Below are 60,948 nucleotides of genomic sequence, written 5' to 3'. Positions count from 1 at the left end.
TGTGCAGTATGTGTGCGCTGTCCTAAATGGGGGGAATGCTTCTAAAGGTGGAAAAGTCATCGTTTGTTACCAGGAGAAGAGGAGGCATTCCGTTCATGGCAAGATGTTATAAAGAGCGAACACTTGGGGTGATCGTCTGTCTTACAGCCGCAGAAAAGGGAACAGGGGGTCCATCCCACTAGTTTCACAACCTTTTTTAAAAGTCACCCCATGGCAAAACATTAAGTAAGAAGTACTTGGTTTCTAATTTCTTTTTATTAGTTTGGTGTGGGAAAAAAAAAAAAATCCTAATAAATGGAAGAACTTTTGAGGAAACTAGCTGAAGGCTTACCTCACTCTATAAAAGGGTCAACGTTAGCAGAGGTTCAGACGCATTCAATTTACAGGCAATTTGTAAACAGCCCGGAGTTTCTGTTTGGGGAACTTCAGTGGGGTTGAATGATGGGGACTTGGTCGGTCAGCCTTTCACGGCACAGGGGAAACGCCTCAGGGCTGTGGAGAAGGTGAGTGTAATTCCCCTCTGGAGGCAAAACTCATCACAAGTCAATCTCACCCACCCAGCACGGTGGTGACGCACCTCAAGATGAAAACTAGGAATCCCAAGTTGAGCAAAGGCACAGACAAGCCGGGGCTTGCTCCCGGCGGGACCGCTCTGTCCCTGCAGGCGATCTTTGCAGAGGCTCAGCAGGCGAGCTTGGGATCCTGCTAGGAATCACTTGGCTGCCGACCTTCTATTTCTCCAGAAGGGTCTGTTGAACTGCAGAGGAACAAGACACAAGAACAGATTTTAAAAGGCATCCCCAGCGGACCTGACAAGCACGTGAATACCTGCAGGTGGAAAATTCCAGAAGCGGGTGACTCTATTTCTACAGAAGATAGAAGTGTGCTCAAAACTCACAGCTGGCAGAAAGCAAAAACTAAATCTAACTGGTTAGAAAAAAAAATTCAATAAATTTCATACTACGATGCAACAGTTGCTATTAGAAACGGACACTTCGGGAAAAGTAGAAAGAATCTAAGAAGAGGCATTCTCTACTAGCGACTTCTCTGAGACGGTAAGAAATGTCTGCCAACTACAAATTTCAGAATAAATAATTCTGTAAATGAGGGTCCACGGCGTTGGTTCATTTACAACGGTGCAGGGCTAAGATTTTCGGATCAGTTCATTTCTGTTTTGGAGGTCTCTTTCACATTTTCTCGTGCTTAAAAAGGATAGCTCATTTTATACATCTTTCCCTTACTTGAAAAGCAATGAGCTAGACACTTTCTAAAAGTCTGTATTTTTAGAATTAAAACTATGTTAACTTTTCACTAAAAACTTATCTTGGGACTTCCCCGGCGGTCCAGTGGTTAAGAGTCTGCCTTACAATGCAGGAGGCGTGGGTTCAATCCCTGGTTGGGAAACTAAGATCCCACATGCCACGGGGTGTGGCCAAAAACTTAAAAAAAAAAAAACAACAACCAAAACTTATGTCAATTCCACAGGCGTCCTATGCAATAAATGTTGCCTTTCTTGAGCGAAGGAGTGGGTCTCCACTTATATACACAAATAAAAGAAAGAAACACACACAGGTGTATAGACACATAATTTGTGTTTTCCTGCCATTTTCAGAAGTGGTCCTAATCACTGAACATCCACCTCTGGCCCTGAGAAGTTTCCATAAGTTGCACCACCTCCTCTTGGTCCAATTCTCCACCGGGTTGGGAGGATTCTGTAAAAGTGACCGCAGCACGTGAAAATGCTGCAAAAGGTGCATCTCAGAAGACGCACGCCGGCCAGCTGCTGACTCCGGCCATGCGGCAATGGGGCGACACTTGGAAAATTCTCGTAGCCGACATTTAAAGAGAACTTGAAGCAGACTTAGCTCTCATCAGAAGCCTCCAGGCCCCGGAAAGTCTATGTAGCATCTCCTCAGAGAACCCCCTTGAAAACTTAGAGGCACAAAGGATCCCATCCAAGAATCTGAGCAGGGCCGCGGTGAGAGGAGGTAAAACAGACCCGCGGGGGCGGTGGGAGGGGGCCACTCGGGTCGCTTCTTACCGGGTGGTTCTGCGTTGGCGCCCTGATGGTTCTCCATGTTGACCTCGCCCTGGTCGGCTGCAAGCAAGAACAAAACGCCCCAGGGGGGTGAACACAAAGACAGCACACCCTGATGCTCACTCTCAAGCCGAACTGGCCGCCCACCTCCTGCCCCCAAGCAGAGGACCGTCCTGGTCATCAGGGCATGAAGGGCACCTCGTGGGGTCTGGTTTGTTCGCTCCTGTGCTTTTTCAGTCTATCATTTTATTTCCCTATTTCTACTCCCAAAGTTTTCGAACACACGTCAACGCAAAGAGGACCGTGTCGCGCCCCACCGGCCCCCAGAAACGATCTCCCAACATACAGTGTGAGGCGACAGAATTCAAAATGCACGAGCGAGCGGGGCGGGGGGACAGGACGGAACGACAGGGTTGAGGGAGGGATGGAGTGGGAGTTTGGGCTTAGCAGATGCAAACTGCTAATGTTGAGGATGGATCTACAACAAGGCCCTACTGTAGAGCACAGGGAACTCGATTCAATATCCTGGGATAAGCCATCATGGAAAAGAATATGAAAACGAACATATAACTGTATAACTGAATCACTGCTGTACAGCAGAAATTAACACAACGTTGTAAACCAACTATACTTCAGTTAGAAACAACAAAGACGCAGGAGAGATTCCCAGTCAAAACATGTTTATTTCTTTACTGCATGCTCGGGAAGGGACACGGAAGCACGTATGACATGAAAAGGACTGAAGTAGCTCACGGGACCCATGACAACCGTTCTCCTGTTTTCCCGAAGCTTTGATTTTCTCAAAACACCAGCATCTGGGGTTAGTATTACGCGTGAACACCCAACACCCCTTTTAATCCCGGTCCCAGAAACACGCATCCCCCGTCTGTATGAAATGGATTCCATGAGCCCTCACCCTTTCCCCCAACCACGAAAGGAGACCCCAGTCAGAGACCAAAATTCTAAGATGACAAAAAAAAGAAAGAGAAACACCCAAAGAGGAGAGAGTTTGAAGAGATCTGTGAAAACACTGTAGGGCGGTCACTGCCAATGTCACGTCTTCTGCTGGCCGGGCAGGAGGTAGGCTCTGAACACACGCACATTTTAGAGTGAACTATTACGACAAGAAATCCTAAATGTGCTTTACTTTCACATGACAAAGAATCTCCCTACCAAAAGAAAAAAAAGGAAGAAAAAACCCAGTACAAATATTCTGATGGGTCCGCAGAAACCCTATATCTGGCTACGTTCAAGGAAAAGAAAAAAAGAAATGCTCCTGGGAAACAATAAAGTACAGCCAGACCCAAGTCCATTTGGGGCCAAGCATTATTTCCAACAAGTAAAAGGCACGTTCAATCCATTATCTGAAGAGACATTTGGGGGGAGGGGGCGGGGATGCGGGCACACTTGGTGTCACCAACGCCCAGCATTTGGGGAGAACCTGAGGGAGGGTGGGTGCTTCGTGGGCGGGGAAAAGGATCGGCCCCCTGGGATCCCGTTTAGCTGGAGCCGTGTGGTCAGGGATGCAGGGCCGGATTCCCCGTTGCCAAGCGCCCAACCCAACCCCAGGGACCCCTAAGAGGAGACCTGGCCTCCACAAGGTGCATCGTCCCGCTGCAACCTCAACACTTAGAAGGCCAAACACAGCACATCTCAAAATCAAAACCAAAGCAACTCACATGCTTTTAAGCGAGGAGCCGCTTGAGCTATGAAGGCAATTACAGCAATGGCAGCTTTAGGGGTCTCTACGTGTGTGGGCTATTTACGTAAACACAGCAAGCACTGGGGCCAAGGGCAGACCCCAGAGACCACTGACCGGCAGGGTCTCATCCGGAGTTCACACCGAGGACTTAATTCTTGGGGCACAGAGATTCGATTTAAATGCACCCCTGTGCTAACCGGGACACGGGCTTTATTTCATCCGAACCAAGAAATCTGCAGACGCTTTCTTCAAAGACCCAGACGGCCGGCAAGGTGACCACTGTCAAGGCCATCAAGGTGACTGGCGGAAGAGGACCAGGCCCACGGGAGGGGCACGGAGAGCCTCTGTTGCAGGGTTCTTAACCCACCTCCTGATACTAACCCCCAGAACCTGCCACTCGGCCACCAGATCACCACCAGCCATTTCACCCCGGGAATGGACATCACCCTGACGCTCAGCACACGGTCGGAAAAAGAAAACTAATATTTACGCACAAGAAGGAGATGGTCTGATGTTAAAAAGGAAAAAAAAAAAAATGCAGCAATGACTTCCATGCTTACGGGGATATACAAGGATGCAAGAATTCTAGAGTGTCAAGATCCCAACACTCACTTCTCCACTGACCTTAGAAATTTAAGATCGTGAGATTTTTAGGTTTTTCCTAAATATGTGGATTTTTTTTTCCCCCCGCTGCAAACTGGGAAATTCACATAATTGGCAAAAACTGATCCGAGAAAGAGTTAGGAAATACTTCATGGAAATGGACCACAAGAATCCAGGGGCTATGGAATCAGAAGGTTAAAAATCCATCATGAGCGTGAAAGATGAAACCCTATGACCCAGGGCCGGCTTTGCCCCAGGACTCTGAAAGCGGGACGGCTAACCCCCTGCAGGATCCGCTGCAAGGACGGGGGATGGTGAGAAACCCGGCTAGTTCCCGGAAGCCCCCCGCGGCACCATTTCCCCCTTCTGTTGGATTTCACTTTAAAAGGAAATGTCTGCATTTCTCTTCCTTATTCTGAAGCTACCTGGGCCTTAAAATGTAATAGCATACGCTTCTGTGCACCGTGAAGGGAGAAAACATGTAGGATTCAAGGCATGGCATCCGGTCTGGGAGAAACACATCACTGCGGCAGTTTTACTAATAAGGAAAAGGACAAATGACAGCAAGGTCTGCTTTCGACTCTGCGTCTTTGTAGATAAACGCGGATCGGAAAGGAGGATCTTGAGGCCCCGCCTGGGGTTTTCTGCTCGTCCCTAGGTCTTCGACTCATCTGAAACGGAAGGTCAGAAAAGGAAAATGAAAGAAAAACAAACAACGAGAAGTAAACGTCCGAAAGGTTTGCTTCAGGTGCGTGCCCACAGCCCAGGCAGCAGTGCAAGCTGTTAGGAAGACACCCTCTGGGCTCAGAAGTTGAGGAGACAGGCTGACAGAGCAGAGCCTCACGGAGTGGACACTGGGATTAAGTGGGGGGAGGGAAGGGGGGCGGGAGGAAAGGAGGAGGGAAGGAAGGAAGGGAAGAGAGGGGGGAGAGAGAGGGATTAAGAAAGAAAGGAAGGAAGGAAGGAAGGAAGGGAAAGAGAGAAAGAGAGAGGGAAGGAAGGAAGGAAGGAAAGAAGGGAGGGAGAGGACATGCCAGTAGCTCATTTCACCAAAGCCTCAAGAATCTGCCACCATCAAGGACAAGGGAAGCAGCTGGCGGATGTGCGGTGAGCAACGAGAATCAGCCGTCGAGCACACCCAGTGACAACAACCGAACACTGTGCCCTGTGCAAGCGGTCAGTCTCAGCACCATCCATCATTTAAACTGGTGACTTGAAGCCAACCCACGAAAACGCAAAGACACACATCCACCAGGAGCCTGCGTTCCAAAACGGCTTTAAGAGGCCAGCTTGCATCACTTGGAAGAAAACCAGATTAAACTCCTAGAGTCACAACTTCAAACCTTTAGGAATAAAGGACAGAGCTACCAAACTTTGCTGGCCGTGGAGGTTTTCTCCTATCTTCTCATGGAGAAGCTCTTAACTAAGTATATATCAAGACTGACAGTACTAGATTGATGCATCTCCACGTTGGGAAAACACATCTGCTTCCCCCCGTTAAGTGCTCGAGAGGAAGCTTGGCGCAAATTCAACAGACACTACAAAATTCAATACAACGAGGTCCTGGCAAGTCACTCTGTAAACCGCCACGCTCAGAGCATAATGGTTTACCCCAAACCACGCTTCCTCCAAGGCTGGGAGCTCACTGTCCAGGGTGTAGCCATATCCCCCTTACCAAATCTCCAAGCTCACCACTGCACACCTTAAAATAACCACCCCGAAATAAAGCCTATAAAATAGTCCTGCACGGATCTGAAAAGGTCTAGGATCGTCATGCACCTGACGCCTGGACATCTCTGTTCATAAAAACACATAACTGACAACAAACACTAAATTCATTTTATAAGGCAGGTCTATAAACCGTAATATCTACCCACGTGGTCAGAAAGACGCTCACTGTCTGCATTAGACTCGGTGCTTCTATGAGAAAAGGGACCTAATTTTCTTTGCGTCAATGCTGAACATTTTACAGCTGGAGACAACAGTGCCTAATTACTGAAATCAGAACTACCCGCTTCCTTCCCCCATGAAGGTTTGCCCCCCCCTTTTCTTTTCCTTTTTCTTTGTGCATCTATATCAGCCCAAGACCATGAACCTGTGAAAACCACAAAGCAAATCAAATATTTAAAGTCGCACCTAATGTTAATTCAGCCTAAGAAGAAAGACTGAAGGACGCGTTCTAGGGGAATGAATGTAACCAGCCTCTCCGGAAGCATAAGTTGAATCCTCACCTGCCCTGAGCCAGTTCTTCAGAAAGTTCGCTTTTGGTTTTGAAAATCGTACGTTCAACTCTTTCTACCCGGGAAGGTTTCCGTTTCCATGCCCACCCCTTACCCCTGCAATGGGGGAAGAGTGCTTGGACCCAAGACGGAGAACCAGGGTTGGGGTAGGGTGGGATGCACAACACTTGGTTTTCCCAATTTCTGAATCCCTTTTCCAAGTATTAGATGTTGTCAAGTCTATTAAGATTCTTGGGTGCTTCCTCAAATCCCTGTGTCTTGACATACGAACATCCAGAGAATCATATATCCCATTCACACGGTAACAGAAATGCTTTGTAATTCCAGAGTCCAACTGGGGTTCGCCTGAAGATTTTCAGAAACTTCTGGGGCCAGGACTTCCCGAGCATCCTTGCCTAGTGAGCGCCTTCCTCTCCTGGCTGAGCGTCAAGCTCTGAGTTTGAGCGTCTTCAGAGAAAGGGGGAAATGTAATTGAAAAGGAAACACAAATTCACTTCCATCGAACCCCTAGTCTTTTAAGTCTTTGCTCGTTCTAGGAGAAGCAAAAGAAAAAGGTGTTTTCTTTTGTTCTGTTTCCCCCGACTCGGTTCTAACTGTAGATCTTTTATAAGAATCTCCTGGAACTTGGTCATCTGTCCATTTGGGCATCGCTGGATGCTCACCATTCCGCCAGCCAACCACACTTTCCTGAGCGCGGCCAGATGGAAGGCGTCCACTCCCACGAGGGAAATAAGATGCACTCAGGCACCCTTACCCTCCACTGCAAGGAGAGGGATATAAAAATGGCCTCTTATTTTAGGTCTCTGAATCCAAACGCTGTGTCAGACTTCCAATTTCAGGCTATAAATAGTGTTTGTGAACCTAAAAATCTGGAATGATGGAAGATGAAGGTAAACTCCATCCCTAGAGGGTAACTTTGCCTCTATCAAGTCTTCTGGGAATTTCCCAAGAACCCTCAGGAAAGGGTCCTTTAGGCAGATGACACCAATGGCCAACGGCAAAGCATGGATAAGGACTTGGGGTCATACACAGAAGGGAAGTTCAGCTTCCACAAGCCTCCTCCGAGGAGGATGGGCCGTCACGGTCCACGGGGCCACCAGAAACCACATCGCAACCCACCCCTCGCTGGTTCTCAAAGCAAGACCTAGACAGAGCCTTCCAGAGACGCACAAACATTAACTGTGCTCAAAACAGAGGAACTCACTGATGTCAGGACGAATCCTAAGTAACTTAGCATTTGAGTACAAAGTCCCAAAATGCCCAAGGATGGAATTCCGATCTCTGGGCTGGTAACGGTGGCATTCGGCGGTCCATGTAAATAACAATGAATGAATCGTAAGAGCGAACATTTCTTCAACACTCACTCTCTGCCAGGCAACCTGTCAAGACTTTCACACATGACCTTTTTGACCTTCACACATGACCTTACTGACCTTCACACATGACCTTACTGGCCTTCACAAAAATTCTAAAGCGCAGACTATCATCTCTCCTCGTTATGGGAACGCCCCCCCCCCCCCAAATGGAGTGGTTAGTAACTTGCACAAGCTCACACGGCTAAATGCAGGAGACGCTGGGATCAAAGCCACAAAGTCAGATCCCAGTTTTCTAGCGACTTCAGGACCCCCTCGGCCGCCTTCCACGTGTTTCGTGCCAACCTGAGTTCTGCTTCTTAGTTCTTTTTTTCTAAAGAAAGCACGGTTTTCAAAGCAGCGAGGCCCCACGGAAAGGACGCGGCGGTGAACGCCTTACCGTTCTCTTTGAAGCACAGCTTCTTCTTCTGGTAGGCGATGAAGCTGGAGATAGCACCGGCCACGGCCACTGCGACGGCACCAACGATCCCAGGGACCACGCCCGGGGAGTCGGCTGTGGGAGGAAGCACAGGGCACCGTGACAGGCAAACACGTAACCCTCACGGGCGGACCACGGGGCCGGGGGCTGGCGGCCCTGCCCGGAGGGAGAGGATGGGGCTGAGGCCTGAGAGGCGGGGCCCCAGGGTAACCACGGAGGGACCGTCACTCCGGAGCCTCTCCAGGAAACCCACGTCGGAATTCATTTCACTACGTGAGCTGTTTCCAATCCAAGAACTGGCTCCCAGGGGGATGCCAAGCCACACCTCTTCCCCATCCCTAGGACCAGCTCAGGTGTCCTCCCAGCTCAGTGAGGAAGCTCTCAGATGGGTGACAAATCCACAGCGGAAGGGGGCCCAGCGGGGACCATTCAGCGGCCGTGTGACCTCAAGCAGCCAGATGCCCGGCTCTTCATGTACCTTCTGAAAAATCAAAGTCCCCGACCTCTTCGTTACTCTCAGGTGCTCTACGGTGACGGTGTTTCCATCCACCATCAAGAATTCTAAAGCTACCTGCGTCCGTCCCACATCTACAGCTGTTTCTTGACACGGCAGGTGCACAAGACATCCTCCCCCATGAATAAAAAGGACGGTGTGATGGATGGTTCATCGTATGTGTCAGCTGGACTGGCCAGGGCCTGCCTAGGCAGCTGGGAACACTTCATTTCTGGATGTGTCCATGTGGCTGTCTCCAGAAAAAAATAACATTCGAACTCGTTAGCCTGGGTAAAGCGAGCTGCCCTCACCAACATGGACGGGCACCGTTCAATCCACCGTAACTACGTGGGCCAACTCCTTATAATAAGTGTCTTCCTACTCATCTCTATACATCCTAGTGGTCCTGTTTCTCTGGAGGACCCTGGTTAATACGAATGGCGTTCCTTCTTAGGGCACTTTGGGAGGGCGACCGAACTTAAAATGCAGATCCCGTCGGTACCAGCTCCAGGCAGACGTCATGCTAGTGAGCTTCACGGATACTGTGGGGTGTTTTGTGTTTTTTTAAACAAATGGAAGGTTTGTGGCCACCCTACGTCAGGCAAGTCTATCGGCACCATTTTTCCAACAGCATTTGCCCACCTCACGTCTTCGTATCACATTTTGGTAATTCTTCTAATATTTCAAGCTTTTTCATTAGGATTCTATTTGTGACGGTATCCGTGATCTCTGGTGTTACTCCTGTGACTTGCCGAACGCTCAGAGGATGGTGAGCCTTTATTAGCAATAAAAGTTGTATAAATTTAGGCCTGTACGTGGTGCTTTTTCTTAGCCTTAATGCCATTGCACACTGAACAGACTACAGTGCAGTGTAAACATCACTTTTAGACGCACTGGGGAACCATACAATTCGTGTGACTTGCTGTACCGCGATATTCGCTTGACTGCGGCGGTCTGGACCTGAATCCCCAGTATCTCCGGGGTCTGCCTGTTTCCGCTGAGCCCCCTTGGAACGCGTGTCCAGAGAACCGTTCTTCATTCCAGTATCTTTCAGACGACGCTGCAAATACTAAAAGTGAGGCTGTGACCACTGGCTCCCGCCTCCCTTAACAGTACACGTGAGGAACCAGGACATCGGGGACCAGGGGGTACGTACCCTGCTCCTCCCCGTCGTGCCTCTGCTTTCCGCCACCACCGCCTCCTGCAAGAGAGGAACAAGGCTTGGTGACAAATGGCGCTGGGGAGACGCTCGGTCACCGAAAACTCATACCAAGGACCAGCTCCTCCGACCTTGGGTTGTGAAGGTTCCTTAAGAGAAATGACCATGGGACTGATGAGGCCATTAATATCAGGGTGTCCCTTTCCACTGCTGGGAGGGGCTGTCCTCGTTCTGTGGGACGTATCACCTGTCTCGCTCCCGTGTACCTGAAATCCAGGCTTGGCACCTGACTCAGCCCCCTGGCCCCATGGTGGGGCTCCAGGAGACCCACTGAGCCCTCAAAGTCCCCCAGGGATTCGGGGAGAAACCCAGCAAGGGCCCCAGAGCCCAGCTGAGACCCTCGCATGGCTATGCGGTCATCCCAGGCACATGCCTGTTAACTCTCAGGCCCCCCAGTCTCACTAGGGGTGGTTGTCGGCCATGTGCTATCCACGGACCCACCACCTCTGGGTATTGTCTTCATTTGTGCTTTCCCCGGGGCTAAGGGATACCACCTCAACACCCCCTCTACTTTTTCCACATTTAATGCCAATGGATACTTGATGTTTTTGTTGTTGTTTGTCTCATTTTGTTTTTTCTTTTTGCCCACACTACGGAGCTTGTGGATCTTAGCTCCCCGACCAGGGACTGAACCTGCACCCTCGGCAGTGAAAGCGAAGAGTCCTAACCACTGGACCGTCAGGCAATTCCTGATACTTGATGTTAAGCTGACGCTTGTACAATTATGAGTGCACAAACCAGGAATCCACCCAGCGGACTGTACACTTGTGAGGGTGCCTTTAGCTTTGTTTCCTGTCAGCCAGTCACTCCCAGTGTGTCTTTACGGTATAGTCACACAGGCACTGCATGTTACATGGCTATGAAGCACCACTGACTGCTACAAAGGAGGGGCTGCATGTTACACAGCTACAGAGCCAGCGAACAGCCTGTTACATTCAGTGGGTAAGAGCACGTTACACGGCTAGTATCAAACTAGAACCCTGCCTGTTACACTCCTCAAAGTGGGGCAATCTTGTACAGAACCTAGAGATGTAAATTTAAAAGGAAAACCAATTTAGAAGGTAGATGGCTAGCCACTGTAGACATGACTTCGGGGACCAGGGTGGAAGGGGTTTACTCTGAAAGGTATGTGAGCTCAAGAGGGGAGGGCATTCCTGGTAGAAGGCAAACGAGATGATCAAAAAGCATGTCACCGTAAGGGCGTGACTGGTATAAACAGACTTATAATCCTTTGGGGGCTGGTTCATCCATTGATGCCAATCAATGGCGCTCCATCAAGCAAGGATTCAAAGCAAAAATGTTTCCAGTAACATTTAAGGCAGGCCAGGGAGGAATGAACCCAGCAAACTCTTACATGATCCTCTTACCAGTGGGACCATCAACGATCCCAGCCATTCTGGAAAGCAATTTAGCAACCCATGAAGGGATGTAAAAGTGGGAACTCCTTTCAGAAACCCTACTTCTTAGAAACCACCTTAAGGGAACCATATGGAGGACATCCAATATCAAAGCATAAAGATGTGTACAAGAAACTGGTGCAGAATCTAAAAAGCACAGCAAACTAGTGAAAATAACAAAAAAGAAGCAGCCTCACAGATATAGAGAACAAACTAGTGGTTCCCAGTGGGGAGAGGGAAGGGGGACGGGCAAGATGGGGTAGGGGATTAAGAGGTACAAACTACTATATATAAAATCAATAAGGAACAAGGATAGATTGCACAACACAGGGAATAGAGCCAATATCTTATAATAACTTTAAATGGAGTACAACCTAGAAAAATCCTGAATCACTACATCACACACCTGAAACTTATACAATACTGTACATCAACGATACCTCAAAAAAAAGTATTAAGGAGTATCAGGCAGTTAACTAATAAAAATGTTATTTTTCTGTTTAAAAAAGAAGAAACTGGTATAACCTAAATGCTTAAAAAGAGAAGGGAGAATAAACAGATTTTACATGCAGGGGCAAGAACACGGGTCAGGACGGGAATGGGGAGGGGCCATCAGAGCATGAAGGTCCCTCCCCAAGGATGTCAGAGCCATGGGTCACCTCCTGGGAAATCTTCACATCATCTTATTATTATTCACCGTTTACGCTCAATTCTCCAAGAAATAAACAAGAACCAGAGCTCGACGGCAGAGTTAGAAATAAAAGATTTCCCGAACTGGGGGCTGGAGCCCAGGTTCTTCTACCTGGCGGGGGGAGGCTGGAGTTAACTGCCATGGAAGGAGCTTCCCTCCAGGTGGACGTCCCGAGGCTTTGAGTTTGCAGCCCTCCTAGGAGGCTGTGGGCCAAGAGTGACGCCCAAATTCAAGGCAGACGCACAATCTTTCCCTGCCTCCTGAGGGTGACCCAAATGAATCCTGGTGGAGGAGATCTTTACCTTGTGTCTGGCTATGCGTTATATATTATATACACATATACTAGACGTAATACCTATTTTAGATTACATATGCATAATAGATGAATATAGTAAAAATATATTTATATGTAACATGTTTACACTATAATTTATACATACATAAATACATAAAAATGACTATATTTCATCAAGTTATAACTATTCTAAGCATATATTAATTTTATACTTATTTATTTATTATATTTAAATACTGTTTTGGCCCCCAGATTGACCTAAGATTTTAAAGACAGAGGTGGAAACCAGGACCTACTGTAGAGCACAGGGAACTCTGCTCAATATTCTGTCATAACCTATACAGGAAAAGAATTTGAAAAAGAATAGACACATGTCTATGCAGAACTGAGTCACTTTGCTCTACACCGGAAACTAACACAACCTTGTTAATCACCTCTACTCCAATATAAAATAAAAAACTGAGGGACTTCCCTGGCGGTCCAGTGGTTAACACTCTGCCCTTCCACTGCAGGAGGGCGCGGGTTCAATCCCCGGTCAGGGAACTAAGATCCCACATGCCGCACGGTGCAGCCAAAAGATTAAAAAAAAAAAAAAAAAAAAAAAAAAAGAAAGACAAAAAAAGAAGGGGAACCCTACCTCCATCTGAAGTCCCATCAGTCAGGTCCAAATCCGAAAAGCCATCTAGAAGGAAAAAGACAGGATCATCTGTCACATGAGAAATGTCGGCAGTGTCTTGATGTCTTGGGGTGAAGGGAAACATATCAGAATCAAAAACAGGCCTGGGGTGGTGGGGAACCCCATAAAGGTACTTTGAATCTTTCAAAGATACAATTATTGGACTTCCCCAGTGGCGCAGTGGTTAAGAATCCACCTGCCAATGCAGGGGACACGGGTTTGATCCCTGGTCTGGGAAGATCCCACATGCCGCGGAGCAACTAAGCCCGTGCGCCACAACTACTGAGCCCGCACACCTAGAGCCCATGAGCCACAACTACTGAGCCCGCGTGCCGCAACTACTAAAGCCCACGCTCCGCAACAAGAGAAGCCACCGCAATGAGAAGCCCGTGCACCGCAACGAAGAGTAGCCTCCGCTCTCCGCAAGTAGAGAAAGCCTGCCCACAGCAACGAAGACCCAATGCAGCCAAAAATAAATAAATAAATAAATAAAATAAATTTATTTATTAAAAAAAAAAGAAAACCATAAGCAAGCATATGAAGATGGCTTCAATTTGCTTTGCAACTCATACTTCTAAAATAGCAGAGAAACATAACATTTTCAAAATTAGGGATTAGTTATGATAGTATATAACTGCCAAGAAAAGTCATATGATAAAAATTATTAAATGACATAAGAAAATGCTTATGGAATACTCATAAGCAAAAAATAATGTTATGACACAGTGTGAATAAAAGATTGACAGTTTTACTTAACGGTTGTTTCATTTAAATTGATATAGAATACTAGGGAGAATAACCATCTTCACTGTGGTACAGGATGGACAGTACTTCTATTTTTCTGCATTAAAAATTAAACAAACATATAAACAAACAAAAAAGCCAACTCAAAATCTGAAGTTTCAACAGCCATTCAACTCAGAACACTGATGTTAGTCAAATACTCAGAGAATACTATGATGTGTCAGAAAAAAGGCGGCAAAAACCTTTAAAAAAAAAAACAAAAACCAAGAGCTTCTCTAAAGGGAAAGAACAAGCTGATATTTTTCTCCATATTGATTCTCTGTATTTAAAATCTTACATTTAATTTTTTAAAGTTTCCATTAAAACCTTGGAAGTAAAATCAGCACACTAAAAATCAAATCCGAACCAAAAATATATTTTTGAAAACTGTTTTCCACGACTGGAAAATTGGCATTACGTTGCACAGAGAGTTCACAGTAAGATCATGCTAAATCTGAAATTACCTCCTTTCAGCTGACAAGGAAATCACTGTACTCTGAAAAACACACAAGGACCCACAGGGGCGAGAAGGTCTTACCAGAAGAGCCGGGCTGGTTGGGGTTTGGATTAGGTTTTGGCTTGGGTGGTGCGGGTGACACTGGGTCATCTGTAAAAGAGGAGAGTTGCAATTATGAGCACTTTACAGTCAAGAAAACAAAACGTGCATTTGCACACAGATGGTTTACTAAACAGCTAGAAATGGAAGCATGTCCTTTGTCATGGCAGGGCAAGTACTTTGTCATGATGGGGTTACCCATACACACAGGCACCTGTGGATTTCTTTCCATCATCATCCAGCTGCAGTACTTAAATTCACGTATTTCCAATAGAAAATAAAGCAGATGGCTGGACCAGCTACAGAATTTGTGGAGCCCAGGGCAAAATGAGAATGCAGAGTCTCTTGCTTAAACTGTACTAAGAAATTCAATATGACGGCCACAGAGCAGTCAACCAAGGAGGGAAGCCCTTCTCAGTGTGGAGTCCTGTGTGACCCTACGCGCCCGTGAGGCCAGCCCTGGCAAGGATATTCAGTTTGTCTTATATCACCCCAAAGACTGTAAGAGTTTTAAAATAAAAGTAGGCATACGGATAAAAGCCAAAAACTCAACCACAGCAAACAATACATCTATTCCTTAGGTTTTCGTGGTAAAAACTAATTGGACTTATTTAAAAGAGAAGCCTCTTTGCAATGATAAATAAGCAAGTCAGACACATAGGAGATTTAAGAGGTACTACTCACTGTTCCCTCCACCAAGGGCGTCTTCTAAATTGAAGTTATCATCTAGAGGAGAAAAACAGATAGTTAATACTGAAGTTGTGGGTGAAACGAGGAACAGAAATGACTTCCTAAATAGACGGAGGAAACACTGCATCTCCACATCTCAGAATACTTTCCTGAATGTCAGTCTGACCAAGGTCTCAACAGAAAAACCAAATTCCTGACCATATTCATATCATCCTTCTCTCCAAAAAAAGGAATAAAAGGCAAAACCAAACCAAAACAAAGAAAGTAATTTATAAATCAATTACGCCCCATGGACGGAGTTGAAATTCCAACTTCTGCCTGTAGACAAGTCTTCCCCGGGGACTGTTTATCCTAGCAACATCCCCTACCAAGTTGCCAACAACTTCCGCAAGGTAGATACTACGAGATAAGGGGGGAAGTCTGTGGCCAGATTTGGGCTTGTGCCCACCAAGAAAATGATTCAACTGACCCAGGTGTGCTTGACAAAATGATGTGACAACTCCTGATGGCTCCCGAGGTTGCCTTCTTAGTTTTAAGGACTCTTTGCAAGTCCCAGCAACATCTAGGTGAGCTTGTGTATCCACCCAACACGATGTACTGACCCATCACGAGTCACGACTGGGAAACACCGTCGCTGCCCCGGGGAGCGCGTGACGGTACAAAGTTCACTGTTCAATAATGACTTGTCCAGCATCTTCTGTGTGCCTGCACAGGTCAAGAACCTGGCTCTGAACAAGGCTATCTTTTTCCTCATCAGATGCCATTCTAGATGAGAGGCCCAATATTTGAAGAGAGCTATCACATTTTTTAAAAAATCAGCGATAAGAGCTCTGTAACTTTGGGCATCGATTTTACTGTGGGTGACTAACCACCAATGAATCTGACCCTTGGTCAATTCCATGATCCGTCTGATTCCTGACTTTTATTGGCAAGGTTTAGTGACAACTAGTATGGTCCTCCTAAAGGCTGAGATCTAAGTTTGCTCATGGGTTATACGAGGGTCCCAGGTCCTAAAACTGTTCCTCCCGAGAAATGAGTAACCAAAACCAGGGACAGACACTCAGAATGAAAGCATCCTGAGATGCCTTCCAGGGGACCCAACAGCATCTCGCCCAAGTGTCAGCGTCCGTCCTCTTACAGCCACTGTGGACTTGAAAGCACCAACATCACAGCGTAATTCAAGCATTAACCAGGCCGGATCCAGAGCCGGTGAACATCTGACTACGGCTCACGCAGCTCTTGGGAAAACTGGGGCGCACGACAACGATTTCTCGGCTGTGTTTGCATGCTGGGCACCTTTGCTTCTTACCGGTGCCTTGTTTTGGTGGGGCGGGAGTGGGTTTCTTGTCATGGTCTAAAGAGAAGAGACATGTCCGTCAGTAAGACTTGCAGCTGGGAAACAGAATCAACTCTCGACACTGTTCTGTTTCCTTAAAAAGACTCAGAGAACGTGTGAAGCATCATTTTTTCCTGACAGTTGAGGCAATGGCCAAGCACTGCAGGATGATTCCAGTGAGCCTCCGAGGACCCACGGCAACAGGAACATAGGACGATGTCGACCACGGCTGCCACCGAGACCAAGGGCCCCTCCCACCTCATGACGCCAAGTGGGGGGCTGTGAGTGAAAGAGGAACCCGGGAGAACACAGGATGCGAGGGAGAGCCCGGGACCTGTGCGGGAGAAGGAGGGACCCGGGACCCTTGGCTCAAAAGCTGCGCACATTCACTACGTGAAGCACACCTTTTGCTCCTTGGGACCCCCAGGCAACCAAGGCAAGGTGGGCTGAGGTTATTAGGACCACAGACACCTCTCCGGCATCTCTCCTCACCAGCCAATGAGGGTTCCATCGTTGAGAATAAGACTATCCCCCCATTGGCTTTTGGGAACATTACTGCCCTCACGGTTTTGACTCACACCTCTGCATCGGACCCCAGGAGTTAAAAAGATATCTTGGGGCACTGACATACATACAGTACTATGTATAAACTAGATAACTAGTGAGGACCTACTGTATAGCACAGGGAACTCTACTCAGTGCCCTGTGGTGACCTAAGTGGGAAGGAGATCTGAAAAAGCGGGGATATATGTATACGTATAGCTGATTCACTTGGCTGTACGGCAGAAACACAACATTGTAAAGCAACTCTACTCCAATAAAAAAAAAAAAAAATGATGTCTTGGGTTGAATACTGGGTCCCCAAATTCACATCCACCGGGAACCTCAGAACGTGACCTTACTTGGAAACAGTGTCTTTGCAGATAACACTGGTTAAGAAGAGGTCACAGCGGATTAGCACAGACCCTTATAGACGAGTGCCTTTATCAGAAGGAAATTGGAAGACATAGAGGCACTGATGCACAGCAAAGTGGCCACGTGAAGGCAGAGGCAGAGATTGGGGTGATGCAGGCACCAGCCAAGGGATGGAATCAGTGAGCCCACGGGGGACCAGCCCACGGGGGACCAGCCACTTCCGCAAGCACATGGCAACCCTGCGTGGCATTCATCCACCACCACAGAGTGTGGAAGTTATTCCACCAAAAAAGATTTATTTACCCTGACAAGGGCATCTTGATTTTCTTCATCCTACGTGAGTCTCTAGTTATCGTAGTAAGACATATTTCAAAATATTTACTATAGTCCAATAAAATATTCCCTGTAGTTTATAAAATGTTTTAGTATTACTCACCATCAAGGGCATGCGATAAATCAAAATCTTGGCCTAAAAGAAAAAAGAGTCCAATTAGAAATAAGTCAAATAAAAGTAAATTGGGAAATTAAGAAAACAATTAAAAAAGGGCATGATTTTGGATTTTGAGATGTCTGGCGGCTTTGAAAATGCATCACCATGTTGTGATTTCTCATTTGAAATACTCACTCTCATGCGAAAATGTAAGAATATGTCAGCTTATGTTTTAGATTATGGACAACCTTAGAGTTTAGCAGCAATTAAATTAGTGGGAAACCATGATAATTCTGCACGTGCATTATTCTAAAAAAGCAGGTGTTTTGAAATAGGTGAGTCACAATTTCCAATACATGATGGAGAAAAAACATGGAGAGAAAAACCCTTTAGAGTAGCAACATCTCTATAATTACACAACCAAAATGTACTTCTCGTAGAAACACCAGACAACCCAGAAAAAGGTAAATTTTCTTTTTAATTTCCTGTGATCCCAGAGAAGGGGGGAAACTGCCTTTAATTCCATTGTTCTTCTATCCTGTTGCTACCGCTTTACTGAAGCAATTTCAATACTATTTCTGTTTCTATCCAATTAATGATGGATTGAAGGAAAGCAAAGTCAGGGAATTTGGGAACAGTCCACTTGGACCGTCCGGTCAGCGGAAAGGAGAGTGACAGCGGGTCGGAGGATCATCCTGCAGGTGCAGAAGCAAAGGGTACACGTGTCCCATGTCAGGAAGTGCTGGGCGTGTAACAAGCCATCTTCATCCCCGGGGGCCTCCAGAAGGTTGCAATGTGTTCAGTCCCCCTGAATGTCTCACAGACAGGTGTCAGCCTGTAATACTCTCTCTCGTGTGTGTGTGTGCAGCTATGTGTGTGAGCGATTGGGTGTGTGTGTGTGTCCGTTTACTGAGTAGTTTGGGATCCATGGGGTTTTGTGTGTAGGTATGTGGGTGGTTTGTATGTGAGTATTTGTGTAGGGGTGTGTGTGTGCGCACATGTGTGTGTCTAAGTGCAGTTGGCATGTGTGTATTTGTAGTGTGTGTAGTGTATGTGTATATGTGGGGTTTTGTATGTGCATGTGTATAGTTTGGGCGTGTGCCCATGTGTAAGTGTCTACGTGTAGTTTGGGAAGTGTATTTGTGTGTGTGTGATTTTCCATGTGTGTATTAAGAACAGGCAGGCAGGTAAAAAAGAATGAAATCATGCCATTTGCAGCACCATGGATGAACCTAGAGATGATCATACTAAGGGAAGAAAGTCAGACAGGGAAAGACAAATACCCTATGATATCACTTATATGTGGAATCTAAGCTACGACACAAATGAATCTATATACAAAGCAGAAACAGACTCACAGACATAGGAAACAAACTTATGGTTACCAAAGGGGAAAGGGAGGGGGCAGATAAATTAGGAGTTTGGGATTAACAAATACACGTGATTATATATACAATAGATAAACAACAAGGAGCTACTGTAGAGCACACAGAACTCTATTCAATATCTTGTAATAACTTATATAGGGAAAGAATCTGCTATAAACATATATATATATATATATATATATGTATGTATGTATAACTGAATCACTTTGCTGTACACCTGAAACTAATATTGTTAAGTCAACTCTACTTCAATAAAAAATACGATATGAACAATATGTGCCCCCAAATTAAAAAAACAAAAAAACCAAAAAAAAGGGCAGCAGAAGCAGCATGATCTGGGAAGGCCCTGCGTTGGACGGTCGGACCCCAGCCCTCACGGCGGGAGGGGCGCTGGTTTCTGCACCTCAGAGCCGGGAAGGGACAGGTGTAGTTTCAGCTCTTCCTGCAGCACGTGGCAGATGCTCACGAGGTAGCCAGGGCGGCTGGGGAGGGTGGGATTTGCTCAGCCCCGAAGAGCCCCCCCGGGCAGGCACAGATCCTACACATACATGCGCGTCTCTGGTCCTGTACGTCTGCCTAGAGACCCACAACCGTTATCACTCCCTCTACGCTCCCTCTGCCGAAGCGAGGGCGCGGGGACCTTCCTGAGATGTTCAGCGTCCCTGCCATCGGGACGCCTCCACACCTGACGGGGCGGGGCAGGGGGGGCAAGTAGCCCCAACCAGAGCGATTCAAGGAGTGGACGACGCTGCGTTTCGGACGGGGATTTGGAAAGAACAAGCAGACAAGGCTCTTTGGAATGCTGAAACCAACAGCAACACACTTGAACGTAAGCTGTTTCTACACGTGGTGCGTGCGCGTGCATGCTCTTGTGTGGGCGTGTCTGTACGGATGTGCACGTGAGTATACTCATGTGCGTGTCTGTGAGCACGTGCACCCGCGGGCGTGCACAGTACATGTGGGTGAACTGCACGCGTGCCCACGTGTACCTGTGCGCACGCATGTCCACGTGCACTGGCGCGTGTGCGGCGCAGGTATGTGCTCACGGGCGCGCGCGCGTGTGCACGCAAATATGCACCGAGCGTGAGTGTTGCGTATGTATGCGTGTGTCTGTGCCTGGTAGCTCCGTGTCCAGGGCCTGGAGCCTCCCCAGCCCAGCTGGGCCCCGAGCCCCCGCCCGGCTCCCCGCGCATCTGGGCTCCTGAGCCCCGCTGACGTGACCCCGCTTAGGGGAGAGGTCACGGCTCAACTCAGCCCTCTGCTGAGCCCCCGGGGTCCCGCACGCAAACCCAGGAACAGCAGACCCAGTGGCGCTGGGGAGGGGCCGGGCATCCGAGCCGGACACCCAGGCACTTCTCTTCCTGCTGCCTTTGCCCAGCCCGTCGGAGGCAGCCTGCACCGCCTCTGCGGCTTCCAGGCGGCCCCTCCAACCTCCGGACGCGGGGCCTGAGTCATCCCCACGGCGCGCACACACCCCCTGCCGTGCACGCTCCCCCCCGCCGCCGTGCACCTCCCCCTCAGCCGTGCACCCCCCCTCAGCCGTGCACCCTCCCCCCCCCCCGCCCGTGCACACTCACCCCACCCCCTCCGCCGTCTACCCTCCCCCCTCAGCCGTGCACGCTCCCCCCCCAGCCATCTGTTCGGTTTCCTCCTCCCGAGACCCAGGACAAAAGCCCCAGGACATCCCGTCCCCAAGGCCACCCTGGGCGCGGGCTCCTCCTGGGGAACCTGTGCAGCCGCACGTGCCTCACAAACCCGCTGAACCGCGAATCTGAGGTTCCACAACCATGACCTGTGCAAGCGACAAGCGCACAGCATGAGGCCCGAATCCGGTTTCCCTTAAGTTGCATCAGCGTGGCGCACTGACGTAGACATCACAATGAGGATAGAAGTACTACTGATGACAATTTATAGAGATGATCAGTTACACAATTTATACACGGAGCTTATGAATTATACAAATGGAAACAGAACAGAAATAAATACTGGAAACAAAACTAGAACAGAAAGAAAATATAGATCGGGGCTTCCCTGGTGGTGCAGTGGTTAAGAATCCGCCTGCCAATGCAGGCGACATGGGTTCGAGGCCTGGTCCTGGAAGATCCCACATGCCGCGGAGCAGCTAAGCCCATGCGCCACAACTACTGAGCCCGCGCTCTAGAGCCCACGAACCACAACTGCTGAGCCCACGAGCCACAACTACTGAAGCCTGCGAGCCTAGAGCCCGTGCTCCGCAACAAGAGAAGCCACCGCAATGAGAAGCCCGCGCACCGCAACAAAGAGTAGCTCCCGCTCGCTGCAACTAGAGAAAGCCCGCACGCAGCAACAAAGACCTAACGCAGCCAAAAATAATAAATAAATAAAAAAATAAGAAAAAAAAACTAGAACAGAAAAAAAATATAGTTGCAATAATAATTACAGAAATTACAAACTACAGAATTTATCATTTATATACAGAACTTATAAATTATATAAATATATAAAAATAAGTAGAAATAAGCTTTAGAAACAAAATTAGAAGAGAAATTAAATATAAATATAATTATAGAAGTTACAAATTATGTCATTTATATGTTAGACAGAATTTATAAGCTATATAATATATACAAATAAAATAGAAATAAATTATAGAAACAAAATTAGAAAAGAAATGATATAAAGTTGCATAATAATAAATTACAAATTATATAAATTATAATTTATACACAGAACCTATCATTATGTAAATGAATATATGTTTAAATATAACAGAGATAAATTCTAGAAATAAAATAAGAATAGGAAACAAATTTTTTAATTATAAATTAAATAAATTATAAATTATGTACTTTATAATTTATACACAGCACCTATCAATTATATAAATGAACATATGTATACATATAATAGAAATAAATTCTAGGAATAAAATTAGAAAATATGATTTTATAATAATGAACTATAAATTATGTAATTTATAATTTATACACAGAACCTATGAATTATATCAATGGATATATGTATACTTGAAACAAACTCTAGAAAGAAAATAAGCGTAGAGATAAAATTTAAATTTTTATAATAATAAATTATAGAAATTACGAGTTATACATAAATTTTACCATTTATACACAGAGCCTAATAATATAAATACAGGCACAAATAAAATAGAAATAAATTCTAGAAATAAAGTTAGAATCAAAATAAAAATTAGGCAGTTGAAAGATTCCTTGGGCTTTCAGATTTTCATACTAATGAGGTAAGAATCACGTAAAACTAACAGTGGCCATGGAGGAATTTTCTGCATGGCCTGCACGCTCCTGGAGCTGTCTAGATAATACCGTTGATCTGCAAGACTCTCCTTTAGGGAGGAAGAAACGGAGACCCCAGAACTCGCCCCCCGTCCCCTGCAATGTCAACGGCAACACCAGGGTCCCCCCCCCCCCGCCCTGGCCCCGTGCAGGCTGGTCCCTGCTGCTCAGGGCTGGTCCAGGGCCAGAGGTGATGGTGAATGCTGTTTGATCTTATTTTACTTCTAAATATTAGAGATGCCCTTATTCTTCTGTAGCTAGGAAGGAATTGCTCCAGACACAGTTTTGCCGTTTCTCGAGCCATGCAATTTAACATTCTCCCTTACAGATTTTGTGACAAGGAGGGGAAAGGTTCTTCTCTTGTACCGTAACCCTGGGGATGCCACTCTGGGCTGTGTCGAGCGTTGGAAGAACCCAGAGCATCTGGGGACGCTGTCGGCTGGGCTCCGGGTGCCGCGGACCAGTGAGTTGTAGAATTTGAGGAGCCCAGATTCCTGGGCCCCGATCCCGAAGGCACTGACTCAGTGGGTGGGAGCCGGGCCTGTGAATCTGCATTTCTAACCATCTCCAGGTGGGTGGGCTGGGATGGCAGGAGTGGCCCAGGACCCTCATCCCGGCTGCAGGGAGGTAGTTCTAGGACCCCGGTAAATTCAGTCTCCCTGAGCTAGGAAAGCAAGTCGTTGTTCCCCTGAAAGATAATCTCCAGGATCTGACTCAAAGCCCCAAATCCATTTCCAATTTTATCACCCTTCACCCTGGGTCACCGCCCTGCCCCTTCGCACTGGCCCTAAATGACCCGTCAGAAGGTCCCAAACTTGATCAGTTCACGGAGGCTTTGCATCTCCAGAAACTGGCCCAAGGCCCCGAAACTAGACCTGACAGTTCTGTTTATGAATCACAGTCAAGGCACGTCAGCCGTACTGGTTTTGTTCTTAACAGTCGCCGGAAATGCTGAATGAGCTAATATTCAGTCATGGCTCCTGGGGAACTCCAGGGTTAAGTTCCTGCACCCTCAGGTCACACCGCCATCAGCTAATCGCACATAACCTTGCTTCATGCATGTTTCTGTGGAATTTGATCTTATTTAATCTGGAGTGTTGATGCTCACAGCACTCTTTCTCCTGCCTAAAGGAAGCTCATCTCACACACGTAGTTCGGGCACACGGCAGCCTTCTTGTGCTTAGAAGCAAAATCGTAAGCATGAAGCACAAAAATGCAAAAATGTGGCACTACACAGATACTTGTTTACAATCTGCGACCGGAAAGGTGACTCTGTTTTTTTGCAGCTGTGCACAAATCCCTGAACTCAGAGAGTACCAATTTGGGAGTTACAAATAAATTGTAGCAAGTAGGCAGATTTGCACATACGGAGTCTGTGAATGCTGAGGATGGATGGTACAATCACTGCTATGATTGGCCAAAAAGGTCACTCGGGTTTTTCTGTAAGATGTTACGGAAATACAATAGATGTCACTCTATGTCCCTCGAAAATTTACAATCCCCCCAGCATCCTGTGAATGATCTGAGGGGTCACATAGTTTGGGCACCTTGTCCGTCCTTGGGGCTTCCCTCGAATCCTCTACTTGGCCACAAATGCCAATCTCTTCTGTCCATACCAGGAAAACTCCTATTCAGGCCCGATAGGATGCTGCCCTCCTACAGGAAGCCCTCAGCATCCCTCCCAGCCAGACTAAAGCATTTCCATGGGTGATTCCTATGCACATTACAGTTTCAGAAGCTCGAATACAGATCTTGGTTCTCAACTCTGGCTGCACATCCAAGGAGACCTCCTAAGTCCCGAGGCCCAGGCTGTGTCCCAGGCCAATTAAAGAAAAAACTTTGGGGGCCAGTTTGCAAGCCACTGGTATAGATTTTTATTTCCTTACTATTCCTTAACACAGCTTCTCTCTCATTTCTGCTGTCTTGGTCCAGGCTCTGCCAACACCCTCGGCTAAGGCCAGCAATTTCTTCCCCTGCACACTGGGTAGCTGGTTCAATATAATCGGTTTCCCTGGCAGTCCTATGTATTTTATTTTATGCATTAAAAAGAAATGTTATTCTGAGAGGGAGTCCCCAGGCCTTCTCAAAGTACCTGAGCATCCAGGGAAGAAACTGGTTAAGGGCTTCTTGTATTCTTCCTGGAAGGATTTCGAGGGGGGGGGGGGAAGGGGGGAGCCTTAAAAATGAAAGCAGAAATGGAGACAGGAGCATAGGTGGAGAAAAATTTAGAAAATGAAATCAACAGGATTCACTAACATCAGATATGGGAGAAGAAGCTGGCAGGAATGAAAGGTGACTTTTCATTCTGAGAATCTGGGGAGACGGTCCTATCACAAGAAGCAGGAGTGAAGGAGGAGGTGCAGGCCTGGGAGAAAATCATGAGAAGCCGGGGATGTGGACCATTGTAGACACCATGGGTGCAACCAGACGGGCCAGATCTATCAGCAGTTACGGAAGCTAGCCTAGGGTGGAGAGAGCTTTGGGGGTGGGACTCCAGGGGAACCAGCATCAGCCTTCCAAGAGGTGGAGAGGGAAGCTTTCTCTATGGTAGCAGGATGCAGCCCACACCCCAGCTGAGACGCATCTTCTGGTCTGTCCTTCCCGTGCCCTGATTCCTTCCCCAACTCTGAGTCAGCTCCTTATCTTGCAGGAATGCAGAGATTATAACCCACTGCCTGGTGTGTGCTTACGGTGAGTCTAGGTGCTGGTGGTTTCAGAGCAGTGAGATAATGGTCCCCTCTCCAACTGGAAACCACTTGAGATAGGTACTGCAGCTATCTATCTATCTATTTTTCTATCTATCTATCTATCTATCTATCTATCTATCATCTATCTATATCTATCCATCTTCTATCTAATCTGTCATACCTATCTATCATCTATCATCTTTTATCCATCCATTCATCCATCCATCATCTATCTTTTGACATCTCTCCATCTATCCTGTGTCTATCTATCGTCTATCCGTTATCTATCTTCCACCATCTGTCTGTCTATCCATCCATCCATCATCTGTAAACCTATGATCTCTCTATCATCCGTGCACCCATCAATCATCAATCCCACCTATCCAGCGCTACCTCACTCCAGACAGGCCACTAGTCTTTAATTAATTCCTCAGCAAGGAGCTGAGTCAGGGCGGGGGGAGGGGGCGGGGAGGCTGCCCTCGTCTGTCCAGCAGCGCCGCGTGTGGACCTCTGAGAGACAGTCCTTGTCGTGCATCTCCCGCTCCCTCTGAGACCCAGCCACACCCTTTCCTCTTCCTGCTCCGCGGTGTTACTCTGTGTCAAACACCTAAGAATTCTCCTTCCTGAGGCTCCTTCACCTGGTGGGGCACATTCTGGGCCAACTACGGGGCAAACAGCACCCCTTTAACTTCCATTGAGAACTGACCCCAGACCCTTTCCTAAAAGAAAACAGCTAAGGACAGCAGACGCTGATCGGCAATATTTGAGGTCTTGCCAGCGGGACAAGGTCTATAGGCCGCCTTGTCTGTGTCTTGCCCCCAAGACAACGTCATCGATTTACTCTTTGTGCACCAGTAGGTCGGGTCCAGTGCGTTCCTGCGGCCGCATTGCCAGAGCGCGATCGCACTGGGCGGCCTGGGGAGGGGAGGGGGAGGGGAGGGGAGGGGAGGGGGAGGGGGAGGGGGAGGGGGAGGGGGAGGGGAGAGGGAGGGGAGGGGGAGGGGAGGGGGAGGGGAGGGGGAGGGGAGGAGGAGGGGAGGGGGAGGGGGAGGGGAGGGGAGGGGGAGGGGGAGGGGGAGGGGGAGGGGAGGGGGAGGGGGAGGGGGAGGGGGAGGGTGGAAGGCCCTGTGGATGCACAAACAGAAACAGCCGGAATTGGAATTCGCTGGCTGCATTGTCTGCGGATGACGAATGCCTTCCAAGTCCCGGAATACAACAGGTCTGGCTCTTCGCCTTCTCACGAAGGGCGGTGAACAGGCAAGAATGAAAATGAATTCTCTCTTTTTTTTTTTTTCTCAAAAGCACCCTTGGGAGTCATTACTTGGCTCTTTGAAAAGTTGCTGATGCCCTGCAGCTTTATGGCCTTTCTTGAAAACAAAGGAGTTCTATCAAAAACGTCCAAGTGTAGAAGGCAAGAGCGATGGAAAAGGGGTTCAGATTTGCAACGGATTTCAAACGCCCCTGCCTGCCGTCTGCGGAAATAAAGACATTTTACGACACAACCCAGTCCACTCAGACAGATGAATGGGCACCAAAGCCACACCGATGCTTCCTTAGCAAAGCGTGGGTAAAGCATGCTGGTGTTTTCTACTCTATTTGATCTTCGTTTCAAGGCTGCTGGATGTGCACTAAATTCCCAGCCTGTCCAAGGGTCCCTAACCGTCACTGGAAAAACACCGCTTAGAGGGCCTATATCTAACTCTAGGGGGAGAAAAAAAAAAAAAGGAAGTTTCTGGTTTTCTGTTTACGAGATTTTTAAAAAATAATACGAGTAGCGAGACAGTGGCCACACCGAGTCATTCAAGACAAAGCTGAAACTAACACAGTCGTGTACCAACACCCAAAAGTGCCGTAAGAATTAGGTGAACAGGGGCTTCCCTGGTGGCGCAGTGGTTAAGAATCCGCCTGCCAACGCAGGGAACACGGGTTCGAGCCCTGGTCTGGGAAGATCCCACGTGCCGCGGAGCAGCTGGGCCCGTGAGCCACAATTACTGAGCCTGCGCTCTAGAGCCCACAAGCCACAACTACTGAGTCCGTGTGCCACAACTACTGAAGCCCATGCGCCTAGAGCCCGTGATCCGCAACAAGAGAAGCCACCGCCATGAGAAGCCCGCGCACCACAACGAAGAGTAGCCCCCGCTCGCCGCATCTAGAGAAAGCCCACGTGCAGCAACAAAGACCCAATGCAACCATAAACAAATTAATTAATTTTAAAAAAGAATTAGGCAAAGAATACAAACAGGAGATTCCAAAAAGCAAAAAAAAAAAAGAAAAGCAACTCCTGTGTCCCTATGTGGACAGATACAGATGCAGATGTGAAAGACACAGGCAGACCTCATTTTATTGCGTTTAGCTTTACTGTGTTTTTTACAAACTGAGGGTATGGGGTAGCCCTGTTTCGACCAAATTTATTGGTGCCACTTTTCCAACAACTTTTGTTCACTTCGTGTCTCTGTGTCACATTTTGGTAATTCTCGCAATCGTTCTAACTTTTCCATTATGATATGTGTGTGACGGTGACCTTTGATCGGTGATCTCTGATGTTACTACTACAACCCTCTGAAGGCTCAGAAGATGGTCAGCGTTGTTTAGAAATAAAGTATTTCTCAATCAAGTCATGTTCATTGTTTTTTTTTAAAGACATAATGTCACTGCACATCCGACAGACTCCAGTCTAATGTAAACATGACTTTTCCATACACTGAGAAACCAAAAAATTCATGTGACTTGCTTTTACTGGGGTGGTCTGGAACCGAACCCGCAATCTCTCTGAGGTGTGCCTGTCCCATTAATTAGGTAAATACACATAGGAATTCTGGTTAGTCACCCTCTTTCACCCAAGAGATTAGGCACAAACAAAAGAAGAACATCTAGTGTTGGGTGGTCAACCAGAACTCCCTGGGAAGATAAAGCCAAAATCAGAAGCAATATGGCAGTACCTCGTAAGACCAACCATTTGGGTATCCTACACAACCTGGCCACTCTCCCAGAGGGACACAAATATAACAAAATATTCATGGTTGTTGACTGTGATTGAAGTGTGTGTGTGTGGTGTGTGTGTGATGTGGGTCTTTGCCCTGTAAGGTTGGAAGGGTGACTGTAAATTAAAAATAAAAGCCCTGGTGGAAACAAAGGAAGAGACTTCTCTTCCCTCGCCCTTTGCTTCCAGAAGCTCTTTCTCTGTCCTTTTCCAAGGTGGGTAAATATGTTTAATGGCTAAAGGAGCCTGTTTTGACAACCTGTACAGAATGGGTGACATTCACTTAGCTGCTTTTAAAAGTGCGTCTCTGCAGCCTTAGTGGGTCACCTGTGATCCCTGTCACATCCTGATATCATGCTCACTCAATCGTAAAATGGGTTTCTTTCCCTTCTACCTTGGCGGAGAGGCTTTCTGGGTCGATGCTGGGTTGAATTCTAATTCCCCAACAACACCTTCCCTGTTCCACCAAAGACGCTCTGGTAAACGCTACCGCCACAAAGGGGCTGCCGTGACTTGTATCATGAAACCCATGTTGATGAACTATGAACTACGCCTGCGGGTAGTTCATTTTCAAGTACGTGTCATCCTCTGAGGGTTAGAAAACACCCCTCTGTCTGCAGAAAACACTTCCAAAACCATTGTATCCCCCCAAAAGGACTTTTGGAGATCTGAAAACACACAGTCCATCGTGAACCCTAAGAACTGGCAAAGGAGATCAAAAAGCAATCTCCACTGATTTACGTGGGACGGACACCCGGGTGTCAGAACAAGCCACATGGGGACTGAGCGAGATGTCCTGTGCCAGATGTATCTCCCCAAGTGCCACCAGGGCTGGGCGTCCTCAGACAGCTGGGTGTCCGAAGGACCCCGTGGAGAGCCAGGACGCTGAATGAGTTGGCACCTCACGCCCTCTAAGACGACCTCCGTCTTCTTTCTAACCCCGTCTGTAAGTCATACACGGCATGGGATTCTTTTCTCCCTAAAAGAAGCCACCGTGATTGGAAAATCTCAGTAGGAACAAATACATGGGCTCCATGTGTGTGGTAGTCAGTCTCCTTTGGGAGGATAACCTCAGCTGGAAAAAATTCCAGATTTCATCCGTGAAATCCCTGCATCCTACACGTCGGATGGATTTAACTACTCGACCACCTGCATTCTTCTTCTGAACAATTAGCACATCATCCAGATGAAGAAAAGTGCATCCGCCCCCCATGAAGAACCCCCCCCAAATCAAGTATTTTAATATCTCCAGATGCAAAAAAAAAAAGGGGGGGGGGTTGAACTATCATAAACTGAGAATGAAGAAAAGAGCCAAAGCGCTGAAGGAAATAACAGGCAATTAACTTTTTATCAGAGCCAAACACGCAGGCAGGAAAATGAAACTCACTTTCTCTGCCTGGTAAGCAGAAACAGGCAGAGCTGGATGGGAAGCTGGAGAGACCAAGCCCACACCCGCTTGGGTGGGGATGATGAGGGAATCCCCGGAAACCGGTCAGTTGCCCAGGAAATGTCGCTTTCCCTAGGCGTTTCTGGATTTTCAAACAGCACCGGCTAGTGTGCAGAGGCTGGGATGGAGCGTGGGGTCCTGGATTCAGCACCTTCCTGGACCCATTTCCCACCCGGTCCACACTTAGGTCGCCCAGGTACCAGGAGTTTTAAAGCCCGGCATGTGAGTGTCCTACCTGGAGGAAGACGACTGAATCCAAACCCCCAGCTACCAACAACCTGGAATCTGTGACAGAAATTCCAGGGTTTCTCAGCCTCAGCACGACTGACATCTGAGGCTGGAGGACTGTCAGATGAGGGGCGTGCTGGGCTCTGTGGGGTGTGGAGCAGCTTCCCTGGTCTCCACCCACCAGGTGCCAGGAGCTCCTCTCCCCCCAGTGACAACCAGAAACGTCCCCAGACATTGTCATTATGTCCCCCTGGGGGACCAAGTCATCCCAGGTTGCAAACCACAGCCATAAGCAGACAAATAGATGGATGGATGGATGGATAGAGAGATAGATGATTGATATTACGTCTCCATGCTCGGTCAGGGTTTCTCAGCCTCAGCACGACTGACATTGGGGCTGGAGGACCCTCTGATGCGGGGCGTGCTGGGCACTGCGGGCTGTGGAGAAACATCCCTGGTCTCCACCCACCACATGCCAGGAGCACGCCCCCTACAGTTGAGACAACCACAAACATTTCCAGACATGGCCGAGTGTCCCTGGTGGCGGGAGGAAGCAGTGCTCAATTGAAAGCCGAAGTTGCCTCTTTCCTTCTAGGGCCCCTGCGTCTCTCCACTCCACACTATCCCACGGGGATTTCCAGAAAAACCTGGGAACACAAGAGCCCTGGGTCCCAAGGCCTCGGAAACCAGGCCAGTGCTATCTGCACCCCGATGAAGATCTACCCCTGACTCGATGGACTTCTGCAGCCAGAATGGAAACGAAGCCAAACCCCGATTTCTATAGGGAAGTGTGTTCTGAACTTCAGCAACTCAACAGCAAACTTTCCTGATAAAACCCCGTTTGTATCTCAGGAACAGTCCGTTCCCTGCCTCGGACCCCAGAAGGATCCGGCGGGGGAGGGGGAGGTGCCCTCCAAGAGATCAGCGGGTATGAAGGCTCTGTCCTCCCTCTGCTATTTCGGGGCGAGGCTGGCTCTCCACCCCCCCCCAACCCCCCCACTCCCCCCCCGCTGCAACCCGGAGTAGCTGGGAGCAACCTGCATAGAAATCAGGCAATTCTAGGCTAATGGTGCTCTGGGTTTTTTCTAAACATTACCCATTTTTTATACAGGGTAGAATATAACTTGTATGTGAAACCTGTTAAAAAACAAACAAGCAAAAAACAACTGTCACCAGAGACAGCTTCCAACTCAGCCAAACCCTCACACTGGCCAAGACTGTGTTCTCCACCCCTGAGTTCTTGAACTGTGGGACTGTCACCGTTCTTTGGCCCTGTGTCCTATCTGCCTGATGAGATGTTTCCCTTCCCCCAGCAGATGGTACCTTCTTGGGCGACCAGAACCCCTTGTGACCCATCTCCCTTGGGGCGCGACACACAGTTAAGGGCTCAGAGGGGAATTAACTCATGAAACGTGAATGAAGGTGTAGCCAGGGGGACGCACGAAAAATTCTCGTGAGCAGGTGTGACTCAACCACACAGCAGGAAAAACAAAAACAAAAACAAAACTAACGAAGAACTCTGTGGTGAGGCAGCTAGGTGGGATTTAGGGCAGGAAAGAGAATCAGGAAACCCATCCCAGGCCCTCCCCACCAAGCTGTAAACTATTCCAAGAGGTCCCCATGGATGAGGCTGAATTTCTTCTAAAGCCTGCAACGAACACACAACTCCTAGGACACGTGGCACACATTTTAAAAATGCAGATATCAATTAGCAAATCCTCCCTAAAATAAACATCAGGCGGGGGGACCAGGGCTCAACATTCAACCTCTAGCGCTGAGCTGGAAATTTCCAGGTAAACACCGGGCCTTCTCTGTCCTGTGTCTGGTTCCTAAAATGTGTCCACCACCGATCAGACCACTCCTGAAAGACACTGCCCTAGTGGCTGTCCACTTAAAAATAACCATATAAAGGAGAGAAAACAACCGTTAGTCGGAGAAACCTGTTTTTTAAGCCACGCCCAGCAGGATCCCAACTTTCCTTTTAAAAGAGAAGAGAGACAGAGAGACAGGAAAACAGGATCTCAACTTCCATTTTAGAAGGAGAAAGAAAAACGCAGGCAAGAAGCAGAAAGAGGCCAGGTTGGCTGGGGAGTGTGGGCGTCCCGGGCGTCCTGTCCTTCTCCGGACACTTTTTTGGGTGCAGTTTTCCGAATTATCTACTCGGACACACGGACGATCCGCTGAGAATACGTGTCCCTTGGCGGCGCCGTTCTGCACCCGACCGCGCGCTCGCCTGAAGTCCCCGCGGCCCGGACACCCCACGAGCTGCTGGGCGTTTCTAGAGCTCCGGGTTTTTCCTGCCTTCCTCCCCCTTTCCCGGGTTTCAGGCTCCCCGGCCGAGTCCAAATTTAGTCCCGGGCCGCAGGGCGTGGCGCCCGGAGGCGGCCACCGAGCGCCCGAACAAAGACGCGGTGCCCGGTCCCTGCCAGCGCTCTGGCCGGGGCGCGGGGCGGCCGCAGGGGCGCACACGCGCGCTCGGGAGCTGAAGGGAACCCCGGGGGAGGGCGAGAGGGAGGGGGACTCGGGGGACTCGGGCGCCGCCGCCCCACCCAGGGGCCTCCCAACTTTTAAGAGTCTGTGAATCTGAAAACAAACGCTGACGTTCCGCCTGCGGAGTGAGTCCAAAGGCGCCCGGGCAGAAAGCGGGGAGGAAAGGGTAAGGCCGCCTCCTTGGGGCGTTGGCCACCCGTTGGCACAGCGGGTCCCTCTCGGCGGGAAGGAGGGCTCGGGGGTCCCCGGCGCGTCCCCCTCCACGCGCCCCACACACACTCACACACAGTGCGCCCCCAAAGTACGTCCCTCGCCATGCGCCCCCCAAGGTGTGTAGGCCCCGCACAGCGCGCCCCCGAGCTGCATCCCCCCCAGTGTGCCCCCCAAACTGCGTGCCCTAGGCACTATGCCCCCCGAAGTATGTCCACCCCACACGGAGCGTCCGTGCCCCAAGGTTCGACCCCCTCCCGCGGCCCTTCCCTGGGGCCCCGACGCGGGTCCCCAAGCCAGGCCCGCGCCCCCGTGAGCCCCACCGGCCGCCGCTCACTCACCCCGGGTGGGCACCTGGGTGCCAAGCAGGCCGAGCAGCAGCAGCGCGAGGGCCACCCGGCGCGCCATGGTGCGCGCCGCGCCGCGCAGGGTCTGTCCCGGGAGTGGCGCGCGGACGGCGGCGGCGGGAGGGACACCCCCCGGGGCGGGGCTGGGGCGGGGTGCAGCGCGGTCGCCCCGCCCCTGCCCCAGCCCTTCCCGCAGGCGACCGCCCCGGCCCAGGTCTCCGGGGAGCCGCAGGGGCAGGGCGCGCGCGCGGGAGGCGGGGCGAGGCCATTTCCTCCTGATCCGAAAGTGTACGGCCGCGTCTCCGCCCTTCCACCCCTCTTTAACGGGGACCCCCCCCCCCGGGCGGCCACTCTAGATAAAGGAGTGAAGTCCCCCCCCCTCCGGGGTCTGCTAAAGGTGGACCCCCTGCCTCGGGTGCAACAGCCCGCGGTCCCCAAAGTCCAGTCTGGAGTAGCAGAGCGCAGAGCACGGGTAGGGGTTTTGGGGCGCAGGGCCGCCCTTACTTCCCAGCCTGACCAAGGACCTCCTTTGCAGGAGCCTCCGCGCTCCGGAAACGTCTCCCCGCCGAGCCGGAGGTGGGGCGGGGTGGGACATGTCTCCCCTCCCCCATCCGAGGCAGCTGGCGCCCAGGTTGGGGGGGGGGAGGGGCATCTCTGGCGACAGTCACAAGCCACAGCTGCAGTGTGGGTGCCCTTCCCTGTCCCAGGCTTAACAATGTTTTTTAAACTAAGATATTAGCTTAAAATTCTATCCGTGTTCCTTCAGGACACTGGAACGAAGGTGTCAGACCGAGAAATAGCCCTGAGTCACATTCCGGGATTCTACCCTCCCGACCCTACCCATCCAGGGCCAGGTCCTACCCATCATGCCCCTCCCGCTCCCGGGATGACTCAGGGCCCCTCCTCCCTGCCCTCCTGACACCTGGCCTAACGCTGCCATCTGCCGCCATACACAACGGACACGTGTACCCCCTGGGTCAGACACACATCTGGCCAGAGGTGCCTGGACCCACACCCCAGGGCCCCCAGACTGCTTATCTTACAAGACCAGCAGTCTGAACAAACACACCTGGACCCAGGGAGAAGGTGGTTCTTTTTCTTGGCCAACTGAAACCCCAACACATGATTGTAGTCTACAGGCAGGAAGGTAATGTAATCATTTTCGGGGGGTAAACAAAAACCAAAAAACCTGCCTTTGAAGTGTCCCTTCTTGTAGCTAACCTGGGTTGACCACTCAGCCAGAGAGCCCCCTACCTCCATGCAAATTTCTCTATATATCTTTTTCTACCCCTCGCTTTTCAGCCTTGACTCTGCCAATTACCACTTTCCCTTTCCCAGACCACAGTCTTGGAGCCCATAGAGGGTATGGACCCTGGGCAGTTGTAAACAAGAGGACCTCCAGGGCACTTCTGAGTGAGGAAGGGGATGCTGGAGCTGCTGCAGCCATTTTGGCACCTTGAGGTAAGTCAGCCCCGGAATGAAGCACAGATAAAAGAAACCATGTGCTTCCTGCCAAGGTCAAATTCCAAAGACCCTTCCTTGGGAACTTTTCAGTTCACCCCAGTTACCTTCAAAAGAAAGGCCCTACCTGGCAAATCTCCAACCTCTGACAATTGAGCTGTACCACGGCTGACACTTTTCCCTTTTTAGAAGCTTCTGGAGGCTGTGTGCATTTGGTCACTGAGGGGCTGAGTCCCCATCATCAGCCATAACCTTAGGCACCATTGCTCTCTGAATGCCAGGCCTGGAGGTTTCTTATTTATGTCCCTACAGAGAGGCATTCTGAAGACTTCTGTAATTTATTAAGATGACTTTTGGCTACTTTTCTTTTTTTTTTAAGTGCTGCCTTCCTTAGTTCAAAATAAAAATTTCCATAACATCATGCAGATACTTTGGCTTCAAAAAGCTCTAACTTCCAGAATGAAAATTAAATTAGTTGAAAAAGCTTCCTCACTTGTATCCAAACACCATAGAACCCATGTGAAGTCCATAAGCTGGGCTGGGAGCTGGCTGGATCGCGTTTGGGAACAGGCCTCTTGCTCCGAGTGGGGAACCCTGGGGAGTCATCAGTTAGATGCATTCAACTGTAACGTGCTTAATACATAATGAACTTGGAACCTGCCTTCACTGATCACTTTAATTGTTGCTACCAAAAAAAAAAACCCCAGAAAACAAAAAGGCTCACATGCTCCCCAAGCATCACAGAGCCTAAACTGTCAGATGTTTGCCTGAATTATTTTTCAGGAACTTGGGTTCAGCTGTGTCCAGTTTGAGCTCAAGCCAGGTAAGACTGGTCAAGACTACAGACCCTCCAGCTGGGCATTTATGAGAGTCCACTTGATGACCTTTTCACATCCCAGGGCCAAAAACTCAACCCTCAGAACAAGCTAATGCCAACATTTTCTGAACAATGGTCCCATGAAGAAGCCTGGACCTTAGTTGCACCTTTGCAGAGTGACGATCAACTCACTTTTTTCTTTTTTTTTCTTAATTTTTTTTAATTGAAGTATAGTTGATTTACAGTGTTCTGCCAGTCTCTGCTGTACAGCAAAGTGACTCAGTTATACATAAATACATATATATATAGACACACACACACACACATTCTTTTTTTTATATTCTTTTCAATTATGGTTTATCACAGGACAGTGAATACAGTTCCCTGTGCTCTACAGTAGGACCTTGTTGTTTATCCATCTTATATATATTAGTTTGCATCTGCTAACCCCAAACTCCCAGTCCTTCCCTCCCCCAATCCCCACCCCATTGGCAACTACAAGTCGGTTCTCTATATCTGTGAGTCTGTTTCTGTTTTGTAGATAAGTTCTTTTGTGTCAAATTTTAGATTCCACATATAAGTGACATCATATGGTACGTGTCTTTCTGACTTACTTCATTTAGTATGATAATCTCTAGGTCCATCTGTATTGCTGTAAATGGCATTGTTTCATTCTTTTTCATGGCTGAGTAATATTCCATTGTGCATATGTACCACATCTTCTTTATCCATCCATCTGTCGATGGACATTTAGGTTGCTTCCGTGTCTTGGCTATTGTAAATAGTGCTGCTATGAACATAGGGGTGCATGTATCTTTTGAATTATGGTTTTCTCTGGGTATATGCCCAGGAGTGGGATTGCTGGATCATATGGTAGCTCTATTTTTAGTTTTCTGAGGAACCTCCATCCTGTTCTCCATTGTGGCTGTATCAATTTACATTCCCACCAACAGTGTAGGAGGGTCCCCTCTTCTCCACACCCTCTCCAGCATTTATTATTTGTAGACTTTTTAATGATGGCCATTCTGACCAATGTGATCACCACATTTTTTTCTTATCTTCAATCACCTTTCCACACGCTCCCCACACCTCAGCTTTGCCCCATAAATACCCTAAGCCCTTCGCCTTCAGGGAGGCCAATGTGAGATTTCTTCTCCTGTCTTCTCACCTGGCTGCCTCGTGAATAAACCCTTTCTCTCTGCTGCAAACCTCAGCATCACAGCGTTTGGCTTGCTTGGTGTCAGGCAAACAAACCTGGTTCAGTAACATGTGCATTATACTGGTTGAACCACAGGACGTGACCAAGGTTGGACCATTTTTGATGGATGCAAAGGGCAATTCTGTGTTTCAGTGTTACCCTTGCTGACTCCCCGTCTTAAGCTGGGACTTCGTCTATCTCTTCAGTTTTTAACTGCTAATTCATCTGACTTTGGTCCATTCGTAACCTGCTCTCCAAGCCAGATATTCATGCATATGTATGTATTTCCTCTAAGACACACACTCACACACGGCTTAAACGACAGACATTCATCTCTCACAGCCCTGTAGGATGGGGGTCTGAGATCATGGCGTGGGCAGATTAGTTCCTTGCAAGGCTCTCTTCCTGGCTTACAGATGCCACCTTCTTGCTGTGTCCTCACAAGATGGAGAGACAGCTCTGGTGTCTCTTCCTCTTCTTATAAGGACACTAATCCCATCATAGGGACCCCATCCTCATGACCTCATCTAACCCTAATCACCTCCTAAAAGCCCCTCCTCCTAACACCATCACCTTGGGAATCAGGGCTTCTACATATGAATTTTCGGGAACACACACACATTCAGTCCAAAACAACCTCCATCCATCAAGAATATTCTTTACAACAGCAAAATAGTAAAAACAGACACAACAAAAAACAACTATAGGCACTACAGGAAATCAGTGTGTACTGGGAAACTCTGCAGCCATTTGAAAGCATCGTAGAAGAACGTTTAATGATTTGCAAATACTTGTAAATCTTAAAGGCACGGCCTAAGCCAATGCATGTTCTATAGAAACTCTCTACAAATAAGTGAAAGTAAATAGCAGGATACACACTAAACCTTTAGTAGGGATCAGTTCTTATATTATGAGGGATGTTTTGGTGTCTGTGTTTTCTAAATTTTCTGTACTATATTATTTTTGAATAGGAGGTAAATGTATTTTAAAATTGTAAGAGTGGAAATTTGGAGAATGTCCTATAGTGTGACCTAGTTCAGGGAGGAGGTCCTGGAAATATGATGGTAATTTAATAGGATGGAGTCTGACCTCCCCTCTCACCCCTGGACGTGGAAGCAGTGAGAACAGACAGAAGGATCATGGGAAGCCTGAAGTCCAGAAAATATATGAGCAGAGTGCCCTCCTGGAGTTGGCAGAAAATATCAAGTACTGCCGGTGAGAAAGAAGAGGCTCAAGTTGCATTCCCAGAAGCAGAACCTGAGATGGGCATTCTTGTGCCAACGGGTTATGGAGGGAGAGCTCCCTGGAGGAGAAAGTTAGGGAGTCTGGCCAGGACGGGGGCAAGAGTTGAGCGAGGAGGTAGTGTCAGCTGGGGCTGAGGCTTACCCTGACCCTGCTGGGCACACTGGGGCATGGAATGTACCTCCTAGAGGCCAGAGGGGCTTCTGTCCACCCCAGTCGTCAGTCGTTGGCCAGGCACTGCCTTCAACCCTAGGAAGGGGGTATATGGGCATAACCTTTAGGGTGAGGTGGCTCATCTTCAGGCCAGGACCGTTCTGTGAAGAAGGGGCCAGTTAATAGCCAACACTCATAGCTGTTGGCAGTCAGGTGTCCAGGCTTGGGGAGCATCAACAATGTCCACTACATCACCACCCGCAATAAAATCAAAGCTCCGTACTGTGGAAGAAGGGATAAAGGATATGGGATGGTCAACTTGAAGTCTCACACGTACACGAAGTGGATGGCAGGAAGAAAGGAAGCTAGCAAGGAAGGAAGGATATATGGATAGATGGATGGATGAATGAGTGGGTAACAGGTGGATGGATGGCTGTTGGATGGATGGGTGGATGGGTGAGTGGGTATCAGTTGGATGGATGGAAGGATGGATGAATGGATGAATGGATAGTAGGTGGTTGGATGGATGGATGGGTGAGTGGATGGATGGAAGGGTGGGAGGATGGAGGGAAGGAAGGTCAGATGGATGGAGGGATGGATGGATGAATGTTGTTAGCACCTGGCCACACCGAATCATGTCCACCAGACTTTCTCCTGATGTTTAAATTATTCTTGGGTAGTCAGCCAAAATTGACAAATTTGCAATCTGGTGTATATTCAGCCAGTCTGCTACCCTGAATCAGATCAGCTCTAGTGCCCTTTCAAGCTTAAGGCTTTAATCTTCAAGCCTGGGCAGCACCTGACCCGTTGGCCTTTGGCAGTCACCAGGGCCAAGCCCACAAGCATTTCCCTCCTCCAAGCCCCCACCTACACAGCTACCTGCCCCCTAGAACTTTATTTCTTATTGTCAGTATTTCTCATTGGTAGGAATCATTTTTTCCCTCATCTATCTGTCATCGAGCTGATGTTAGAAAATTGAGACTAAAAAAATGTATATAGGAGTGTTTGAAATAGTCTTTAATTATATCTGAAATATTGGTGCTTCTTAATATAAAGAGAGTGTATCAGGGAAAAGAAAAAAAAAAGAAAAAGAAAAAAGCACAAGTAGAACACTAGTATAGCCAAAAGTCACAGGAAATGTTTCACAGTCAAAAACGTAATTTTTTCCTGTTTAAATGCCACTGACTGGAAATGATCATGAGTAAGAAATACTTCATTTTTGGTGGTACACACAAAAAACAGATGCCAGCAAGCAAGTCCATGTGGCTTTAATTTGACATCTAAGGCCATGTCAGGAGTGTAAAGTTGTTGGCTAAGACTCTTCCAGAAAGCTGGAAGCCAAAAGAATGAGGTCAAACCCCATGTGGATGGGACTTATCCAGCCCAGTGAGTGCTAGAATGGAAAAACAAGATGGTGGAAGGAGGAATTTGCTCCCCCTCTGCTTAAGCAAAGACATCCATCTTCTCAGCGTTCTCAGGCCTTTGGACTTGGACTTACAACACGAGCAGCTCTCCTGGGTGTCCAGCTTGCAGACAGCAGACCGTGGGATTTCTCAGCCTCCATAACCATGAGCCAATTTCTTTCTTTCTTTCTTTCTTTTTAATGATTTATTTAGCTCCTTCGGGTCTTAGTTGTGGCATGCGGGATCTTCATTGAGGCATGCGGGATCTTTCTTTGCGATGCGAAGGCTCTTCATTGGGGCGCGTGGGCTTCTCTCTAGTTGTGACGTGCGGGTTTTCTCTTCTCTAGTTGTGGCACGTGGGCTCCAAAGCACATGGGCTCTGCAGTTGTGGTGCACGGGTTCCAGAACGTGTGGGCTCTGTAGTTTGCAGCACGCGGGCTCTCTAGTTGAGGCGCTCGAGCTCAGTAGTTGTGGTGCGCGGGCTTAGTTGCCCTGTGGCCTGTGGGATCTTAGTTCCTCAACCAGGGATAGAACCTGCGTCCCCTGCGTTGGAAGGCGGATTCTTTACCACTGGACCACCAGGGAAGTCCCTAATTTCTATAATAAATCTTCTCTTATACGTATGTCCACATATCCTATTTTTTCCGTCTCTCTGGAGAACCCTGACAAATACAGAGGGTGATGGAGAGAGAGGGTGATGAGGATGGAGGGTGATAGTCAGGAGGTGGTCCAAGAAGACCTATTTGAAGACACAGGTGGCCTCTGAGGCCACACGAATGAAGTGGAGGCTGCAGCATGGAACAGATTCTCCCCCCAGAACCTCCAGAAGGAATCAGCCTCACTGACCCGTTGATTCCAGATTTCTGGTCTCCAGAACTATGAGCAAATAAATTCCTGTTATTTTTCAGACACCTCGTTTGAGGTAATTTGTTATGGCAGCCCCTGGAAACGCACACAAAGATCAGACCCGTGCGGACAGTCTTTCCCATAAAACAATGATGAGTCCATGGTCTTAACGATATCCTCTCTGCACTCACATGCCTTTCTTCACATCATCGTTTTTTGTTTTTTGTTTTGTGAGGGAGGGTGGAGAGACACAGGACAGTTAGAGGCAGAAATAATTAAGGGACACAAGTGTCGTTTTGGGTCATTCTGCTGCACTGTTGATCTGTCCTCTATTAAGTTTCTTAGGTGCAAGCAAAAGAATAGAATTCTGAATGATGTTGCAAAAAAAAAAAAAAAAAAAGGAATTTGGATATTTGCAGAATTGCTAAAAGAGCCGGTGGGTGCCCAGATATGAAATGTTTATATGTTTATAATCTTGTATAATTCCCTTGCTTTGGGTGTGGGTGGGATCTGAGATGTGCTTCTAACCCAGAGAATATGGCAAAAAGGATGGCATGTCCCTGCCATGATTACACACGATGTAGCCTTCTTAGCAAGAAAAGCTCTATTCTCATTCTCTCTCTCTCTCTCTCCTCTAGTCACTGGCTTTGGCAAACCACGCTGCCATGAGGTAAATGACCAAGATAGAGGAACTCACATGATACAGAAGGATCGGTGACCTGAGAGCTGCTTCCAGCAAGATACTGAAGCATCAGCCTTGCCTGCAGCTGCTAGGAGATGAATTCCACCAACAGCCTCAAACTCCACAAGAAGTGGACCTGACCCCAGCTGAGCATCTGATGAGAATACAGCCCAGCTTATCCCAGGATGGCTGCCTGCTCAGACCCTGAAGCAGGAACCCAGCTAAGCCAGCCTTGGACTCCTGGCCCAACAGAAACCATGAGATAACAAATGTGTGTTGATTTAAGATGCTAAATTTGCACTAGTTAGTTATGCACTATCAGAAAACGACTTCAGCTGGAGAACCAGCCTTGGGACCCTGCAGCCAGGAAAAGGCCCTGAAACCAAACCCCAAAATTGGCCTATGAGGATATTTCTCTGGGCACCACAGCCCCGGGAACTCAGCCTTGCTGTCCCATCTCTGTCTCTGGAGAGACTGACTTCTAGCTGTGTCTCGAGCCCCCCATGAAAAGCCTGGGAACAGATGCATCTGGTCACAGACCCCAGGATTCAGGTCCCCTCCTCCAGCTGCAAGGGAAGCTGGGAAATGTCTTCTGAGGTTGTTTCTGCGCTGGGGTTCACGGGGAGGGGAGTGGCCCAGACGTGGGAAGGTTGTCACCATTCTGTTCAGCCCGCCATGAGCAATGGGCTTCACGAACCACTTCTTCTCTTTTTTTTTTTTTATATTTAATTTTGTAAATTTTTATCTTTTTTAAAAAAAATTAATTAATTAATTTACTTTTGGCTGTGCTGGGTCTTCGTTTCTGTGCGAGGGCTTTCTCCAGTTGCGGCAAGCGGGGGCCACTCTTCATCGCGGTGCGCGGGCCTCTCACCATCGCGGCCTCTCCTGTTGCGGAGCACAGGCTCCAGACGCGCAGGCTCAGTAGTTGTGGCTCACGGGCCCAGTTGCTCCGCGGCGTGTGGGATCTTCCCAGACCAGGGCTCGAACCCGTGTCCCCTGCATTGGCAGGCAGATTCTCAACCACTGCGCCACCAGGGAAGCCCCACACGAACCACTTCTTAATGGCCCTACATTCGCTAGGACGTGTCAAGGCATCACTGAGCCACACTCCACTCAGCAAATTCCTTCCCTGTCACCCCTGTGAGTGCACCATATAATCTCTTTTTCAATGTTTCGTTTAAAATAGGAGGTTCCTTTCTTCAAAGGTCAAAAGAATAGTATACGCTTGTAAACTCAGCCAGTCTTGTTTCATCTATTCCTCATCTCACCCTGGATTATTTACAGACAAATCCCAGACATCATAAAACTTCATCTGCAAATATTTGAGTATCTCTGAAAGTGAAATTTCATATTTAGAAACTATTACACCCTAAAAATGATCAATAAATATTTGAGTATCTCTGAAGGTGAAATTTCATATTTAAAAACTGCTACACCTTAAAAAAGATCAATACTTCACAATTTCATCAAATATCAAGGCAGGGAATATCTTTACCCTTTGTCTTAAAATACTTGGATTACAGTTGGATTGCTTAAATTGGGATACAAAGAAATCCCATAAATTGTGAAAAACTAAACTAAACTAAACTAAAACAAAATAAATACGAACAGTAGAATAGAACAGAATAAATAGAATAAAATAAGTGCGACTAAGAATAGAATAAGAATAAATAAGGTAAAATAAATAGACTAAAGTAAGAATAAAGTAGAATAGACGAGAATAAGATAAAACAAATAAAAATAGAGGTACTTCCCTGGTGGTGCAGTGGTTAAGAATCTGCCTGCCAATGCAGGGGACACGGGTTCGAGCCCTGGTCCGGGAAGATCCCACATGCCGCAGAGCAACTAAGCCCGAGCGCCACAACTACTGAGCCTGCGCTCTAGAGCCCGCGAGCCGCAACTACTGAGCCCGCGAGCCACAACTACTGAGCCCACGTGCTGCAACTACTGAAGCTCATGTGCCTAGAGCCTGTGCTCCGCAGCAAGAGAAGCCACTGCAATGAGAAGCCCGCGCACCACGATGAAGAGTAGCCCCCACTCGCCGCAACTAGAGAAAGCCCACACGCAGCAACGAAGACCCAGCACAGCCAAGAAAAAAAAAAATAGAAGAGAACAAAATAAAATAAATAAAATAAAATAAAATAAGATAAGGTTCCTCATCTCCTGGGACAGGTGAATCTGCTCTGTTAATGTTTTCAACACGCAGCCCGTCAGGAACCGTTCATTAATAATCACATGTGGAGAGCACTCCAGCTGCCGTGCTTATTTGCCTCGAAATTCCGTTTCCCATCTCAACACTCCCTCGGCTTAGACTATTTTGGGGCCTCCCACATGTCTTTGAAGGGTCCCCAAGTTTCAACCAGCTAATGGCCCTAAAAATCAGTGTGAGCAAAGGCGACTTTTACTCAATGAAAAGGACACCCATATACTTTTTCATTTTCTAATGATGAATTAGACTTTTTAAAAAATGGGTCATCCAGCATCTGGAAGACATTTGGTATCACCAGCCACGTAAAAATCACATGTCCCTCGTCCTCTGGAGCTGGCCTGTCTGGCAGTCAATGTGCTCTGGTCAGGGTGACACCGGGTCACGACACGCCCTGAGAGAAAACACTTGCAAAGTCAAGGAGGTGGGTGTGTGTATGGGTGGGGGTGTCTTCCAGATTTGATTTATCTGTAGTGACAGCGAAGGCAGCCGAACACCACGAACTCCTTTCTTTCTGTTTGCAGTTACAGGCAGACCTCATTTTATTGCACTTCTAAGATAGAGCAGTTGTTTTGGTTTGGTTTGGTTTGGTTTTTTGTAACAAACGAAAGCTTTGAGGCAACCCTGCATGTTTTTCCCAAGAGCATTTGCTCACTTTGTGTCTCTGGGTCACATGTTGGTCATTCTCACAGTATTTCAAACGTTTTCATTATGTATAAAATAGATAAACAGCAAGGACCTACTGTAGAGCACAGGGAACTCTACTCAATATTTTGTAATAACCTATAAAGCAAAACGATCTTAAAAAGTGTATACATACACATACATATATATATATATATATATATATACACATATGTATATATAAAACTGAATTACTTTCCTGTATACCTGAAACTAACACGGCATTGTAAGTCAACTATACTTCAAAAGAAGTATTTTTTTTTTTTAAAGAAAAACATTGGTAAAACTTTGCACTTTACCTTATCCAGGATAATAAACCAGTTCCAATTTTTAAAAAATTCAACTGAGTCGATTGTAAAGGTCTTTCTGGCTTGATTTAATGAGTCATGAATCGGGCAACCTCCCATCCAGCAGATAGAAAGGAGCTCCAAGGAGCTGTACACAATGAAACACTTTTGCAGGTAGAAGAGAGCAGGGAAAGGAAGTTAGACCAGAAAAACAGTGGATTCGGTGTGGCAAGGTCACTTTCCTTCAGGGGACAGAAGGGGCCTCTCAGGCAGATTCCCTCTGTAGGGCTCACCAGGTGATTCTTTTTTTTTTTTTTTATGTTTTTTTATTGAAGTAAAAATCACATAATACAAAACATACTATTTTAGCCATATTTACCCGCACAACTCAGTGGCACGAAGTACAAGCCCACTGTTGTATGACTCTCACCGTCCTCCATCTCTCGAATTTTTCACCTTCCTAAACCGAAACTCTGTCCTCATTACACACTAACTCCTCCTTCCACGTCCTCACCCCCTCCCCCGAAACCCGGGCCCCTGGCATCTACCAATTTACTTTCTTGATTGACTGGTTTGAGATTCCTTTCTGGGAGAGACCAACAGTGTAATTAAGTCTCCGTTGGGTGATGTGAGGCTTAGCAGAAATGCTCATTTGGGGCCTGCATCTTGTCTTCAACACTTCTCACTCCGTCTTGGCCATTCTAATTTATCGGACCCCAGCTGGAGAAACGAAGGGGGACAGAAGAAAATAGTTTTTCCTCGCCTCCAATCCTTTGGATGAATTGTTTGCTGTCCTCTCTGATGTCACCTTCCTTCTGTATCTCAAGGGCTCAGATCAGTGACACAGCCACAGAGCGGGCCCCCAAAACAAGACGAACGAATGAGGGAATGAACGAAACCATCCTAGACGCTTAGAGCTTTGCAGGTAACCGTGAACTTCTTAACTTCATCGAGGGTCAGCAAACTGGGGTCAGCAAGGCAAACCCCAGCCCGCCGCTGAATTTTGTACAGGCTGTGAGGTGAACAAAGTAGTTTTCACATGTTTAAATGGTTGAGAAGAAAATCCAAAGAACAATATTTCATGACATTATATGAAAATGATATGCCATTCTGGCTATCATCAAAAAGACCACAAATAGCTAGCACTGGCGAGGATGTGGAGAAAAGGGAACCCTCCTACACTGTTGGTGGGAATGTGAATTGCGGCAGCCGCTATGCAGAACAGGATGGAGGTCCCTTAATAAACTAAAAATAGAGCTACTATATGATCCAGCAATCCCACTACTGGACATATATCCAGAGAAAACCATAGTTTGAAAGGACACATGCACCCCAATGTTCACTGCAGCACTATTCACAATAGCCAGGACATGGAAACAAGCTAAATGTCCATCAGCAGAGGAATGGATAAAGATGTGGTACATATATACAATGGAATATTACTCAGCCAGAAAAAAGAATGAAATAATGCCATTTGCAGCAACATCATGGATGGACTTGGAGGGCATTGTGTTAGTGAAATAAGTCAGACAGAGAAAGACAAATACCGTATGATATCACTTATATGTGGAATCTAAAAAACACAACAAACTAGTGACTATAACAAAAAAGAAATAGACTCACAGATACAGAGAACAAACTAGTGGTTGCCCATGGGGAGAGGGAAAGGGGGAGGGGCAAGATAAGGGAAGGGGGTTAAGAGGTACAAACTGCTATGTATAAAATAAACAAACTGCAAGCATATATTGTACAGCACAAGGAATATATAAAAGGAGCATAACCTTTAAAAACTTTGAATGACTATGTTGTACGCCTGCAACTTACATAATATTGTACATCAAATATATCTCAATTTTTTTTTTTTTTTTTTATTTATGGCTGTGTTGGGTCTTTGTTTCTGTGCGAGGGCTTTCTCTAGTTGCAGCAAGTGGGGGCCACTCTTCATCGCGGTGCGCGGGCCTCTCACTATCGTGGCCTCTCCCGTTGCGGAGCACAGGCTCCAGACGCGCAGGCTCAGCAATTGTGGCTCACGGGCTTAGTCGCTCCGCGGCATGTGGGATCTTCCCAGACCAGGGCTCGAACCCGTGTCCCCTGCATTGGCAGGCAGACTCTCAACCACTGCGCCACCAGGGAAGCCCCTCAATTTTTTTTAAATGATACGGCATTGACATTTCAGTGTCCATAAGTAAAGTTTGAGTGGAGCTCAGCCACGGCCATGCCTTCACGTGCTGTCTGTGGCTGCTTTGGGGCTACCACCACCAAGGTGCCTTAGTCACGACAGTGGTCAGACGGCTGGTGCAGCCTGAAATATGTACCCGGCATCCCTTAGCTGGGTTGACCCGTCCCTGACCTGCTACCCACAGACATGGGTGGAAGGCAATAGAATGAACCTTTCCAATGAAAAGAAAGGCTCACTCAGAGAAGTTGCAAGCCTTTCAGCTGCTCCCTTGTCAAACCAGGAGAGCAACTTGTGGGGCGTGCAATTGCCTGCCTGGGAAAGTGTGATCTAGCATAAGAGCTAGATATTTGATCTTTGTCTGCATTCTCGGCCCAGAGCTCCTAAGATCCTTGGGATTTCCTAAGTGACGCGAGAGATCAAGGCGTCTTTGCTTATGTGAATGAGGTGACTTTTAGAAAGGACCTAAGGATGGGGCTGGTCGCCAGGGCAACCAACGTGTGATGAGAGCGTTAGAACCTTCGGTCCTACCCCTGACCTTCCGGGAGGGGCCGGGAAGAGGGGCTGGAAGTTGAATCCATCACCAATGGCCGATGACTTGATCAATCGCGTCTAGGTCACAAAGTCTCTATAAAACCCCAAAAGGATGGGGCTGGGAGAGCTTCCAGGTTGGTGAACCCGTGGAGATCTGGGGAGAAGGGCAGCCTGGAGAGGGTGTTGGGGTCCCCTGCCCCCTCCCCAAATCTCACGCTCTGCATCGGTCCCATCTGGCTGTTCCTGAATTAGCTCCTCTTACAATAAAACTGTGATCTAGTGAGTAAATGTTTCCTGAGTTCTGTGAGCCGTTGTAGCAGATTAATCAAACCAAAGAGGGCTCCTGGGAACCTTGAAATTATAGCCGGTCGGTCAGAGAAGTCCAGGTGCACACCTGGACTTGTCACTGGGGTCTGAAGCTAGGGGCCGTCTTGTAGGACTGAGCCCTTCACCCAGGGGGCGTCTGTCCACCCAGCTGACCATCGAGTGGCCTCATCCAGCTCCCCTGGGTTCCTTTTCACTTTTTTGAGCTCCATTTTCCCGGCCTGCGGGTGCTTTACCCACTGGACCGGTGACTCTCCCCAGAGGCTGGCGTTACTGGAACACTGCGTCCCCTGGGTGGTGAGCTGGACGTGCCTGGGGATCTTGTGACCTGCTGTCACCAGGGCCCTGAGCCGCTGGCCGCCTGGGGCTGCCATGGGTGTGTCTGGTGACCTCTGAGGAGTGGCTTCTCCTCCAGAGCTCCCCGAGGGCCAGTCCTGAGCCCACAGAGCGCCCTCCCAGGAAAGCAGACCTCAGGGTCTGCTTCTGGGGAACCGGACCCAAGATACTCCCTTTCTTCCTTGCTTGGAGAAACCTGATTTTATGGGCGGTGGCAGGGAGGTGTTCGAAGCCCTGCTCCTCTCCAGAGGGACTAGTGTGCATTCCAAGCAATGCACGGCCACCCCATTTCCTTCCTCTCACGGGGGGGGGGGGCGGGGGGGCGTTGATGCATAAGCGTGTACCCCACGCTGAGAGCCCAGCGCCTTCAATCTCAAATCCCCTTATCCTTTCTTCCTACCACGGCCTCCCATGGGGAGGAAATGCCCACCTACATAATTCTTGAGACACAAAAGTCCATTCTCAAACCGTAAATTAATATACAATGGAATACGGCTCAGCCAGAGAAAGGAATGAAAGTTTGCCATTTGCAGCAACGTGGATGGACTTGGCATTATGTTAGTGAAATAAGTCAGACAGAGAAAGACAAATATTATATGACATCATTTATATGTGGAACCTAAAATATGCAACAAACTAGTGAATATAACTAAGCAGAAGCAGACTCACAGATACAGAGAACAAACTAGCGGTTCCCAGTGGGGAGAGGGAAGGGGGGAGGGGCAGGATAGGGGGAGGAGATTAAGAGGAACAAACTATTATGTATAAAATAAATAAGCTACAAGGATATTTAGTACAACACGGGAAATATAGCCAATATCTTATAATAACTATAAATGGAGTACAACCTTTAAAAATGGTGAATCACTATGTTGTACCCCTGAAAGTTATATATAATACGGTATATCAATTATACCTCAATAAAATTTTTTTTTAAGGATGGAGGGATAAGTTAGGAGTTTGGGATTGACATATACACACTACTATATATAAAATAGATAATCAACAAGGACCTACTGTGTAGCACAGGGAACTCTACTCAGTACTGTGCAATAACCTAAATGGGAAGAGAATCTAAAAAGGAACGAATATATGTATATGTACAACTGAATCACTTTGCTGTACACCTGAAACGAACACAATGTTGTAAATCAACTCTACTTCAATATAAAATGAGTCAAATTAAAAATTAAAAAAAATTTTTTTTAAATCATAAATTAAGTAAACGTGTCTCAGGGAAAACCCTAGGTCCGTCTTTTCCCTCCGACCGTGGTGTTAAAATAAGATATTTATTGGTCTAGAAGGAGCACCCCTGTCTTGGGGTCAGGACAAATGAAGGTACTTCTGCAGGGCTTTGTTTGTTTGCTTCACTACCAGGTGGAATGCAAACAAGCTATACAGAAGCAGCAGAGGCCCACACTGCACCCGGATGCCCGCCCACCGCCCCTCCCTGGCTGCGCATGACTGAGCTCAGGCTTCCCGCTGACCCTTCTTGCTTCTGCTGTTTTGTTTTCACCTTCTCCATGGAGATCTTGGGCAGCTCTCAATCTGGCTTTTTTTAACCACAGAGAATGAAGGGCTGAAGATTAGTAGGATTTCTTGCTCTGGTGCAGGTTTTGTTTTCAGGAACTGAAAAATGGTCAGATCAGGTAGCAGATTGATGTTTTAAAAGCTTCTTGCCATTGCCATGGATCTTTTTTTTTTTTTTTTGAGTTTTTTTCTTTAAGCAACTTTATAGTAAGCATTGATATTTCAAATCTTATTCCTTCTTAGGAATCTTCCAAAGAACAAAAAAAAATTTATTCTTTTTTTGATCAGAATAAAATTCACTCTATCGTGCAGTTTCTATATGTATCTATTTGAAGCCTTTACAAATTGAAGATGCATTATGGTGATCTCTATAAACCGAAGATATCTTATGGTATCTTAGGGATCTTATTTTTCCTATATTTTGAGTATTTTGTTGTTTTATCAGCCACAGATATTTTTAAAAACACAGCACAGACCCAGAGGCAAAAAATAGCGTGCGTGTCTCACCGGAGACTGCTCCAGTGATGGGCAATTCTGTCTCTCTTCATCACCCCCTTCTTTACCCCTCTGCCCAGCGCATAAGCATAAATCATCCTATTCCTAAGTTCACGTTCCCCAAATAGATGAGACGTGCTTCAGACCTGATGACCTGAATCCTCACGCACTCACCTCAAACCTGAAGAAAGCTGGACACAGTCTAGGACCGTCTGCACTGGAATGTTGACAACCACCACACTGGCGAGTGGAGTGCCTCTTCTCCTTTGCCTGGAAGAGATGGTGCCCGTGATGCTTTTTTTCACGATGCAGGAAGAGAATATTGCTTTATTCTTCCCCTTCCTGGCCCTCCATAGGACTCCAGGTACAAGGAGACCAGAATACCTTTGTCTCGTGGAGACTGGCATGGCCGCCATCACACATATGGTACCCAGTGGGCATCTCCATCCAAGCCAGATCCCATAGGACACTCCAAGTCTTGTAATTCACACGAGGGCAATAGATATAGGCAACCTCTTCCTTCCTCCAAGGAGGAAATCTTTTTTTCTTTTTTCGCATCACAAGGCATGTGGGATCTTAGTTCTCTGACCAGGGATCGAACCTGTGCCCCCTAGAGTGGAAGCTCAAGAGTCCTAACCACTGGATGGCCAAGGAGGTCCCAAGGAGGAACTCTTTCCTTCCCTCTCACACCTCAGCAAATGCCCCCTGCCACCTCTCTCTCCTCCCCGTTAAATCACCCTAAATCTCTCTCTCTCTGTCTCTCTCACACACACACACACATGCTCGGTGGGGCACAGTGAGGCTCGGTGCTTATCCCCCAGAAGAATTTATGAATGAGTTGACAGAGATGACCCTTGGTTATCTTGCGTAGCCTTCCATGAACTCGTCACCATTGGGTTCCTTGTCACCTTCACACTCTCGTCTGCCCATCATCCAGACCCCCTGGCCTTCAGGACACATCGTTGCAATTCTGATCTGGTCCTCCTTAAATCCATCCTTTGCTCCCGGAGCAAACGTTCTGAAATGAAAATTCACCCCTTTCTTGCTGACCGCATCCCTTAAGGTGACGCTCACTGACGTCACTTACGAGGATTTGTCTCATATGCCCTCCCTGGGTGGCCCCAGCCATCCCTTTCTCCTGTGTCTCCACCTCTGGGCTGGCTCTCTGAGACAGGTTAGCTCGGTAGCTATCTGTGCAACGTTTGATTGGATGAATGAGTCGCCAAAGCCAGCCCTCCAAAGAGGAAACAGAAATGAACTGCCTGAGAGTTTTTGGAATCTTCCAGGGTGGGGTGGACCCAGGCCCTGAGCCTCACTCTCTCCCCAATGCTTGCTTCTTCCAGGGTCTTCTTCCCTCTGGGGCTATGCACCGCGACCGGTGTCGATAGGCGGAAGGGATTCATCATAAACGTTTATAGTAGGCGCCCTTGATTGCCTTCCCATCACTCCACACTCTGATTCTGTGCAGGTGTCCATGCCTCTTCCCCTGACACAGGAGGTAAGACCCCTGCTTCTCACCTTGGCTGAGAAATGGGAATCACCCACAGAGCTTTCCACCCCCAGGATGTCAGCTAAAATTCAGGCACGATTAAAATGACAACAACAGGCTTCCCTGGTGGCTCAGTGGTCAAGAGTCTGTCTGCCAGTGCAGGGGTTCGAGCCCTGGTCCGGGAAGATCCCACATGCCGCGGAGCAACTAGGCCCGTGTGCCACAACTACTGAGCCTGTGTTCTAGAGCCTGCGAGCCACAACTACTGGGCCCGCAAGCCACAACTGCTGAAGCCCATGCACCTAGAGTCTGTGCTCCACAACAAGAGAAGCCACCAAAATGAGTAGCCCGTGCACCGCAACAAAGAGTAGCCCCTGCTCGCCACAACTAGAGAAAGCCTGCGCAGCAATGAAGATCCAATGCAGCCAAAAATAAATAAATTAATTAATTAAAAAAATATGACAACAACAATTACTCTCTTCTTGGGGAGATCACAACTGTTAATGGTGCCCTTGCTAAACAGGTGATTACCAGCCTCCGTCTGTGGGCAAAACCGAGCTTGAACATCTACCTTTGAAGCCCCAGTGATTGACCGTGGTCTGGAGGAAAATGGACCATCCTCAGAATACGGAACGTTTTCATCTCCATCACACATTCACCACACTAAACATAAACCTTTGGGGAGAATCACAGATGCCCACATTCACAACACGGAAGCTTTCTGGTCACACAGAAGTGAACTCAGTCACGCATTCGTGACCTCCTCGTCATCACTGCATTTATACAGAAGGTGGAAATGCAACTCTGAACAGAAAGACAACTGAAAGTGTTTAGAGGTAGGGTTAATGCAGTTCCCGTTCTCTGGTTAGAACTGTATTTCCAAATCCCAAGGAATCGACAACATTTCTTAACAATTGTGGGTCTCTTATGTAAAGCAGAGCTTGGGATGCTCTGATAGATGTCTAATTTCCACTTGAGAACAGAGTTTCAAGAACATCTCCATATTTGTTCTAGGGTAAAGTAGCTCTTCAAAAAACAATTCAGGTTTTAATGTATTTTAATCAGCACTAAAATTCAGGCTGGCATGTCCCCTGTTGGGTCCAGTGGGGATGGTTCTAGGTCGGCTCAAATTTTGGGTCAGGGAAGAGTATTGTTCTGAAAGGCAAAATAGCCCACTAGCTCCTCTTAGAAATTGATATACGAATAAAGCAGAGGTATGGGAATTGCAAAAGAAGCACACTCTATTTCTATTTCTCTTCCACTTTAGATGAATATAGAAAAGAATTGCAAATTTTCACATGTGCCCACACAAGTGTACACTAGATACTACCAAGACTATACAGTTTTGCCCCCACATAAGATCCATCTGCTGTTAGAAACCAACATGACATTCTAAAACCTATTCTACAGTCAAGATCTTCAAACGTGTGTGTCATCTTAAAATCGGGCAGCAAATCCTACTAGATTGACTCCCAAGTCTAAAATCCAATTACATAGGGGACTTTTAAAAATCCTGAATGATCTTTCCCAGCTGTCAAACATGCTTCAATTCACCTGGGCAACTGATAAATCATGGTTTCATTTGCTGTCAGGTAAACCCTGTCGTGCATCTAGAAATCCATTAAATTAAAGCATCTATAGGCATGATAACCATGATAATTTTGCTGTGGTGGTGAGCATAAAGGATACTTTAAGGTATCTGAAAGTCCACTGCAGTGATATGAAAATACCTGTGATTATGATTGGTGACAAATCCACAGGCAACTCAAATGCTGTTGCGGTCTGTTGCCTGTGTCCATAAGTTAGTGGGCACCGTGGGGGAAAAGAATACACACACTGCCTGAAAAAGCTGGGTCTCCTGGTGCATGTTCTGTCTTTCTTAGTGCACAGTGGAGTGATACCCCAGGGACAGGCTAGAGGCAAAGACATCCCATTGCCCACTTGGGAGGGAAGAAGAGCTGGAAGACTCCAGAACTAGGGCAAGAAAATGCAATTTACTGGGGCAGGGAAATGGCATCCCAGCCCCCCAGCTCTCCCAGGGCCTCATTTCATTGGTTGGTCGCTCAGCTGCCCCCCCAGCCACTCTCAAAGTCAGCTGGTGTGGCCCTGAGTGCCGCATGCCTGGCTTCTAGGAGAAACCAAACACTCTGACCCCGCTTTCAAACACTCGGAGACTCTGTCTCCGGCCACCCGGTGGGCAGTGTAGACAACCCTCCCTACCCCGCCTTGGTTTGGCAGTGAAAGGGCAAGGAGTCATGTGCCCAGTGGGGAGGAAGGCATGTTCAAATGTGTTTGCAGACAGGATGTAAACGACCAGGAATTTGAATGGCTTTTGCAAAAATGTCCTGCACTGGGCTGTGCCCCGCGGGGTTCCCACTCAGGAGGCAGCGCCTTGTCAGCAAGCTCTGAACAAGGGTCCCTGTGTCAGGAAGTGGCTGATGCCAGCAGGGGAGGCTCACTGGCCGGAAGGAGAGGATGGAATGGGTGAGGGAAGGCATTTGTGCATTTGTGGGGTGGGGGCTCCCACAAACAGCCCCGGAAGAGAAACCCGAGCAGCCCATTCTAGAGTTTCAAGTGTGGTCCAAAGAGATAGGAGGTGGTGGGCAGGAAGGGTCTCCCAGAGAGGCTCAGGCTGCACCCCCCACCCCCGGACACTGAAGAGCCACATGTCACAGAGAAGGAGAAGCCCGGAGACTGCCGCTTGACAAAGGAGGTGAGGGAGACCCAGGACAGTTCAAGGATCTGGGGAAGATCACCCCACAGAAGAGACAGCTGGGCTCAACGCCAGGGCTACTCTACATCTGCACTGGGTTTTCTCTGGATACCAGGAGGCTGGGAGGAGGGCTCCACCCTGACAAAATGACACAGGCCTGGAGATGTAATTCTCGCTTTCTGACCCAAAGAGGGAAATTCTGGCTGTCATTTTTATAAAGCTACCTTTGTCTCTCTATCTGTTGATCCACCCATACATCCGTTCAAACTCCACCCGTCCATCCATCCATCCATCCACCCATCCACCTATCCATCCATCCATCCATCCATCCATCCATCCATCCATCCACCCACCCATCTACTCAAACACCCATACATACATCCACTCAAATACTCATCCATCCATTCACCCATCCATCCATCATCCACTCGAACACCCATCCATCCATGCATCTATCCACCCATCCACCCACCCATCCATCCATCCATCCACCCACCCATCCATCCATCCATCCATCCCATCCACCCACCCATCTACTCAAACACCCATACATACATCCACTCAAATACTCATCCATCCATTCACCCATCCATCCATCCATCCTCTCAAACTTCCATCCATCCATCCATCCATCCATCCATCCCTCCCTCTCTCCATCCCTCCTGCACATGGATCCCTAGGCAACATCTGCTGACATCCCCTAGCCACGAGCCCACCTGTAGCATTGTTGTCCATGCCACAGCCCTACCTGCTGCTATGCCCACATCCTAATCCCTGGAACCTAATCCCTGGAACCTAATCCCTGCAACCCTGGATATGTTATATCACGTGGCAAAGGGGAATTGAATTAACATTCCAGATGGAATGAAGGTCGCTGGGACGGGGAGATGAACCTAGATGACTCAGGTGGCCCAGGGGAATCACGGGCATCCTTATAAGTGAACGAGGGAAGCAGGGGGGCCAGGGTCAGAGAGATTTCAAGACGATGCATTGCTGGCTTTGAAGATGGAGGAAGAGGCCCCGCGGCCAAGGAATAAGGTGCTTCTTGAAGCTGGAAAAGGCCAGGAAATGGATTCTCCCCTGGAGCCCCCAGAAGGAACCAGCCCTACTGACACCTGGAGTTTAGCCCAGTGAGACCCGGGCAGCCTTCTGACCTCCAGAACTATAGAAGAACGAACCTGCTTGGTTTTAAGCCACAGAGTTTGCGGCTACTTGTCACAGGAAGAGATAGGAAACTCACATAACACCTTTATGTTACTGTGGGGAGGATCTTACTTTAAGTCAACAGTTCAAGACTTGAGGAAGATGCCCTGATACCCAGAGGGACATCTTTCCCCTGCTACTGGTTTTGCCGAAGACCTAAGATCTGATGATGGCCATTGCAAAGATCGTCAGGGGTGCCCGTGGGATTAGGAGGGACAAGAGGGTGGGTTGAGGTGGGAGGTGGTGGGCACGGAGTTGAGGACATGCTGGGGAGGCTGGACACCCGCTTTAAGCTGGAGAGCTGTTAGATGTTTGTTCGAAAGTGTGGCGCGTTCACGGTGTCTGACACGGTTGCCTGTGACTGCTGGCAGGACAGTGCGTTGTCATTATATTCTTAGAGGCGCCTAAAAAGGCGAAATCTCAACAAAGTCCCGAAGCAGCAGCTGCTGCAGAATTTGTGCATTTACGGGAGGGAGGGGGCAGGTCGATGCATCGCTGCTGTCAGGGAGAGCGTCCAGGAAGCCTGGAGCTGCATGGGCTGTGAAGGTGGGGGGGGGGGGGGGGGCGGGGGCGGGGCGCGAAGCAAGGTGAGGCGGTCCAGGTGACAGGGAAGAAGCAAGCGAAAGGAGGACCGGCCCCAGCCCAGGGCACAGGTGCACCTGTTGACTAAAGAATATTTTCACAACCTAAAAGTTGAGAGTTATGTTTTTTATTCGGCGGGAACTTTTACGACTTCAAGCCTGGGAGGCAGCGTCTCAAGTAACTCTGAGAGAACTGCTCGGAGGAGGTGGGGGGGGGTCTATGAGAGAACTGCTCGGAGGAGGTGAGGGGGGGTGGTCTAGGATATCTAGGAGTTTTGTAACAAAGGGCAGATAGTCGGAATGTCAGAAAATTACTGTCAATGAAAGAAAACCAGATATGTCAAGTTCAGGACTTGAGCGCTTTTCTATGTATGGGAAGATGCAAGAGTCTGGGCTCACTGAAAGCATTCCTTTGACAGGCACCTCAGCTCTCTGGGACCGGCATCCCGTGTTTTCACATCCTGAGTTTCCTCAGGGCTCACCGTGGAGAGTGGCTGCAGCCTGATGGCTGCTAGATGACAGGCATTCTTTCCTTCCTGGGTGCCCTCAGGGCTCAGCCGCTCACCGTCAGCTGGTGGCTGTAATCGCTGATGACTGTGGCATCCTTTGTTTACTGATACGGCCGGCAATGTTCCATTTCCCGCACCCATGGTGATGGTCCAGCTTAGAAAACCGCCAGATGCCCAGGGTCTGCCCAGATCAGCCAGACGTCCACCTTCCTTATCCTTAGAATCCAATAGAGAAGGAGGCTGGGAACCAAATCTTCAGCAGAGTATGAAGCACCTCTGTGTGAACAGCAGTGATGAGGGGTCTGGGGCTCTGCATGCTTCCAGTGGGGACCCCAGGGGGTCTGGCAGGGGCCCAGATGGGGATCAGAGGGGTTCGCGAGAGGGGAAGCAATCGCCGCACTGACCGTTGAAGAAGAAGCAGGATTTGTGACTCCAAGGGGAGCCGGAAGGGAGTTTTGGGTGGCAGCATCCCACGTGGCAGGCTGGGCAGAGGAAGCTGGTGAGGCTAAGTGGGGAAAAGAAAAGAGGAAGTGTGGGCTAGGGTGGGGCAAAGTGAGAAGAGTGAGGTTGGCGGGGGGTGGGGGGGCCCCAATCCTGAAAACGTCCCTTTGACTCTTCCCCGGGGCCATCCTTGCTTCCCACGCTCATGGGGTCCCCCCATCCCAGCCTGCTCCCCGAGAGCCCCCTCCTGCCCCACCGCTGCCCTTGGCTTGGGCTCTTAAGCTGCTTCTACTGGTGTCCCATGGCTAACATCCTTCCCTCGAGCATCAAAGTGCAGCGTGTACTTTCCCACCTTGAAAGCAGTCTGCTCATTACAGACAACCAGGAAAACCAAACGAATACAGAAAATGGAGGGGGAAAAAAACAACAACACAACACTCACATTTGCCCTTGAAGGAAACCACTGCTATTGCTTGCACCCATCTTCTTGAGGCTGAACTTCTCCATCCATGTAAATCGCTTAGATACGATCCTATTGTCATACAGGGATCTGCATATAAAGGGTTCCCTTTGTATGTAGGTGGTCCTCTCTCAGCTGGAGGCTCCCAGTGTCTCTCCGTCGCCCCCTGCACGGACCCCTTCATTCTGCTAAGCCGGTGCCCTCAGGGGTCACCACCTTCCTGGACCACCTGCTCCAGCAACTTGGTTCTCAAGGACCCAGCCCCACAGCGACCCAGCGCTCCCTCCTTTCCAGGCTCCTGGATCCCATGAATTGTACAGACACCACGTGGTGGGCTGGAGAGTGGTCCCCAAAGACGCCCATATCCTAATCCTTGGAGGCTGTGAAGCTGTTAGCGTCCCTGAAAAAGGGTGATTCTGCAGATGGGATTACGTGAAGGATACTGAGAGGGGGAGACGGTCCTGGACTTTCCGCACAATCCCAACGGAATCACAGAGGTCCTCATAAGAAGGAGATTTAACCACAGGAAAAAATGTGCTGAAGAAAGCAGAGGTCCGAGCGATGGTCTTTGAAGATGGAGAAAGGGGCCACCAGCCAAGGATGTAGGCGGCCTCTGGAAACTGGACAAGAAAAGGAATGGATTCATTGGAAGCGATTCCAGAGAGTTTGTGACCTTGCCGACACCTCCATCGTAACCCAGCGATGCCCACCCCAGACTTCTGACTTCCAGAAACGTCAGATAATACGTTTGCTTTATTTTAAGTGTTGGTAGTTGTGACAACGGTGGCAGGAAATGAAGGCACCCCCCTGCCCCCTTTCATCCTTCTGCATCTGCCCTCTCGTGCCAAGGTATCATCCACTCCCAGAGGTGTTTATCTGTATCCGTGAGCCCCAGGGACCAGGCACCTAGAGGCAGGGGCTGAATCATAAGAGTTGTTTGGACCCTGTTCTTAGCCAATACTGATTTGTTTATTTCTAAATTTTTATTGGAATATAGTTGATTTACAATATAGTGTTAGTTTCAGGTGTACAGCAAAGTGGTTGGGGCTATACATACACATATATATCCATTCCTTTTCAAATTCTTTTCCATTATAGGTTATTACAGAATATTGAGTTCCCTGTGCTCTGCAGTAGGTCCTTGTTGCTTATCTATTTTATATACAGTAGTGTGTATCTGTTAATTCCAGTCTCCTAATTTATCACGCCTAGGATATCTATTTGGTTCCCCTTTGGTAACCATAAGTTTGATTTCAAAGTCTATGAGTCTGTTTCTGTTTTGTGAATAAGTTCATTGGTACTATTTTTAGATTCCTCGTATACGCGATAGCATGTGATATTTGTCTTTCTCTGTCTGACTTGCTTCACTTAGTATGATCATCTTTAAGTCCATCCATGTTGCTGCAAATGGCATTATTTTGTTCTTTTTATGGCTGAGTAGTATTCCATTGCATATATGTACCGCGTCTTCTTTATCCATTCATCTGTTGATGGACACTTAGGTTGCTTCCATGTCTTGGCTATTGTAAATAGTGCTGCAATGAACATTGGGGTGCATGTGTCTTTTCAAATTATGGTTTTTCTCTGGATATATGCCCAGGAGTGGGATTGGTGGATATTTAATCCTTACTTTCCTGCATGGCCATTCAGCCCAAATGCCAGTCGGCTTAGGACACTGAGTAAAGAGTTTCATCCCCAAGTTTCACACCTCCCAGCCCTGGGTATTTGAAGGAGAGGCTGTCCCCAAGACCCCAAATACATCAGAATCTCAGGGCAGGGGAGTGGCTCCCGGCTTTGGTGTTCTTTAAGGTCCCTGGATCACACAGGCAGGGCTGGGAGTGACCACGGCCAAGGTGATGTAAGTCTGCAAAATCACTCTCAGGTTTGCAAGATTAATGGAAGCAGCAGGGCCCGGGGGTGCCTTGCAAACACCCCCTGTCGCTTCCCAGTTGTGTGTGTCATTTGCTTCTTAGGGAAGCAGAAGTTTCCCCGGGTGTGGCACCTGGGGTGGGGTTTCCTTGGGAACCAGCTGTCGCTTCTGGTGAACATCACTCTGGCCTCAGGAACCTCAAAGCAGCTGCAGAAGCAGCTGGGAGGAAGCGTGAGTCATGTTAAATCGGCCGTTCAGTGCGGTTTTATGTCACAGCGAAGGGGTCCACGTCAGAGTTCTCGTAGCCTTGCCCATTCCAAAAAGTGGGTGTCCTTTACAAAGTACAAAAAATGCCTAAACAGGTAAACAGAGCAAAAATATATTTTGTGTCCAAAAATGGACACTTCGTGGGCTGTATGTTCAAATCCAAACCTGGATTATCCAATTTCCATGACTCTCAAGTTCTGTGTGTGTGTGTGTTAAACCCTATTCCAAGGATATGAAACATCTGGTAGTAGAACTTTGTGAATAAACATGGGCTAACACACTTGTGCTTTCTGTTGGCACAGGATGGGGGGAAGGAAAGAACAATTTGTAAAAGTCTTTTGTTTTAATTCTGTCACGATGGGAAGGAGTATGCATGAAGGATAAACAATTTTATACACGTTTCAGAAATTTGTCTCCACCCAGAAAAAAAACCAAACAAAACAGGAACTAGGCAAGCATTTAAAGCTTGAACTCACTCAAGAATATATCTGACTCATATTTTAGGCGTTGGCCAAAGAAGAAAAAGCTTAATAATGTATAAGCTATTCCATGCATTTCTAATAGTAAAGGTTTTGATGTTATTGGAGGTCAATTTTCTTGCAATCAAAACCGCCATAAAGATGGTTTTAGGTGTACCATTTTTAGTAACCCATCATGTCTTTTGCAAACAAGCCAATGAAATCTTGAACAATAAGGATTTTATAAGGAACGCAGACATAGATAAAGAAGCACACAGAGGCCAGAGTCCCAATTTGACCAAACTCATGGGTAGATGCATTCTTTCTCCTCCCCAGTCTCTCTCTGTGGTCAGATTCGTCCGCCCAGCATCTTGAGAAACACGGATGATTTGACCTGCTCCTGCTCCTCCCAGTGGGCCATGTAGACTGATCCCATGATTCTGAACAACTCCTAACCTCCTGAACTTTTGACGCCTCTGACAGCGGACATGGTGTGACCATTTCACTGGGTCTGGGGAGGATTCAATAAAATCTGTGTAGAAAGCCTGGTACTCAGAGGGTTCATGATGAGTGTTATGCATCATTCTTCTTCTCTGAGTGCAACGCACCCGCCCCATTAGTTCTAGAGGGTTCTGGGAGCCTTCACCACCTGAGGACAGGGCCCGGCTCTTGGTTCTGAGGCAGCCGGCCTTTGGGTCAGGAGTCTTCATGGGTGACTACTGCTTCAGCCCTCCGCCCCCCTGTCCCTCCTTCCATGTATCTATCTATCTATAAATCTATCTATCATCTATTTATCCATCCATCCATCCACCTCTCTATCCATCCATTCTTCCACGCATCCATGCATCTATATCTGTCTATCTATCTACCACCAATCTATACCCATCTGTCTATCACCTATTTATAATCCATCCATCATCTATCTCTCCATCCCTCCATCCATCCATCCAAGTATCCATGCATCCACCCATCCATATATTTATCTCTATCTACCATATTTATTAATTTACTCACCACAAATAACATGGATGAGATTAATTCACCAATTTTCGGGGAGCAGATCTCAAGCTGTTCCCAGCAGGTGGCTATCAGAAAAAGAAGGATGATCTAAAACCCAAATGAGGAAGGACTTCCCTCCCTTCCACAGAGCCTGCCTTGCAAGGCAAAGTGTCCCAGACAATCAGGACCAGAGGGAAGAAGAGAGTTCCTATGGCCCACAGGGGCTGCTTAGAATGAGATTTTAAAATCACTTCACTGAGTGTGTGGTCTTTTACCCAATGTTCTCCATACCTTGAAGGGTCAGAGTCAAAACTGAAGTCCAGTCTAACGGAACAAGGAAGCTCTGTGAGGTCTCCTTCTTTTTCCAGCTGCCCCTGGGAGAGAGGTGCCCTGTTTAATTGCGTTCTTCACCGGTAGAGAAAACCATCTGAAACACTCAAGTACCCTGAAGTCAATGCTGAATATGAATTTTAACATTTAATTAATGTGTGATTTGAACAATTAAAAAATAAAATTCAATCAATAGCCAGCCATCCTGGCCAGAGGCAAGCTAAGCCACTGCTCTCTCTCTGCTCCTCAACAAACAATATCTCTTAAAAGTTTGCATTTTGTTTGAATACACTTATTTATTTATTTATTTACTTATTTACTTTTGGCTGGGT

General features: G+C 48.0%; 1 protein-coding gene and 1 long non-coding RNA gene across 4 annotated transcripts; one reads left to right on the top strand and one right to left on the bottom strand.

Moving 5' to 3' along the window:
* Positions 1–236: 236 nt before the first annotated feature.
* CD99 (CD99 molecule (Xg blood group)) lies at positions 237–33,055 on the bottom strand. Of its 2 annotated transcripts, XM_057537728.1 has the most exons (10): positions 32,917–33,052; positions 17,862–17,894; positions 16,484–16,528; positions 15,169–15,210; positions 14,467–14,535; positions 13,107–13,151; positions 10,024–10,068; positions 8,336–8,449; positions 2,042–2,098; positions 237–757 (listed from the first exon to the last, which is right to left on the bottom strand). In XM_057537728.1, the coding sequence occupies exons 1-10, from the start codon at positions 32,981–32,983 to the stop codon at positions 732–734; spliced, it is 543 nt and encodes a 180-aa protein (XP_057393711.1). In that variant the 5' UTR covers positions 32,984–33,052; the 3' UTR covers positions 237–731. The 2 variants fall into 2 exon arrangements, with proteins under 2 accessions (XP_057393711.1, XP_057393712.1); XM_057537729.1 differs by lacking the exons at positions 237–757; positions 2,042–2,098 and adding an exon at positions 2,702–5,014 and having other exon boundaries at positions 32,917–33,055.
* On the top strand, positions 32,412–41,718 carry LOC130706340 (uncharacterized). 2 transcript variants are annotated; one of them, XR_009006602.1, is made up of 3 exons: positions 32,412–32,531; positions 34,261–34,383; positions 40,681–41,718. It is a non-coding gene; the product is annotated as an uncharacterized LOC130706340 (long non-coding RNA). The 2 variants fall into 2 exon arrangements; XR_009006601.1 differs by lacking the exon at positions 32,412–32,531 and adding an exon at positions 33,195–33,394.
* Positions 41,719–60,948: the final 19,230 nt, after the last annotated feature.

The sequence above is a fragment of the Balaenoptera acutorostrata genome, chromosome X (assembly GCF_949987535.1).
Source record: "Balaenoptera acutorostrata chromosome X, mBalAcu1.1, whole genome shotgun sequence".
In the NCBI taxonomy this organism is placed as follows: Eukaryota; Metazoa; Chordata; class Mammalia; order Artiodactyla; family Balaenopteridae; genus Balaenoptera; species Balaenoptera acutorostrata.
The sequence above is the reverse complement of the archived record's forward strand: the minus strand, read 5'-3'. Positions and strand labels throughout refer to the sequence as shown.

What these genes read in the sequence shown, in the direction of transcription:
- CD99 (XM_057537728.1), bottom strand. Translation starts at nt 32,983, where the DNA reads ATGGCGCGCCGGGTGGCCCTCGCGCTGCTGCTGCTCGGCCTGCTTGGC. An exon ending in CACCCAGGTGCCCACCCGGG is followed by an intron (nt 17,895 to 32,916) that starts GTGAGTGAGCGG and finishes TTTTTCTTTTAG; the next exon opens with GCCAAGATTTTGATTTATCG. An exon ending in TGATGGGACTTCAGATGGAG is followed by an intron (nt 10,069 to 13,106) that starts GTAGGGTTCCCC and finishes CCTCTCTTGCAG; the next exon opens with GAGGCGGTGGTGGCGGAAAG.